Source organism: Cetorhinus maximus, chromosome 1, assembly GCF_964194155.1.
Source record: "Cetorhinus maximus chromosome 1, sCetMax3.hap1.1, whole genome shotgun sequence".
In the NCBI taxonomy this organism is placed as follows: domain Eukaryota; kingdom Metazoa; phylum Chordata; class Chondrichthyes; order Lamniformes; family Cetorhinidae; genus Cetorhinus; species Cetorhinus maximus.
Genome location: NC_135879.1, coordinates 154495885 through 154567973, shown reverse-complemented (window position 1 = coordinate 154567973; position 72089 = coordinate 154495885). Strand labels below are relative to the sequence as shown.

Here is a 72089-nt window from a genome sequence, read left to right as displayed (position 1 = left end):
AAGGGTGCAAAGACTAGTTCAACTGAGGTTGACATCACAGGAATGTGAATCTCACAGTGGGAGGAAGGCTGAACCTCAAAATAAGAGGATTCCAATGTACAAAATCACAACGCCTTCAGTTGACAGGAACATAATGTATTAACAAAAGTGCAATTTCTTTCCATGTGGAGCACACCCATTACCCAAAAGTGACATCAATTTTTCTTAGCTTTCCTATCTCTACCACTACACCTGGGTGCAACCCCGACGTCCACAGCAGAGGTGTTGGCAGCCTGCTGACTGCTATGTTCTGATGTCTGCGGTGACCTTGGCAGACATCCTCTGGTGCCTGAGGCCTGAAGGGCCCTGGCCTGATAAGGGTCACCTGTTCAGGGGCAGAAGCGCCTTTGGCGGCCTGAGAAGCAGGAGTGGATGGCGTCACAGGCAGAGGGAGCTGTGAGCGGCTGCACATGCTTGGAGTATCCTGAGAGGGGGCCCCAAGGTGTCCAGCTGACATTCATTCTACCTGTGGGTGCCCAAGGGACCCGCCCTGAATCCTGCAGGAGATGGTGCACCTGGAGGGAGGTCAAGGCGCCTCAATGCCATGTCACCTGCATCCTGATGGTGCCCACCAGGGTGTGTGGCCATGAAGTGCAGGGCTGAGCACAAATCCGGCAAGACCTGCTGGATTAAGGTCGCCATGGTGGTTGCCAGCCTTCCCATGGTGACCTTGGGGCACTCACATGTCAAAGCTATGACATCAGACAAAACGTGAATGGACTCCTCCATCGTTCACTCTAGTCTGCTGAGTGACTGTTGAATCTTTGCCTGATGTTCTGCCGCCTGTCGTTACATCTCCAGCATTGAGTTGGCGGCCACTTCCAGAGGCTCATCATCTGACTCAGACTGAGTAGGTGGCTGGTCTTCAGCAGCCCTCCAAGTGCCGGAGACCTGGGCTATCCCTGCCTCCTACAGGGACATGTCAGTGAGGTGTTCCCCAGAAAGTGAGCCTGAGCCTAATCTACATCTTTGCCATCGACTAGTATGTCTCTGAGCTGGTGGAGGGTGTGTGTTAGCGTCGTGATGGTTCTTCCAGAGCTTCCTCTTTGGAGGTTGTCTTGGGGCTCACACTAGTGCTGGACTGACTTGGGGGCCCTCAATCTGCTGGTGCCTAGAAAGTAGAAAATAGAGTTTAAGTTAATAAGCATGAACTAGGTAAGACTGCATGTGATTCACTCTGATTGTCAGGATTTGATGAAGTGATGGAGCTGTGAAGTGTACTCGGTTGCTGGGAGAGGCTGATCTCCCCTTCCCCACTGGAGCGATCCCTGTCCTCCCAGCCAGCTTGGTTGCAGCCTCCTCAAACTCAGTGAGGTCAATGATTTTGGCCGTCCCTCCCCTGGTCTGCGCTCTCTCGTGCCTGTTATGCACCAGCTTGGCCTGTATGAAGAAGAAAGAAAGGCATGTGATGAGAAGAGATGGAGCAGAGGTTGGGTGAGATGCATGTTCCCTGTCTGTGGTGAGCCCTCCCCAGAGGAATGTGAGCAACATGATAGATGATGGTGATGTGAAGGTCTCTATGAGAGAACAAGTGTGGATATGTGTCCCCTGCTAATGGTTATGTGAGATCCCTGAAGAGATTAGCTGTTTGAATGCATAATGCCATGATGAGAGTTTGATATTGGAGGGAGTTGAAGGATGACTTACCTTGGTGGAGCAGCTGAGATTGTTCATCCTCTTCCTGCACTGGATGGCGTTTCAGACGTGGTTGTCAGCCGCGCTGACCTGCTCTGTGACAGTCTCCCAGGCCCCAGAGGTGAGGCTGCTGCAAACCCTGCAGCCATCCCTGGGATAGAGCACTTGTCTGTGCGCCTGCACCCCTCTCATCAAGGTCTGGAGGGCCTGGTGTGTGAAGCGGGGTACCGCCTTCTTCTTCAGGCTCTTGGCCTTCCTCTTCTGACTGCCAGACATCTCTGGTGGGCTGGAGAGAGTGAGAGTATGTGTTGGACTGGCCTTTAAATATGACATCCAGATCTTCGAACCTACCCGCAGCTCTCGACCTGCCAGGTGATTCTGATCGATACGCGCCTTTGCATAATTAATGGCCCTTCAAGGGCGGAATCGGACGTGAGTTCCCATCATTCCAGCCAGCAGGGTGGGCCCTGCCAAAACCGCCTGCCACTGTACTTAGTCTCATTAATGGAAAACTCTGCCCTCTGTTCCTCTGCCTGTGGCTTTTGTGCACTCACCTCCCTTCACACACCAATGGTGGCTATGTCTTCAGCTGCCTCATCGTGCTCTAAAATTCCCTTCCTAAACCCGTTTCTCTCCACTTGCCTTACTTTCTCTAAGACCCCCTTTAGTTTTAGATTGTCAACAGAGTCACTGCATGGTGTATCTTTAAATAAAATAATCAGGGCAGAATGGCCAAGAAGAACAGCTTGACTTTTTCACAGTAACTGATATTGTGCTCTGTTGTATAATTTGTGTCTGAGTCATTCTTATAAATCATTGTCAGATCATCACTGAGGGACTTTTGTTGCTGTTAATGCAGAAAAACATATTTTCATCTGGATTCCAGATTTGTAGTTTGGCATGCTAGTTTTATTTACTACGCATGTTTTTGGAAGAGGTAATATTACAACTGTAAATTGAGATGATAACGAGAAAGAACCATTCCTTCGGAAAATAAGTAGGAAAACAGCATTTCTGCCTAACTTTAGTTGCAAAGTAATGGTTGTATCACAAAAAGATCAAAATCGGATCCAGACTTCTATTATGCGATCAGCAATTAATCTACAGTGCATGAAGTAACTTGCTGAATCAGATCAAATTTCCAACTGAATAAATAGGAGACCAAATTCTGCAGCCCTTGGGCTGCTAAAAAGGTGATGTGGTCAGGCAGTGGTGGAATTTCGAGCAGCACCAAGTCATCGCCACCTTTTCTGCTCATCATTAATTTTGGTGATAGAAGATGAGCACATAGTACCTGTACATCCATGGGTCCAGGGCTACTAAGTATATCAGGAGCAAATATTTTATAAAGTTAAATTTAAAAGGTTGATTTCCTTTAGTGCCCTCTTGCCCCTGGGCCTGCATTTGTTGTGGCAAGGCACCACAGTGAATTTGAACCCTACGCCACCACCCACATAAATGGTCACTTTCAGCCTTTTCTATATTTCCTCCCAGTGGAACTCCTCTTTAACTAAGGAAAATTAATTTTGAAATTGTATGGTATTTCTGATGTCTGTGCAATACTCTGTTCTGCTATGTCTTTCTCATTCCATTCGCATCATTGCATTCATAGCACAATTACTTTACACATTTCCACTGGCCTAAAGGGATTGCAGCATAGGGTTGTCAGAGTGATATCTGGACTCAAAGGGTTCAGTTCTGAGGAGAGATTACACAAACTAAGGTTGTATTCCTTGGAATTCAGATGGTTAAGGGGTGATTTGATCAAACTTTTCAAGATATTAAAAGGAATAGATTTGGTAAATAGAAACTATTCTGCTGGTTAGGGAGTCTACAACTCAGGGGCATAGTCTGAAAATTAGAGACAGACCTTTCAACCTCGTACAAAATGCATGGCAGGAGTTTGCAGCTCCTTTCCGCAAATGGCAACTGATGCTCAGTTACTAATAAATTTTAAATCTGAGATTGATAGATTTTAGTTACTCATAGGTATTCAAGAATATGGGATAAATGCCACCATATGGAGTCAGGTCACAAATCAGCCAGGATCTCATTGACTGTCAGAACAGGTTCGAGGGGCTGAATGTTCTACTCCTGTTCCTATTCTACAGAGGAGATAAAAATCACACATTGTGCTTGTTTTGTTCTCATAAGTGACAACATTTCTTATTTCAAGACTGATAAATAAAAGGTAATGGTGAGCATACTGTTTCCAGTTTTAAAAATAATAAATGTTCTTCACTAATGGCTCAATCAGTTTATCCAATTTATCCAAACTGAGCCACACACAACCAAGAAGATTTCGGATTTAGTTTTTGGTTAATGTTGCATTAGCTAATCTTACCTGAGGCAATGGTCATGATGCTACAATCGACCTCAGCAACCTAAAGATAAAGGAAAAATTGTCAAGGGTGTCTGCTTGTTGCTCGTTCTGATGCACAGATGTCATGTCCGTATAGGATTTGGCTCAGCCATAATGGTCTCTGCTTACAGAATCACAGAATTGTTAAGGTGTAGAAGGTGGCTATTCGGCCCATCGTGTCTGCACCGGCTCCCTGAGCATTTTAACTTAGTGCCAATCTCCTGCCTTTTCCCCTTGATCCTACACATTGTTTCTATTTAAATAATCATTCAATGCCCTTTTGAATGCCTCAATTGAACCTGCCTCCACCACACTTCCAGGCAGTGCCTTCCAAACCCTAACTACTCGCTGAGTGAACACAATCCAGGAACGCTTGTCCCTCGCTGCCCCTTACACTACTACTATCCCAGTCTATATATGGGTAATTAAAGTCCTCCATTATAATTACTTGGTGGTCTATATATTACACCAAGCAATGTAATTGCACCCTTCTTATTCCTTAGCTCCAGCCAAAGCGATTCTGTCCTTGAATCCTCTGACATATCCTCTTTCTCCAATACTGCAATACTCTCCTTATCCAAAACGCCACCCCTCCTCCTTTTTTCCCCTTTCCTATCTTTTCTGAACACCTTCTAACCAAAAATATTTAACATCCAGATCTGCCCGTCCTTAAGCCAGGTCTCCGTTATCGCCATAACATCATAATCCCACAAGGCAATCTGTGCCTGAAACTCCCCAGTTTTATTAACAATACTCCGTGCATTCACATACATGCAGTGTAACCCTGATTTAGACTTCATTACTTACTCCCTTACTCCGACTCCATCTATTAACTTAATATTCTCTATTTTAGTGCTATCTGCCTCTCCCAACATTCTGTGCACCCTGGTATTACTTTCTAATGATCCCTCCTGGTTCCCACACCCCTGCTGAGTTAATTTAGACCCTCCCCAGCAGCACTAGCAAAACGCCCCGCAAGGAACTCAGGCCCAGCTCTGTTCAGATGCAACGCGTCTGGCTTGTATGGGTGCTATCTCCCACAGAGCCAGTCCCAGTATCCCAGGAATCTAAAGCCCTCCCTCCTGCACCATCTTTCCAGCCACACATTCATCTGTCTTATCTTCCTATTTCTGTACTCACTTGCACATGGCACTGGGAGTAATCCGGAGATTACTACTTTAGAGGTCCTGCTTGCTAATTTTCTATCTAGCTCCCTAAATTCCGATTGCAGGACCACATCTCCCTTCTTACATATGTTGTTAGTACCAATGTGGACCGGGACCTCTGGCTGTTCGCCCTCCCCCCCAAGAATGTCCTGCAGCCGTTCTGTGACATCCTTGACCCTAGCACCAGGGAGGCAACAAACTGTCCTGGAGTCACGTTAACAGCCACAGAAACGCCTGTCTGCCCCCTAACTAAAAAATGCCCTATCAGTACTGCCCTTCCGCTTTTCTTCCTCCCCTCCTGGACAGCTGGCCCACCCGTGGTGCCACAGGCTTGGCTCTTGTGCACCCCTCCATGTACCCATCGCCCTCACCGATATCCAGGGTGGAAAACCGGTTAGTGAGCAGGACCTCTGGGGACCCCTGCACTACCTGCCTGATTCTCTCAGACTGCCTGGTGGTCACTCATTCCCTATCTGCCTGCTTGCCCCTAACATGCGATATGACCACCTCTCTGAACATGCTATCCACATAGTTCTCTGCCTCACGATGCACCTCAGTGACTCCCGCCGCTGCTCAAGCTCTGAAACACGAAGCTCAAACTTACGCAGCTGGTAACACTTCCTGCACACGGGCTCGTCTGGGTCACGGGAAGTGTCCATGACTCCCCACATGCCACTTGGTTGAGCTGTCCTGCTATGCCTCAGCCTTAAACTTTTAAAATACTTTATTTACTTTAACTTCAGTTACTTTTACTTACTTTAACCTCACTCTTGTGCTATTAACTATAAACTTGAGGTTAGTAGAAATTCTTTGCCCTTACTCACAAATCAGCTCCCTCTCCTGTGCCTGTAAATTCTTACTTTCCCATGGGGATATTCACTGCTTGAGTGAGCTACTTGTGGAACTCAGCCCCATTAAGGAGTTACTGCCTTCTGGAGCAGGGAGAGGAGAGAAACTTGGCAAGGAAAATAAAATAAAACCTATATTTTTTAATAAAAAAGTATTTCTGGCAGAGTAGAATGTCTATTTATGCAATTTGAAGTTTTTTGGTGAAGTTCCACAATTGTTAGTAATTTAAGCAAATGATGAATCTTCATTCAGTACATCCACTGCTTTTGAAATTGTACATTTTGGTGTTTTCTTTACATAGAATTAACATCAAAGGATTAATGGGTAAAGAGCAAACACATTGACCTCGTCTGGAATTACATAAACATAGATGAAAATACTAACAAGTAAATTCAAAACAGCTGGTCTGGCTTCCAGCTTTAACTGTGGTCAATTATAAAATGTTCTTTTTTTCTAGCTGGAGAGTAGTGTGAATACAGGGTCGTGTTTTCCAGACTTCACTCCACTGTTGAGGAAAGTGTACTACAATAACTTCTGGTAGAGCAATATCTTGGGTCTGTGTAAGTAAAAATGAACATTTTTGGAAAGACTAGAGAAAGAAATTTCAAAAAACATCTCTCAGAGGAGATTTTCATATTTTCCATTTATGAACCAAAATGCAAACTCAAGGAGACCCACCTTGTGGGTTGAACAGTCAAAGGCAAATACTTGATTGATAAATCTGACAGAGATGTCGGCAGCTAGCTGCCCTTGAGCTGAAGGTGGATTGGCAATCTTTATAGTTCTGAATGCCAATTCTGCTTTTTGAACATGATTCAAAAGCTCAATTAGCCAGGGCTCAAGTTGCAGCCCATACTGTGGTTTAGTGGTGTCTTGAAGAATAGTGATTGAAACTCAATGCAAAAAAGGATGCCCAGCCAAGTGCAGCTCATTGCAGCCACTGGAATTGAAGTCGTCGGGTCTTAATTTGGAGCTTTCCATCGAGGAAAGCTGAGAAACTAGGTCTTTATGAGGTAGAATACTTATAAACAGCGAATATTTTCTTTTATTGAGAAAAAAATTCCTAGTATTTTCTTGGGTCACTCTGGGTCAATATTTTAGACTCAAAACCAATTCCCAAGTTATGGAAATACCCCTTATATCCTCATTCAGGGTTAATTCTCATCATGCATTTTCAGTTACTGCTTCTCTTTTATTTCCTGTGTTATGCATTTGAACTTGTTGGAGAACACTGTGTGCTCCCTGTGCGGGCAGGGGTAGGGGTGGGGTTCCCTGAGTCGGGAGTGCGCTCTGTTGCGTGTGCGCATGAAAGAGCGCAGAAAACTCCCTGAGGCACAGAGGTGCTTCAGGGAGATAAGTTTTAAGGTTCAAAAATTTCAATGCAAAAAAAAATTAAGACATGTCCCCTCATGTGACATTGTCACATGAGCTGGGACATGTCAATGAACTTAAATGAAAACATTTACTTAATTTACAATCCCTTCATGAAACCTCATCCTGCCTGTGGATGAGGTTCCATGAAAATGCGAACGCTGCCTGGGCTCTTCACCTGCCTGCCAACCTAAAGGTTGGATGGGCAGCTTTCTCAATAGCCTTAATTAGTTAATTAATGGCCTTAACAGGCCTTTGACAGTTCTGCGGGTGTGCACCCACCGAACTGAAAATCTAAATGATGTGCAGTGACGTCGGGACGCATGCCCGACATCACCCCACGTCATTTTACGCCTTGGTGAGTAGGCCCCGTTCCCGCTCGCCGAGCCAAAAATTCTCCTCCCTGTGCCATGATTTCAGCCACATCTTGGCCTTATTCATGCTTGCTTACATGAATTTAATAGCTCACATAGTCATGCCTATTAAAATGGCACGCCTTTTCAGTTCTCCCACCACTAGCAGTGACATTCTTGCTGCAAAAGATGTTAAGGTCAGAAACATGCACAGGTATTATGCACAATTCACTTGTGCCTGTTGCTTCCACTGAAGGCAGTATGCAAACTTGGTGCTGCCTCTTCATTTAAATGATTGATTGTACCATGCAACCAGCCCTAATGCACTGTTGAGTAGTGTGGGTTTTATTCGCACCATACAGGTGCCAGGCAATGACCATCTCCAACAAGAGACAATCTAACCATCACCCCTTGACATTCAATGACATTACCATCACTGAATACCCCATGATTGATTGTACCCATGCAGCCAACCCTAAATGCACTGTTGAGTAGTGTGAGTTATATTCGCACCATATAGGTGCCAGGTAATGGCCATCTCCAACAAGAGAGAATCTAACCATCGCCCCTTGACATTCAATGACTTTACCATCACTGAATCCCCCACTATCAACATCCTGGGGGTTACCATTGACCAGAAACTTAACTGGACTAGCCATATAAATACTGTGGCTACAACAGTAGGTCAGAGGTTAGGGATCCTGTGGCAAGTAACTCACCTCCTGACTCCCCAAAGCCTGTCTAACACCTACAGGGCACAAATCAGGAGTGTGATGGAATACTCTCCACTTGCCTGGATGAGTGCAGCTCCCACAAAACTCACCCAGCACAAAGCAGCCCACTAGACTGGCACCACATCCACAAACATTCACTCCCTCCACCACCGATGCACAGTGGCAGCAGTGTGTACCATCTACAAGATGCATTGCAGGAACTTTCCAAGCCTCCTCCTACAGCACCTTCCAAATGCATGAGCACTACCATCTAGGGTAGCAGACACCTGGGATCACCACCACCTGGAAGTTCCCCTCCAAGCCACACACCATCCTGACTTGGAAATATATCACCGCTCCTTCACTGTCTCTGGGTCAAAATTCTGGAACTCCCTCCCTGACAGCACTGTGGGTGTACCTAAACAATATGGACTGCAATGGTTCAAGAAAGCAGCTCCTCACCACCTTCTCAAGGACAATTAGGGGTGGGCAATAAATGCTGGCTTAGCCAGCGACACCCATATCCCATAAATGAATAATAAAAAAGAACCCTTGAGCAGGGAGCATAAAATTATGAGAGACTAGCACAAGTTAAAGCTAGCACTGTGGCTTGAACAGATGCTGGAAGTTGATGTGAAACTGAGTTTGATTTGCAGCATTTTACGTGCCCGTTGGCGTCAGGGATCATGGTGGGCATGAGAAGTCAATATGGCAGGAAGGCCAAATATCAAATTCACAACATCATGAAACCAGTTTGCAATCGTCTTCTCCACCCGTCAATGGCAGGCCACGTTTCCTGCCGCCACATGTCAGGAACTTCACTGTAATACATCTGCACAACATCATAAGCCCAGCTCGCCGGAATCATCCCCCCCACGCTGGATCATCCGAGTACATCGGCGTGGTGTTTCACAACTAAACATAAGTGACAAGCACTTGGTGAGCTACATTTCACTCGGGCCTTTGAGGCTTGTTTGCCTACCTTGCTTCGTCAGCCCTCGCGGTCATCAGTGCCAGGCTTTGCAGGCAGCACAACATCATCTTTAGGGGGGCTCACGGGCAGGTCTTTACCTACCAGACCAGCCGTAAAGCAGGGGTGGCATTTCAATGGCTGCAGAGCTAGGGTTTGCCTGGGGAAGAGGGACAAGTAGCCTCAGGCAAGGGAATAGGCTGTAGGGCTAAGGCAGTATTGGGGAAGGAGGGTATTCCAGGGGGTGTGTGGGCACACATGTTGATCTGTGAAAGTGGCCTCAAGAGGTTGAGGGCTGAGGAGGCAGCCTCCAGAGGAGATGAGGCCAGTTGGAGATGTGAGGCTGCATGTGAGAGAGTGAGTGATGATGTCCCTTGAGCTGGCAGTAAGTGAGATGCCAGTAAATGGGTGATGGCTTGTGAGTGTGTGAGTTTAGAATAATAAGATGATTGCCTTACACTGGCGGCACGGACGAGATCGTTCATCCGTTTTCTGCACTGGATGGCCGACCTCTTCTGTGCAACGTTGCCACTGACCACCACTGCCACCGCCTCCCAAGCCAGAGTGGTGACACTGATGGGCCTCCCGCAGCCAGAGCGGGAGCAGAGGACAACACGGCAGGCTCCAACATGTCCAGCAGTCATCCCAGGGATGCGTCACTGATTCAGGGGGCTGCAGTCTTCTAGCCTTTCAGGGCCATATCTTCTGTGCAGCTGTCCTGGGTTGAAAGCACTGAGAGGTGTGTGCACGGCTGCAGTTTACATATGGTGTCTGGTATGATGAAGCGGCAAGGTGATAGCATGGCAGATGAATCGGAGGCCACCCACCAGCGAAATGGCGTCTTTCCCAGGAATGCATCGTCAATGAGGTGGGATTGGGATGATACGATGTGAAAAACCACCATTGCGGTCGGCAGGTGAAACGTTCTTTTTCCCACCCACTACCGCAGTTAGTGCAAATCTGGGATGATTCCACCTTAGAGTCTGGTCTCTGCATATGCTGAGTACCAAATGCCTGGGGTTAGGAGGTGCAAAGAAGGCAAGATGTCATTTGTCCACAGGGGCGAGGAGGCCCTCCAAGTAAACTATGAGAAGACAACAAGGCCAGTTAACTGTGGCAGCCAATGCCGTGAATCTAGCCCCAAGGACCTGGGAGCAGTGCCACAAAAAGTTCAGTGCCTTCACATGAATGGCCAAGGTCAGTGAATGCACCTTCAGTTGACATATCCCACCAACTGCATCATAAGTCTCATACTCTGTTCAGTTCACCACACTCCAACACTCACCTACCAACATATTTCTATCAACCATGACACATACCTAACATTCATTGCTTCACCTCCATCCTAATGCTGCAAGCCTCACACCCAAATCTTATAGCTTGCACATACCGTCAGCTATTCAACTATGACAGGCACACCCAAACACATTTCTGCACACTCACTGACACACTTCCCTCTTGTACAACAAGGTGACACATAACCAGAGGCACCTAACTGGTGTGGAACAGGTGTGATTGCCTTTCTTTAACCTCATGGAGGAGACGGTGCTCACCATCTTGGAGTGGACATGACTGAGGTCATGGCTAGCAGCAGGGTTGAAACTATCAAAGATGATGGCATGCCCATACCTCATCCTCCATCTCACATCCCACTTAATTCCATGTCATTTCCAAATCTCTTCTCAATTACAAGTTGCAGATGGTGTACTACTTGCTAATTGTTTCCTAGCCACATTCCAATAATAGCTGTAAATCAGGAGGTGGAGGGGAGAGAGGAACTTGGTGAAATTACAATCATTAGGGAAGCGGTTCTGAGCAAATTGATGGAGCTGCAGGCTGACAAGTCTCCACATCCAGATGGACTTCATCCTAGGGTCTTAAAAGAAGTGGCTAATGAGGTAATAGATGCGTTGGTGTTAATTTTCCAAAATTCCCCAGATTCTGGAAAGATTGCATCCGACTGGAAAGTAGCAAATATAACCCCTCTATTCAAGAAGGAAGGGAGGCATGTTAGGAAATAAAGATAGTTTAAGTAAGTTATCTTTGTATTTTTTGAGTGTTAGGAATGAGTTTTAGCTTTAATGTTTAAGTTTGATTTGTATTTCTATATCTGTGTGTTAAAGGTCAAATTGAGTTTTAGTTTCACTTTAAAAGGGTGCTTGCATTTCTAATGAGAGTTTTACAGCAAAGCTAAGTTAAGCAAACAAGAGTAGAAAAAAAGTGCTGTTACCCAGCAACAGGGGTCCAGAGAGGCATGTCTCTCCCACAGACACACACACAAAAACTAAAAAAACAGCAGGACTCCAGAGAGACTGGACACTGGGAGAGGGAGCTGCAGATTTCCCAAAAGAACTAAAAGGTCCCAAAGCCAAAGGAGTGAGACAGAAACAGGGTATAGTCCCAAGCAGACCTTCAAGTCAAAGGAAGGAGAGGAACCTGGAAAAGGTCCTGTTAATGAAGTTAAGAGTGAGCGGCAGAGAGAAAGGCTGCAAGCTTCAGATTTAAAGAGACAAAAGCCGCAGAAATCTTATTTAAAGCATGAACAGCCTGCAAGAGGCAAGAAGGTCCAAAGGGATAACTGAAAGTCTGTAACTCTTTGCTATGTGCATGTGAAACAATGGTACTGTTGACGGCTGAGTCGATGAGAGACAGTGTGTGGAAGATAGCTTGAATGCATATGGTGACCCAGGGAAGAGTAACATCAGAAGGAGAGTTTGAAACTCTGAAGGTGAACCCTTGCGGAATGTGGCTTAGAGAAAGCATTGGTTTTGGAGAAGATTCCAAAACGAGGTCTTGGAGAGTGGAGATTGGAAACCCTCGTGTGAAAGATGGAGTTCAGTGAGACTGTTTGGCCCATGGTGTGACAAACATCTGGGGACAGTTGAGGAGAGATCCATAGCATCTAGTTGAGGTGACATCTGTCACTTGGTTTCAGAGTGTGGTGTGTCTGACCACAAGGTGCCCATTGGTTTACACGGACTGTGTACTTGCTGTGAACATTAAAGTATAAGATAGTTTTGTAACTTGTGTTATCCTTGCAAATCTGTATATATCTGTAAAAGATATATTTGTGGTTGAAGGAGTATTGTAATACAGTTAGCTTTTCTTGTTGAATAAATGTTTTATTCTTTTGTTGAAAGTTCATCAGCTGACTCCTGTGAATCTGTTCAGTAGCAACTGTCCACGTATCTAAACAAACGAATAAAAGTTAGGATCTATACAGCTGGGTTCCACCCTGGAATCAGACTTGTCCAGGGGTAATCTCAGCTGGGATCATTATAGGTGGAAAACAGGAAACTATAGGCCAGTTAGCTTGACGTCTGTCATGAGGAAGGTGTTAGAGTTGATCGTTAAAGAGGTTATAGCTGGGCACTTAGAAAAGCTCAAGGTAATCGGGAAGAGTCAGCATGGTTTGGTAAAAGGGAAATCATAGATAAAAACAAAAAACTACTGCGGATGCTGGAAATCCAAAACAAAAACAGAATTAGCTGGAAAAACTCAGCAGGTCTGGCAGCATCGGTGGAGAAGAAAAGAATCGACGTTTCGAGTCCTCACGACCCTTCAACAGAACTGTTGAAGGGTCAGTTCTGTTGAAGGGTCGTGAGGACTCGAAACGTCGACTCTTTTCTTCTCCACCGATGCTGCCAGACCTGCTGAGTTTTTCCAGGTAATTCTGTTTTTGAAAAGGGAAATCATGTTTAACCAATTTAATAGAGTTCTTTGAAGGAGTAACATGTGTGGTGGATAAAGGGGAGCCTGTAAACTTACTGTACTTGGATTTCCAGAAAGATTTGATAAGGTGCCACATCAAAGGTTATTGCGGAAAATAAAAGCTCATGGTATAGGTGGTAACATATTGGCAGAGTGTGCATAACTGGGTCATTGACTGATTGGCAGGATGTGATGAGTGGAGTCACACTGGGGCCTCAACTTTTTACAATTTACAACAATGACTTAGATGAGGAGAGCGAAGGCAGTGTAGCTAAATGTGCAGACGACGCAAAGATAGGTAGGAAAGTCTGTTATGACGAAGATATGAGGAGGTGGCAGACGGATATAGATAAGTTGAGTGAGTTGGCAAAAATCTGGCAGATGGAGTATAATGTGGGAAATTGTGAAATTTTTCACTTTGGTAGGAAGAACAAAAAAGCAGAATATTACTTAAATGGTGTATGGCTGCATAATTTCGAGGTGCAGAGTGATCTAGGTATTCTCGTCCATTAGTCACAAAAAGTTAGTATGCAGGTACAGCATATAATCAAAAAGGCTAATGGAATGCTATCCTTTATTATGAGAGTAATTGAACATAAAAGTAAGGATGTTATGCTTCAGTTATACAGGGCATTGGTGAGACTGCACCCCGAATACTGTGTGCAACTCTGGTTTCCTTATTTAAGGAAGGATGTAAATGCATTAGAGGCGGTTCAGAGGAGGTTTACTAGTTTGATATCTGGAATGAATGGGTTGTCTTTTGAGAAAAGGTTAGATAGAACGGGTTTGTTTCCACTGGAGTTTAGAAGAGTGAGGGGTGACTTGATTGAAGTATATAAGATCCTGAATGGTATTGAGAGAGTGGACGTGGAAAGGATGTTTCCTCTTGTGGGTGAGTCCAGAACTAGGGGGCACTGTTTTAAAATTGGGGGTCGCCTTTATAGGACAGAGATGAGGAGAATTTTTTTTTCTCTCAGAGGGTTGCATGACTTTGGAACTCTCTGCCTCAGAAGGCGGTGGAGGCAGGGTCATTGAATATTTTTGAGGCGAAGGTAGATAGATTCTTGTTAGGCAGGGGACTCAAAGGTCATCAGGGGTAAATGGGAATGTGGAACTTGAAACACAAACAGATCAACCGTGATCTTATTGAATGGTGGAGCAGGCTCGAGGGGCCGAAAGGCCTACTTCTGCTCCTATTTCATATGTAAGTACACATGTTCATATGATGCTGTCGGTCAAAGGGGATGTAAACTGCTGCACCTATGTCTGGAAGCAAGTGTGCAGAATCCTTGAAGTCAGAACAAAAGTTTTCAGTTAAGTGTCACACCATGCCCTGTAGACTTCAGCAATATTAAACAACTTGGAAACTACCAAACATTTCCACAATTGCAGCAACAGCCAGCAGAAATCAATCAACAACTCATCTGAAATTAGTTGATGATTCCTTTAGATAGTATTGTTCTAAGGTTCTTGTGCTGCTGAATATATATGCAGCTGTGCACATTAAAGACAGGGCGCTAGCTGGTTGACAGGGCCCTCAACCGTGTCCGGCCCATCTCCCGCGCATCCACCCTCACACCTTCCTCTCCCTCCCAGAACCATGATAGGGTCCCCCTTGTCCTCACTTATCACCCCACTAGCCTCCGCATTCAAAGGATCATCCTCCGCCATTTCTGCCAACTCCAGCATGATGCCACCTCCAAACACATCTTCCCTTCACCCCCACTGGCAGCATTTCGCAGGGATCGTTCCCTCCAGGACACCCTGGTCCACTCCTCCATCACCCCCTACACCTCAACCCCCTCCCACGGCACCTTCCCAGGCAATCGCAGAAGGTGCAACACCTGCCCCATTTACTTTCCCCCTTCTTACCGTCCAGGGGCCCAAACACTCCTTCCAAGTGAAGCAGCATTTCACTTGCACTTCCCTCAATTTAGTCTACTGCATTCGCTGCTCCCAATGCGGTTTCCTCTACATTGGAGAGACCAAACGCAGACTGGGTGACCGCTTTGGGGAACACCTTCGGTCTGTCCGCAAGCATGACCCAGACCTCCCTGTCGCTTGCCATTTCAACACTCCACCCTGCTCTCATGCCCACATGTCCGTCCTTGGCCTGCTGCAATATTCCGGTGAAGCTCAACACAAACTGGAGGAACAGCACCTCATCTTCCGACTAGGTACTTTACAGCCTTCTGGACTGAATATTGAGTTCAACAACTTTAGATCATGAACTCTCTCCTCCATCCACACCCCCTTTCCGATCCCCCTTTTTCCAATAATTTATATATATTTTTCTTTTCCCACCTATTTCTATTATTTTTAAATGTATTTCCATCCATTGTTTTATCTCTACCTTTTAGCCTATTTCAATCCCCCCCACCGCACCCTCACTAGGGCTATCTGTCCCTTGCTCATCCTGCTTTCTACCCTTAATGTCCCCATTAGCACATTTCTTAGCTAATATCACCACCGTCAACACCTCCTTGTCCTTTTGTCTATGACATCTTTTGACAATCTCCACCTTACACTGGCCCTCTATCCAGCTCTACATGTCCCACTCCCCCTTAAACCAGCTTATATTTCACCTCTTTTCTATTTTTCCTTAGTTCTGATGAAGAGTCATTCGGACTCGAAACGTTAACTGCATCCCTCTCCGCAGATGCTGTCAGACCTGCTGAGTTTTTCCAGGTATTTTTGTTTTTGTTCTAGATTTCCAGCATCTGCAGTATTTTGCTTTTGTATTTGTGCTAGCTGGAATGTTGTTCTCCAAAATGGCAGTGCTATTGCCAAAGCATCATTACACACCAATCAATGTCACAATCTACTACACTGCATACTTCCAATTGACACTTCTTGTCCACACGCTAATGCTCTGGCACAACAGAAATGTATGCGCGAGCTACATGCACCATTTTGGAAGCAAAACAGCATCCATGCCAGAAAAACAAGTGAAACACATCTAAATTTTGCAACCTAAGTCTCCTAGCTATATTATGGAATTTGACTTGCTACCACTGTCATATTTATGTATTTAATGTATTTGCTACTTATATTTCATTAAGTCTTTTTTAATTTTGCTATGTTATCTTTTTGATTCAGCTTCAAAATGGGCTTGAGTCATCAAGTCAGCCTTCAGGATAACAGGACAGCATTGATGTGGCCTGAAGTACTGAAATTCAGCTTCTGGGGGACCTGGCCAGTGGCTTTTATTTAATTATTTTGTTTTCTGTCAGTACATGTAATTAACTCAACTTTGTCTCAATCATCTAACTATGCAATATAATTTGGCTTCTTTGCTCTTTCTGGGCTTTTGTCTTTACCAGGCCCCCCTTCTATTTATGCAGGCTCTTCAGTCTGCTTGGGGCTTTTTTTCCTTTCCATCCTCCTTTTCAGCCAACCTTCTTTGGGCCTTAATCTCTCCCAATTTCCCACCCAACCATGCTGGGATTTCAATTGATTTCTAAACCTGGTTCTGTGCATTAGCTGAACTCTTTACAATTCAGTGGGCATTTCTACACTACTGTAAAAATCACTCCTTCTGTCAAACAGTCTTTAGCAGCTATCCTGTAATTCGGATCTTAAAACGTCTGACATCTTCTACGCTAACATTTCCATTTCCTGTGTGTGAGTGCCAAGGACAATTTGTGGGCCACCATGCAATGGTCACCCAGCTCCCCACTTGTAGTCACAGCTGTTCCTGTGCCTGCTGAGAACACTTGTGCACCTTATGAAAGCCCAAAGATGTTAAGGCTAAAAGTAATCCCAGCGGGGAGATTGAACCTTAAACCCATCTTTGTTCATGTCAATGAAAAGTCATTCATTTTAAAAAAGAGATGATTTGCTGTTGCTTATCTCTGAGCATAGCAAAAGCTCAGCCTGGTGGCTGTTTACAGTTTGAATCTCTCCACAACTCTATTGGCATCTACAATCTGAAAAAATAGTTTTCTGACTAGACCCAACATTAACATCGACCAAGCATGGTCATCTTGCAAAATGCTCATCTGCAGAGTTTTCAGTTAGGAAGTGTTATGGTTTGGGCTCTGTGAACACCATTTTCCTTCTAACAGTTACACCAAGTTACTGAGGAATTGACTATGCCCCTCTTAATCAGGTATCATATGTAATGTATTTTATGCCTAAAGCAGGAAATTACCCAATTTAGCAGTAACATTGCTCACTAAAATTTGCATAACATTCCCATTACATCTCCTATCAAACTGGAATCAAACATGATACACACCTCATGCAGAGTTGAACTAATAATTAGATTTAAAATACTGACAGATGTAAACATATTGGGAAAATACCTTACAGTCAAATAATTGTATAAGAAAGATCAGAAACAGACCACAGATGAAGAATTTATTTTTTTCAAGCTTTGGACTTTCTCAAAATTAAAAAGTAAAGAATTGAACAAATGTCTTGCAGCTTTTCTTATTGTTTTTTGAGAATGGAACTATTTAATTAGTTGAAATATATGACCCCATTCCTCTCCCTTTCTGAACAACAACAGGAATATCTATGTAAAGCTTTTATTGTAGCAAACATCACAAAGATGCTTTACAGATGGGTAATCAGACAAAATGAACGCTGAGCCAAAGAAGAAAACATTAGTAAGGGAGACCAAAAACGTAGGTTGAAATTAAAACAAAAAAAGAAAATACTGGAGATGCTTAGCAGGTCAGGTAGCATCTGCGGAGAGAGAAACAGAGCTAACCTTGCAGGTTAATAACTTGTTATATGTTTTAAGGTTGATAATAAAGTAAGAAGGTGAAGTGGAGAAGTGAGCAGGTTTGAAGAGGGCAATACAGCATGGAGTGTAGATGGCTAATGCAAGGCCTCCAAAGGTGGCAAAGTGATGGGGAGAGGATGTTCACAAGATGACAGAGTTGGAAGAATGCTGAGTTCTGGAAACCTAGGTGCAACATTTGTAGGACTGGAGAGGTTACAAAGATGAGGGGTGAGGGAAGGCCATGAATAAATTTGAACATAAAGATAGGAATTTTAAATTGGAAGGCATTGGGGGACCTTGTGCCAATTTACATAGAATCAAATGGGATTTTAAAGCATAGAAATAGACTATGCAGTTCAACATGTCTATGCAACAGTTTCTGTTCCAAAAAAGCCTCCTCTCACCTTACTTCATCTTGTCCTACTAACATAGTCCTCTGTAGCTTTCCCCCTCATAAACTTACCCAGCTCCCCTAAAATGTGTGTAACCTATTTGCCTCAACTACTATGTGTGGTAGTGAATTTCACATTCTCACCACTCCCTGAGTAGAGAATCTGTTTCGCCAAGAACAGAGATGATGGTGAATTAGATTTGGAAGGGATATGGATAACAGAATTTGGAATGCAGTCAAATTACATTCTGTGTGTTGACAACAAGAAGTTGTAAGTATGGCTGGTTAGAATTTCAGCCTGTCATTTTGCAAACCAACTGATCTCATCCTAAATTTTGGGACAGGATCATTATAATATTCAGGGCAAGTTGTCCGTGCCAGATGAGACAGAACAGAGGTGCCTGACCTGACAAGCCAGCAGAAAATAGGATTATGCCTCTTATTGAGTCAAACATTTAAGTTCTTAAGAATCTTCACTATTTTGGTGCAAAATCCTCATAAAATTAGTTAATTCCATTCTCTCACACTGTACCTTTTCTTAATTTGTCTTTGATTTAATGACCAGAGACAGCTGTTATGGCCACAGCTGGTGTTAATTGCTGCACAAACCAAATCCTGGAGGGAAACTTGGCTTATGGACCATACCCTTTTTTTTGTATTCTGAAAATGAGAAGAAGATGTATCAATCTCAGCAGTAAGAGGTCCAGTAACACTTCTGGGATTTTAAAAATTAAAAGTAAAAGCTTTATAAACAAGAATAAAAGAAAACTTAAGCACACAAGTTTACAGTTACACAATTAGGGTTAGTCTTACAAAGCATACCCAAAAAAAACCTCTCTACTTGGTCGAACCCACAAGTAAACATCTCCAGGCAACGCTCCCTTATAGATGTTAAGTATAAAAGAAATCCAGTAATATTACACAAGGCAAACTACTGTAATTTCAATAAAGGCCCATCACATGACTTCTACCCTCTTCCACTCTGTAGTGGATTCCACTTCAAAATAAAACTGCATTTCTGGCTTGACTGGATGGTTAATTCAAACTGCACCTCCTCCCAACCCAAATCTAATAGCTCCCTGCTCAGCTCCAGCTATCTCCCTATCTTACCTCTCCTCAGTAATTCTAAAATACCTTTTTTTCCCTTTTTATCTCTGGTTCCATTGTTCTCACGCCTCTTTGAAACTCAAATCCTTCCAAATATAAAATCTTCTATGGCTCTATCTTGTCTTTGCTTTTGGGTCAATAAAATATAATACTACTACTTACGTATGGAACTCATGCAAAATGCAAACATTTTTCTTGTCGCCTCTGACTCCCCTTTGATATTCAAATTCTCAACGTATTTTAAAATGCAAATGTTAAACCTAACCCATTTATCTGTGCCACAAACTTAACACCTCTATCCTTTTCATGTTTCAAACCCCCCAGACAACCTGACTCCTATCAATCTCTTGCACAGCTTAATTAAACTACACACACACACATACACATGCACACAAACACCCTTCTTTACAGAATAACACAATATTCCCCAAAAGTATTTTTAAAAATAACATCCGTTCTCACATCTCCCTCCTTAGCAAAAAATGAACCATTATAATTTCAAAAAGATGGTTTCATTTTTCAACTCATTTCTTATTCCTTACTACATTTAACCATACAAACAAATCTATTGACCTATGGTGTACATGTATTAACCATGAAAATATATACACAAGTCTTTTGTAAAAATAGAGTTCATTCCAGTCCATTCTCCATTCGGCAATATCCAAGTTCTTTTGAATTTTAAACTCTTGACAACGCATCTTCCATCAAATTTTCTCACCCAGCCATATGTATAACTTGTAAATTGAATGGTTGCAATAATAAAATCCACCAAAGCAGTCTTGCATTTCTGTTCTGAAACTTATCCAGAAACTTCAGAGGATTGTGGGCAGTATACGTAACTGTCTCAGAAGAATTGTTTGCAACATATACTCCAAAATGTTGCAAAGCTAACAGCAAACTTAAAGTGTCTTTCTCTATAGTTGAATATTTATTCTGATATACATTCAGCTTCCATGAGAAATATCCTACTGGCTTCTCAATTCCTAGTTTATCTTCTTGTAGCAACACAGCACCAACACTGACTTCACTAGCATCAATAGCCAATTTAAACTGCTTTGTACAATCAGGTGCTAATAGAACAGGTATAGTTGTTAGTGTAGCTTTCAAGTTATCAAATGCATTCTGACACTCCTGTGTCCATTGAAATTTTCTGTTCTTCTTTAATAATCCAGTCAGTGGAGCAACTATACGGCTGAAGTTTGGCATGAATTTCTGATAAAATCCACTCATGCCTAGAAATCTCAAAATTTCCTGTTTTTTTGTAGGCGCTGGGAATTCCACAATAGCTTTTACTTTTGCATCTCATGGGGCCACTTGACCATCTCCAACAGTGTGGCCTAAATATGTAACTTGCACTTTCACAAATTCACTTTTAGCCAAATTTCCAACAAAATTGGCTTCCTGCAGTCGATCAAGCAGTTCCTTTAAATGTTGTAAATGCTCCTCCCACATTTGACTGCAAACTATCAAGTCATTGATACAAACAGCACAATTGCTCAGTCCCTCAATCACTTTGTTGGTAAGTCTCTGAAATGTTGCTGGTACATTTTTCATACGAAAGGACATTATTTTGTATTGATATAAACCATCCAGTGCCACAAAAGCTGATATCTGTTTTGCACTTTCTGATAAGGGTACTTGGAAATATCCTCACAGCAAGTCAATCTTTGTGATAAACATTGACTGTCTCACTTTCTTGATACAATCCTCCTACTGTGGTATAAGATATGAATCTGCTATTATTACTGCATTCACTTTTTGGCAATCAATCCATAGTCTTTGTGATCCATCTGGTTTCGGCACCACTATAATGGGTGAACTCCAATTACTGTAACTGGCCTCTATGATGTTATTTTGAAGTATAATTTCAATTTATTTCTGCACTTGAGCTAATTTTAGTGGATTTAATCAATATGTGCATTGTCTTATTGACTTTGAATTCCCCACATCAACATAATATACAGCTAAAACCATTTTCCCCAGTTTATTTCCACAAATTGCTTTGTGTGAGTGCAATATCTCTTTTAAATCACTCTGACACTTTTCTGGAAGGTAATCCAATATTACATCTGGATTCTTAAGCACTTCCTCACTGTCCAATTTAATCAGAGGAAGATCTATTTCAGAATCCTTAATTACCACCCTTATTTCCTCACTTACAATTACCAGTACCTCCTCCTGTTTATTCTCCCTGTAAAAGTATTTTTTGAACATAGTTACATGGCACACTTACTGACTCATCCTTTTGTCTGGGGTATTTACTACGTAGTTTGCCTCACTCAGTCTCTTTTCAATATGCTCTGGTCCACTAAACATTGCCTTCAATGGTTTGCCTGACACTGGCAACAATACTAACACTTATCCCCCAGCCACAAAACTATGAGCTTTTGCCCTCTTATCTGTGTTTGTCTTCATCACTTGTTGATATATCTTTACATGTTTCCTAGCTAGCTCCCATGCCTTATTTAATCTCTATCTGAATTTCATCACATAACCCAGGAAAGTAGTTTCAGAACTTTGACTCATTAATTTCTCCTGAATCAATTTGAGTGGTCCCCTTACTTCATGACCATAAATTAACTCAAAAGGACTGAACCCTGTTGACTCATTAGAGGTGTCCCTAATGGCAAACATCAAGAATGGAATCCCTCGATCCCAACTATGTGGATAGCTTTGACTATATGCTCTAGTCATGGTCCTTAAAGTCTGATGCCACCTTTCTAAGGCACCTTGTGATTCAGGGTGAAAGGGTGACGACCTAAATTGCTTTATTCCTGGGCTGTTCATTACATTTTTAGACAGCTGTGACATGAAATTTGATCCCTGATCCAACTGTATTTCTTTTGGTAATCCATACCTTGTAAAGAATTTGGTTAATTCCTCTACAATCACCTTTGCTGTAATTTTCCTTAAAGGTATTGCTTCTGGAAACTTGGTAGACACATCCATGATTGTCAGTGAGTACCGATTTCCACTTTTATTCTTAGGGAGGGGTCCTACACATTCAATTAGGACCCTGTTAAAATGTTTCTCAAACACTGGAATTGATATTAAAGGTGCAGGCTTAATCACTGCCTGAGGTTTTCCTATCACCTGACATGCGTGACATATTTGACAGAACTTGGCTACATCTTTATGCAGTCCCAGCCAATAGAAATGTTTTTGTATCTTAGCTTAGGTTTTCCTAATTCCCAAATGTTCAGCCATTCGAATTTCTTGAGCCACTTTCAAAATTTCAATCCGGTTCCCAGATGGTATCACTACTGGTGCACTATCACCCACTTTTCATCTGTCAGAACATGAGGCGGTCCCCATTTCCTCATTAACACATTGTTCTTAATATAATAACATTCTAGAATGTATTCTGCTTCTGTTTCAAAATAAGCTGTCTGATATAAATGCTTCATACCTGAATCCTTCTGCTGCAATTCCGCCAACTTCAATGAACTAAACACCTTAACCTCATTCTCTTTCATCTTCTCCTCCTGAGTAATCTTTTCCAAAAATTGATCCAGCCAACTGAACTTCAATATCCTCCCCCTGTCCTTTAGATTCCTCCTCTTCCTGTTTAAACTTGTGTGTTTACAATCTTGTCACCACACAATCTGGAAACAATCCAGGATGCTCTTTCTGTAACAAGTCTGTTGATTGTGTCTGAACAGGCTAATCTACTACAGTAGACATAGTCAATATCTGTTATCCAGCTATATCATCCCCTAGAATAAACTGAACCCCTGCATGGCAATTTCTCGACCACACCATCAATCACCTCTCCTGTTTTCAAATCACTTTTTAAATTTATCTTACAAAATGAAACAGGTTTAACTTTGCTATGGGTTCCCTTAATTAATATTTTGTCATGCAACAACCCTTCTGGGCAACAGATAACACTCTTCCATAACACTAAGGACTGGCTAGCCCCAGGATCCCTTAAAATTTTAACATCCTTTTCTGCTCTTCCCTGTAAACATGGATATATTCTCCCTTCGCACATAAAATCTTTAAACACCTTTGCAACCTGCCCTTCAGAATTCCCTTGGATAAGCTGTGAATACATTCCCACTTCTCTAGCTATCACTGATTCTTCCTGTTCCACCTTTACAAAACCCACTGGTTTTTCTTGCCTCTGGATCTCAGAGCCCACAGTACTCTTACTTACGAACTTTTCTGAGTGCCAAACGGTTCCAGTTTAACCTCCAACAACTTGATCTTGTGTGTCCAGCCTTATTATATCAGGTAATATATCAGTTTCCTACATTCAACTCTACTTTCCACCTTTCCATCTTTAATAGACTGGCGTCCTTCGGTTTGATCTTTATTACTAACATTTTTTACAATAACTAGGTTTTCTAGATTTTCAACTTCCCTGCTGATTTCCATATGACCCTTTTCCTCCACTAAACTGTCTGTGTGAAATATTATACGTATCAGCTAAAACAGCAGCTTCCCTGATCTTTTTGTTTTGTCTTTCATCTAAATATGTCTTAATGATTACTGGATTGCTATATTTAAATTCTTTCATAATCATAACCTCTCTTACATTTTCAAAAGTCCTATCTAGTTTTAATGCACTGAACCATTGGTCTCAGATCGTTTCTTTTTCTCTTGCAAACTGTACAAAAGTCTGATTAAGTCTTTTTCTTAAAGTTCTAAACTTCAACTGATAAGCTTCAGGGACAAGTTCAAGAGCTCTTCTTTACTAGCTCGTAATCTGCAGACTGCTCCTTTGATGAGCTAGCATACACATTCATTGCTGTACCTGAAGAAACACTCTGTAACATGATAGTTCAAGCATCTTTTGGCCAATTCAATTTCATAGCTAGCTTTTCAAGTTAGGTAAAATATCTTTCAACTCCATCCTCTGTAAATTAAGGCACCAACTGAAGATTTTTAGTTAAATCAAATTCCTCAAAGGAATCAAAATCACCATCTGAACCACTCTTTTTTCCTTCATTCAAAGTTCACTTTAGACAATTCATATTGTCTGACTTTGTTCTCTCTCTGAAGCTCTCTATCTCTTTTCCTCTCTCTTTCCTCAATTGATAACTTCTCTCTCTGAAGTTCAGGTTCAAGCTTTCGCATTTATATCTCTTGTAGCCTTTTTTTCCTTTTCCTGCTCCTCCTTTTCCCATTGAAGCTTTGTTTCTATTTCTTTTAATCTGTCTTACTCTTTTCCAGTTTTGTATTTTCTCTTTCTTTCTCCTTTCTTTTTAACTCGAGTTTTTTTTTATTACACTTTCTTGTTCTCTTTCTTCCAATTCAAGCTTTTGCCTTTCTCTATCTCTTTCTATATCAAGCTGCTTCATTTGCAACTGAAGTCTTACTACCTCCAGCTATGACACAATGGTTTCAGGTGTCCCTTCCTCCAACTTTAAATGCTGGGTTAGTACTTTAACCATATTAGCCTTACAAAATTCCACTTTTATTTCTACTTGCACTTTATCTTCTAATTCTTTCAACTGAGTTTTAGTCAAAGATTTCAGATACTCCACAGTTACATTTTCCATTTCCAGAAAAGTCATAGCAATTGCCAAACTTATTCTGCAGTCCAACCACTTTAAACCCCTCAACACAAAACTCCTGAGTTCAGTGTTCTTCTCGTACTCGTATTCCTTGGATTCACAAACTCCAACCCAATCAGGGAATTTTACTAATCCCGCAAACAGCCCCCAAATTTGTTATGACCACAGCCAGTGTTAATTGCTGCACAAACCATATCCCAGAGGGAAACTTGGCTTATGGGCCATACCCTTTTTTTTGGATTCTAAAAATGAGAAGACAATGTACTGATCTCAGCAGTAAGAGGTCCAGTAACACTTTTGGGATTTCAAAAATTAAAAGTAAAAGTTTTATAAACAAGAATAAAAGAAAACTTATGCACACAAAATTACAGTTACACAATTAAGGCTAATCTTACAAAACGTAGCGAAAAAAACCTCTCTACTTGGTTGGATCCACGTGTAAACACCTCCAGGCAACACTCCCTTATAGATGTTAACTATAAAAGAAATCCAGTAATATTACACAAGGCAAACTGCTGTAGCTTCAATAAAGGCATACCACATGACATCTACCCTCTTCCACCCTGCAGTGGAATCTGCTTCAGAATAAAACTGCTTGTTACAGCCCAAGACTTTTCTGGTTTGACAGGATGATTGGTTCAAAATGCACCTCCTCCCAGCCCAAAGCTAACAGCTCCCAGCTCAGCTCCAGTTATCTCCTCAATAACTCTAAAATACATTTTTCCCCATTTCATCTCTGGTTCTAGTATTCTCACACCTCTTTGAAACTCAAATCCTTCCAAATATAAAATCTTTTGTGTCACTATCATGTCTTTGTTTTTGGGTAAATAAAATATATCCCCACTACTATTTACCTATGGAACTCCTGCGAAATGCAAACCTGTTTCCTGTCACCTCAGGCTCCCCTTTGATATTCAAGCAAACTCTCAACTTATCTAAAAATGCACATGTTAGATCTAACCTATTTACTTGTACCTCAAATTTAGCACCTCTATTATTTTCTTATTTCAAACCCCCCAGACAGCCTGACTGCTATCAATTTCGTTTCCAACTTAATTAAATCGTACACACACACATTCCCCCCCAGCCTTCTTACCTAATTTTATTTCTGTGTAAAAACTTAATCAGCTCCAGCTATCTGTGCACTGGGGTATGTTCCATCTTTTGTCTTCCTCTGTTGCGGTCACCCTCGCGTCTCCTTGGCTCTGCTGACCAGTGCTGATATTTTGACAAAGGCCTTGGAAAAGATTCCTGCCCACTGACTCACCAGAGAAAAAAAACCACGGACCCTGAAAGCAGCTGAAGCTAAAACTCTTCTGGTCCGCCACAAGACTCGTAGCCACTTGGAGTTTACAGGAGTTCTGTTACATCCATTCTCAGGACGCTGTAAGTGTTTTGTCTTTGCCTTTTGAACAGTTAGTCGAAGTATAATTTGGTTGTTTCCCTGTTATAAATCTAAAATCTAAGTCTCGTAATAATGGCCTTCTGTGGTTCATTTATTTTTCTTTTAATTTTATGTTTACAAACAGAAATTCCGAAATGCAGCGTGTCTTGGTTTGTGTGTATTCCCTGTTGGTGTGCAGCTTGTTGTTGGATTGTTGTCGCTCGGTAAGTGAGTACAATGTGATGGAAAGCGGCTACGTGCTTTTGCTATTTACTTCGTTCATCTTCTAAGAAACCTCAAACTCAAGCGTTGCAGTCTTAAAGCAAAATACGCCGCTAAGTTATATGTTGATTCATAACATCTACAATACTAAGATAGGGTGGCAATGCGTTTTGCTGAAACAGAAAAGAGTGGACGTGGATGGAAAGCTGTGCCAGATGTTTTCTATTGTAGAATGGGGATCTAGCACCGACATTCCAGTCACAAACCGCGCTGACCTCGGCCTTATCTCCCCCCACCCCCTACCCCGATCCTTCTCCCCTCGCAACTTGGGAACGTTGCATTTGTAAAGAGTGAAGGAGCTGCAGGGAATGAATCACGCCGTCTGGTCACTGCCCGGAGAAATTGCACAGGCAAGAGAGCAACATTCCTATCAAGGAATTATCAGTACTTTGGGGAGATGTAACTGTCCAGTGTCCATTTTTGTTTTCATAACGAGCAAGTGACGGAAGGTAGCTAATTTGCTTTAGCTCATGTCGCAGCATGCTGTGGCTTTGTTGTTTACCCCTGGCTGCTACAATGACAAACAAATGCCCCATTATGTATTCAGAGATATCTTGAACATCAGTTAGTGGGATTTTCAGCTTGGTGCAATGTTTCTGGCCATATCTTCTTCTGAGTTTTAAACTTTTAGTTTTCTCCATCACACCAGGAAAGGAATGGTCAGTGGAGATTGGAGTGACTCCCCAATGACCAGAACCTCAATTCCTCTTTTCCTGTTCCAGCGGGAGCCCATGTTATTACAGAGCTAAAGATTTGTAAAGTTGACATTAGTTTTACAGCTGTTTAACATTAACTTTAAAAATATGATTCAAAACAATTTAAAGAAATATCAAATGCAACAAGAGAGAACCTGTTGTTCATTTTGGATTTTTACATTAATTTTCCATGAACTAATATTTTAATCAGTTCAAGATTCAGAACTTTGATGATCACAGTTATACAAAATAATTTGCTTATATCTGCCTTAAATTCAATCGGAAGAGAAATGCAATGGCAAAAGACTTTGTTGCCCTTTATGGCACTGCAAAGTTCCCGTTTTGGCATGATAAACAAATACATTTTGCAGGACACATCAACACAGACAAGATAAAAGCAAAATACTGCGGATGCTGGAAATCTAGAATAAAAACAAAAACACCTGGAAAAACTCAGCAGGTCTGACAGCATCTGCAGAGAGGGATACAGTTGACATTTCGAGTCCGCATGACCCCTCATCAGAACTAAGACGTATAGAAATGAGATGAAGTATAAGCTGGCAGGGGGTGGGGGGGTGGGGGGGGACAGGTAGAGCTCGATAGGGAGCCCGTGATAGGTGGAGGCCAAGAAGAGACGGCCAAAGATGTCGTAGACAAAAGGCCAAAGGATGTTGATGGTGGTGATATTATCTAAAGGACGTGCTAATGGGGGAATTAAGGGTAGAAAGCAGGACAAGCTAGTGGCAGATGGCCCTAGTGGGGGTGGAGTGGGGGGAAGGGATCGAAATGGGCTAAAAGGTGGAGATGAAACAATAGATCGAAATAAATTTAAAAATAAAAGGGAAAAGAAAAATATATTTGCAAAAAATTATAAATTATTGGTAAAAGGGGGATCAGAAAGGGGGTGGGGGTGGAGGAGAGAGTTCATGATCTGAAATTTTGAACTCAATATTAAGTCTGGAAGACTGTAAAGTGCCTAGTCGGAAGATGAGGTGCTGTTCCTCCAGTTTGCGTTGAGCCTCACTGGAACATTGCAGCAGGCCAAGGACAGACATGTGGGCATGAGAGCAGGGTGGTGTGTTGAAATGGCAAGCAACAGGGAGGTCTGGGTCATGCTTGCGGACAGACCGAAGGTGTTCCGCAAAGCGGTCACCCAGTCTGCGTTTCTCCAATGTAGAGGAAACCGCATTGGGAGCAGCGAATGCAGTAGACTAAATTGAGGGAAGTGCAAGTGAAGCGCTGCTTCACTTGAAAGGAATGTTTGGGCCCTTGGATGATGAGGAGGGGGAAGTAAAGGGGCAGGTGTTGCACCTTCTGTGGTTGCATGGGATGGTGCCGTGGGTGGGGGTTGAGGTGTAGGGGGTGATGGAGGAGTGGACCAGGGTGTCCCGGAGGGAACGATCCCTGCGGAAATCTGCCAAGGGGGGTGAATGGAAGATGTGTTTGGTGATGGCATCATGCTGGAGTTGGCAGAAATGGCGGAGGATGATCCTTTAAATGCGGAGGCTGGTGGGGTGATAAGTGAGGACAAGGGGAACCCTATCATGGTTCTGGGAGGGAGAGGAAGGTGTGAGGGTGGATGCGCGGGAGATGGACCGGACACGGTTGAGGGCCCTGTCAACCACCGTAGGTGGAAAACCTCGGTTAAGAAGGAAGACGTGTCAGAGGAACTGTTTTGGAAAGTGGCATCATCAGAACAGATGCAACGGAGGAGAAGGAACTGAGAGAATGGGATGGAGTCCTTACAGGAAGCGGGGTGTGAGGAGCTGTAGTCGAGGTAGCTGTGGGAGTCGGTAGGCTTGTAATGAATATTGGTAAACAGTCTATCACCAGAAATTGAGACTGATAAGTCAAGGAAGGGAAGGGAAGTGTCAGTGATGGACCACGTGAAAATGATGGAGGGGTGGAAATTGGAAGCAAAATTAATAAATTTTTCCAGATCCAGACAAGAGCATGAAGCGGCACCGAAGCAGTCATCGATGTACCGGAGAAAGAGTTGTGGGAGGGGCCTGAGTAGGATTGGAACAAGGAATGTTCCACATACCCCATAAAGAGACAGGCATAACTGGGGCCCATGTGGGTACCCATAGCCACACCTTTTATTTGGAGGAAGTGAGGCAAGTTTAAGGAGAAATTGTTCAGTGAAAGAACAAGTTCAGCCAGACGGAGGAGAGTAGTGGTGGATGGGGATTGTTCGGGCCTCTGTTCGAGGAAGAAACGGAGAGCCCTCAGACCATCCCGGTGGGGGATGGAGGTGTAGAGGGATTGGACGTCCATGGTGAAGAGGAGGCGGTTGGGGCCAGGGAATTGGAAATTGTTGATATGATCTAGGGCATGAGAGGAATCGTGGATGTAGGTGGGAAGAGACTGGACAAGGGGAGAGAGAATAGAGTCAAGATAGCAAGAAATGAGTTCCATGGGGCAGGAACAGGCTGTCACGATCGGTCTGCCGGGACAGGTCTGTTTGTGGATTTTGGGTAGGAGGTAGAAGCGGGCCGTCCGAGGTTGAGAGACTATGAGGTTGGAAGCTGTGGAGGGAAGATCTCCAGAGGAGATGAGATCAGTGACAGTCCTGGAAACAATGGCTTGATGTTCAGTGGTGGGGTCATGGTCCAGGGGGAGGTAGGAGGAAGTGTCTGCGAGTTGACGTTCAGCCTCTGTGAGGTAGAGGTTAGTGCGCCAGACAACAACAGCACCACCCTTGTCAATGGCAAGCATGACCCAGACCTCCCTGTCGCTTGTCATTTCAGCACATCACCCTGCTCTCATGCCCACATGTCCGTCCTTGGCCTGCTGCAATGTTCCAGTGAAGCTCAATGCAAACTGGAGGAACAGCACCTCATCTTCTGACTAGGCACTTTACAGTATTCTGGACTTAATATTGAGTTCAACAATTTCAGATCATAAACTCTCTCCTCCATCCCCACCCTCTTTCCGATCCCCCTTTTTCCAATAATTTATAATTTTGTTTTATAAATATATTTTTCTTTTCCCTCATATTTTTAAATTTATTTCAATCTATTGTTTCGTCTCCAACTTTTAGCCCATTTCAATCCCTTCCCCCCACCCCACCCCAACTAGGGCCATCTGCCACTAGCTTGTCCTGCTTGCTACCCTTAATGTCCCCATTAGCACATCCTTTAGATAATATCACCACCGTCAACACCCCTTTGTCCTTTTGTCTATGACATCTTTGGCAGTCTCTTCTTGGCCTTGTTGTGGTCACTTTGACAAATGGACCACAGGAGTCTCAGGTACAGGTCACGATCGTTTATTCGAGCAATTGCAAGGGGAGGACCATCTCAATGCAGCTTGAGATAGTACTCTGCTAAATTACAAATGTTCAACATATTTATACATTATTGGTCACGTGCAAGAAAAGTTTCCAGATTCCGATCTCATCAACATATAGATTCACATTAAACAGACATCTCGTAACAGGTACATGCTTCATATATCCCTATTTTTCACCCAGGCAGAGACCTTCCCTCCTATCTAAACTGGGACCATCTGTTCTTCCCCTATCTGTTGAAGAGCACACTTAATCTTAGTTGTTATTGCCAATGCTCTGACTGCAGTCCGGCTCCCAAGGCCTTTCTGTTGTTTGCAGGCCCTAAGGCTGCGCAAAGTTCATCTGGTAACCTTTAACTGCCAATGTGCTTGGCAGCCCTGGTCACCTGGAGATTTTAAGTAATTCATTCCTTTTCAATAAATTCTCCCTTACCATAAATTCTTACTTACTTTCTTCCCCCTAACAGTCTCCACCTATCACTGGCCCCCTATCGAGCTCTACCTGTCCCACCCCCCTCTACCAGCTTATATTTCATCTCATTTCTATGTCTTAGTTCTGATGAGGGGTCCTGCAGACTCGAAACGTCAACTGTATCCCTCTCTGCGGATGCTGTCAGACCTGCTGAGTTTTTCCAGGTATTTTTGTTTTTGTTCAACACAGACAAATTGTGCTTCATTAGTTGTTTTTACCTGTGATGTAAAATGGCACCACTTCCTTTGCTAAATGTTAATACACACTGATCTTGATATGACAAAGCTATTATTTCTATTTAAAAGTTGACAGTTCAGTACTTTGAATTAATGCAAATTACAGATGGAAATAGGAAATTAGTGCAAAAAAAGTGGCCTTGCTGTGGGGCAATTGGCTGCTACATTTCCCTGCATTGCAACATTGACAACACTTTAAAAATATTCAGTTGTATGTAACGCACTTGGAATGTTGAGTGCATGAAAGAAAGATGCTATATTAATGCATGCTATTTCTTATTTTTTCTTGAATTTGAATTAAACAACTTTGATTTAAAAGGGGTAGTCTGCATTTCAGATTTACCACTCAGAACAGGTTTCTTTTCATCTACTTGGTAATTTCTTACGGCTATTTGAACACAGAAATACTTTCCAATTTTCTCATGGCAGATTCTCACGAAGGTATATCACAGAATTGTTACAGTGTAGAAGGAGGCCATTTGGTCCATTGTGTCTGAGCATTTTAACTTAGTGCCAGTCTCCTGTCTTTTCCCCGTAACCCTGCACACTGTTTCTATTTAAATAATCATCCAATGCCCTCTTGAATGCCTCAATTGAACCTGCCTCCACCACACATCCAGGCAGTGCCTTCCAAACCCTAACAACTCACTGTATGAAAAGGTTTTTCTCACCTCACATTTGCTTCTTTTGTAAAACACTTTAAAACTATGCCCTCTGGTTCTCGATCCGTTTACAAGCGGGAACAGTTTCTCCCAATCTACTCTGTCCAGACCCCTCATGACTTTGAAAACTTCCTTCAAATCTCCTCTTAGCCTTCCCCTCTCCAAGGGTAACTCAAGTGTCTCATTCCTGGAACCATTCTCGTAAACCTCTTCTGCACTATCTCCAATGCATCCACATCCTTCTTATGGTGTGGTGCCCAGAACTGCAGCTGAGGTCTAACCAGTATATATTCTGAATGATGGCCTTGTTTCATTTTGTAGGCACCAGTTGACTGTCAACAGGAACAAGAACGACTAAGGGCTCAGGTGAAAGCTCTGGAGCTTCGGATCAAACAGCAGCAACTGCAGATTGAACGCATCTTAAAAGAAAGGGAAAATGTGCATGACGCTGGTGCTTCTGAAGTTGATGAAACTGTTAATGAACTGGGAGGAAGAAAACTCTTTGCAGGTCACACATAATTTAGATTTAACCGGAAAACTTATACAGGCATGAAACCATGTTCTTGGTACCCAAGATTAAAAAACACAAATGCTGAAAGACACTGCAATTTAAACAAACAGAAAAACACTAGAAATGCATAAAGCAGTCAGCATATCAAAGAACAGAATGTTTCAGGTCAAACACTTTATCAGTTCATTAACATCCAGGCACAGAACTGTTTAAAATCTGGATGGAGAAAGTTCCATGTAATAATTATATATTAAATTCGAAGGGTGGATCATGACATTACCTTTCAAAATATACTGAAACTCTTAGGTAAAATCCATTTTATGAGTCAGCATTTGCTTGTGGTACCTGTTATACATAGTAGCAGAACAGGTGGATAAGCTTGGTTAAAAAGGCGTATGGGATATTTTAAATCACTAGCCGAGGCATATAAGAGCAGGGAGGCTATGTCAGAACTGTATAAAACACTAGTTAGATCACAGCTAGAGGACTGTGTACAGTTCTGGTCACCGCATGGCAGGAAGGATGTGATCACACACGAGAGTACAGAGGAGGTTTACAAGGATGTTGCTCAGACTAAAGAATGTTAGTTATGAGGAAAATTTGGATAGTCGGGGGTTGTTTTCTTTAGATTAGAGGAGGCTAAGAGGAGATTTAAATGAGGCGTACACTAAGTTTTCACTTTAAGTCACCCCGCTTAATGACGTTTTGTTTTAAAGTTGTTTATTATTTAGGGCCTGTTTCTCTAATTTATGTCACGATTTCCATTTTTATGTCACCATTGCTTGTGTTGCGTGTCGTCATCACTGTCAGCAGAGCAATGGAACAGTACCGTCAGCAGATTTTGTCTGGAATCTCAGGAGTTGGCTTAGTAGATTCCCAGCTCAGCCCTGCTTCTGCCCTGCTTGCTACCCGGCTTCGGCCCCGCTCACTACCTCACCCCAGCTGTGCTTTCACCCGCTTGCTGCCCTGCTCATTGCACTGCTCACTGGCTTGCTCCAAATGGCCAAAAGTGCTATAATTTTGCTATTTCCGCATTGAGGTTCTCAGTTACAATGGAAATTCATCTTCTGCAAGCCTTTGTGTGGCCGATGACAATGTATGGCTGTGAAAGCTGGACCATCAAGAAGAGTGACGAGGCTGAGTAAGAGCATTTGAAATGAAAGGACATGGACAGATATTACTTGTGTCATGGACAGCCAAGTGGAAAATTGAATCGGTACTTGAGAATGCTGGTGTTAAGAGGAACTTGTTTGAGGCAGTGAAATCAAGGAACCTTGCATAATTTGGACATGTGATGCAAACAGGAGGGAAGTGCTTGAATAAAGAAGTAATGCAAGGCAAAAGACCTGGAAGACGTGCACAAGGAAGACCCAGTTTGGCATGGATGGATAATATCAGAATGTGGACTGGCCTCTCTATGGGACAAGCAGTTAGGGCAGCTTAGGATAAAAATCAGTGGATAAAGATTGTTCATTGTATGGCCAACCTCGGAACGAGGACCGATGAAAGCAAAAACAAGACAAGACATCGGGGTTACAGAAACTGGGGAGAATCACTGAGGATTAGGGAGAGACTTGTTGGAGATGGTGGGGTGGGAGAGAGAATCGCTGAGAATCGGGGAGAGACTTGCTGGGGATTGTGGGGAGACTCACTGAGGATTGGTGTAAGGCTTGCTGGGGAGCAGGGGAGGAGCTTGCTGTGGACCCTAACTCCAGTTTATACATAAATTCTTATGAGAAAATCTGATTCGCTTAACATTGTTTCACTTAAAATCACACATTTAAGGAACGTAACTAGGGGTAGAATCTTTCCTATGGTGGGCAGGCTGTTCGGGAGCAGGAGTGGGCGGGCATGAAGCCAACAGCCACCTGCAATTGGCTCCGCGCCGCCATTTTACGTGGGCGGGCCAATTAAGGCTCACGCGGCGTTAGTTGTGGCTCCCGAGAACAGCAGGAAGGAGCGGGTGGCAATGGGAGTCCAATGACCGTCGGGTCCCATAGTGACCCGGCGGCCTGTCTAAAAATGGCACAGGCAGCCTTCCAAAGGCTGCCAATGGTGGCACAAAGAAGGATGTCCAAGAGTGCTCTCGGAGAGCAGGCCAGGCAGGAGAGCAGGTCGGCGGGGCATTGTGCCCTGAGATTCTCAGATGAGTGCCTCAGTGCCCTCCTCGAGGAGGTGGCAGCACGGCGTGACATCGTGGTGCCAAGGGACAGGAGGAGGAGGAGGCCCCCCCACATGACAAAACGTGCCTGGGAGGAGGTGGCAGAAGGGGTTAGCTCCCACAATGTGATGAGATGCACCTGGGTGCAGTGCCACATGCGGTTCAACAACCTCTTGCAATCGGGAAGGGTGAGTACTGTGTTGGCATGGGTCACTTAGCACAGCAGTTAGGTTGCACACACACACACCACCCCCCCCTCCCCCCACCTCCCCTCAGAATTTTGTTATTGTACTCATTCATTCACGGCATGTGGCCTTCGCTGGGTGGGCCAGCATTTATTGCCTATGCCTAGTTGCCCCTGAGAGGGTGGTGGTGAGCTGCCTTCTGTATCCGCTGCACGTGCTGCACGTACATCCACAGTACTGTTTTGGGGTCGAGCTCCAGAACCTGGACCTAGGCGCAGTGGTGGAATGCCAAAACATTTCAAAGTCAGGATGCTGACTGACTTGTAGGAGGACTTCTAGGTGGCGGGGCAGCCATCCATCTGCTGCCCTTGTCCTTCTAGGTGGTAGTGCTCCTTGGTTTGGAAGGTCTTACAGTGTGAGTGGCAAATGTGATGGAGACAGCATCTGGGCAAGGGGGTCAGCCCTGGCTGTTTGCAGTGAGTGTATGGCGGCTCCAGAGTTACGAATCGGATGAGCCCTGCAATGTTTCACTCAGGTGGGGGTGGCAGGGCTGCAATGGCAATGCAGGTACAGGGTAGACTAATCAATGCTCCTCTCTCCTTTCAGGAGAAGACCGCACACAATAACGCTGAACGGATGAGGACTGGCGGAGGCCCAGCTACTCATACTGACCAGATATGAGCAGGAGGCACTCGAACTGGAGAGGTCTACCGGCAGCGGTGAGGTTGGGGTGCCACTGGGAGGTAAGAGTGCCGTGCACTGAGGTCACAATGTCTGTCAGAGCAAACATTCCACTGTTGACTGTATATTGATTTCAGCATCCAACATGGATTTCCCATTGATAACGGAAGGAGGAGCACATCCTGCTCTGGGTGCCAGGCATGCACATTAACAGTGTGATGACTTCAACTAATCTTCCTTTCAGCCTCACTGGAGCACGCCTGGACTCAGGAGGCAGAGGGACTGCCACTGACCCCTAAGGGCCCTGAAAATATACACGCACCAGTGTCACACCATCTCAGCCAGGCAGGCACCAGCGCAGATACCAGCACCTCAGTGGGGATAAGATCATCGGCTAGTGTCCCGGGGTACAGTGGTGAGGGCACTTCACACTCGCTTGAGGTGCAGGCGGAGACAGAGAGTGCCCATGGTGACAGCGGTCAGAGGACTATTGGGAACCAGGAAAATGCTCAGTCGGCGGCTGATGATGTGCCTCTGGAGTCGTCCCTGAGGCAGCAGATGCTGGAAGTCCAGCAGGATGTGCAGGAGGATCTGGCGGAGATACATGAGGCATTGCGTGCCATGGTCTCCGTGATGGAGGAGTCCATGAGAAGCATGAGCAATGCAATGACCCTCATGGCCGAGCACAATGCCTCCTCCATGGAGAGAGAGTGGCAACTCTCATGGAGAGGCTCCTCCAGGAGAACAATCAGGGCTTCCGGGGGATGTGCTCGGACCTGCATTCAGGTGGTCACTGTCAATGTGGGAGTATCCCAGTACCCCAGCTCAGTACCCATCCACCAATGGTGAGCAGGGAGGTCCTGAAGCGACCTCACAATGGCGCACGAGCTGCTTCTTGTCTCTATGGGCTCCTCTCAGGGCACTGGGACGAGGGCAGCAGCACCTCCACCCCTCTGCCAGTGACCATGGCATCCGATGAGACTGCGGCGACTGGGGAGATGCCAGCCATGCCACTGGCCGTTCCCTCCCAGTCGGGGCCAGCACAGGCTCCACGGGCCAGAGGACGCCTGCCAAGGTCATCAAGGCCAACAGGACAGCAGAGTGCGCAGGCTGTCTCCAATACCAGTGCCAGCAAGGGGGGAGCACCTAGATGTAGCACCCACAAACGTAAGCATAAATCACCTTAGGCACAACACGGGCTTCTCACTGGTGGTTTTCTGTTGCCCCCATATTAGTTGCTTTTCATTTGGTGTGCAGCTCAATACCTCTTAATGCACTTTCATTACTGTTTTGTTGCATGAAATCATTAAATGTTTTAGTTCTCAACAAGCCTCTGGGTGCTTCATTACTTCTGCAGGTGAAGGGGAACTCATGATATTATGAGTGACTTGTTTGTCATTGAGCTTTATTGACAAGTTACATAGTTAATGTTCCTAACCAGGCAGATGTTGCTCTCAGGTATCGAGTATAGAGCCTGCAGCTGTGGCGTGTGTTGGAGGTCCATCTGTTGGGGCTAGCTGAAGGATCGTTGGATCAAAGCCTCCTGGGTGTCCCTGCCTACTTGGAGGTTGCCCGGGTCAGTGTCTATCCCCTCAGTGTTCTCCTGAGCGCGCTCATCCTCGGACTCACTGCTGGACTCATCGTCTGTAGCCAGAGCATCTGTGTCTACATCTTCTTCCTCCACTGCATTCCCCCCTTTCCAGCACCAGATTGTGGAGAGCACAGCATGCAACCGCTACCACTGACACACAATCTGGGGATTGCAGTGCATCCCCTGAACAGTCCAGGCAACAGAAACGCATCTTGAGAAGACCAATAGTTCTCTCGACCACCGCCCTTGTGGAGGCCTGGCTCCTATCGTACCGCTGTTCTTAGATGATGGAGAGGCATCCTGAGCTACCTTTTGAGGCGATAGCCCTTGTCACGCAGCAGCCATCCATCCAGCCGGGCTGGAGCACTGAAGATCCTCAGCACCTGGGAGTGTCTGAGTATGTAGGTGTCATGGGAGCTGCCTGTGTACCTGGCACAGATTTGCAGAATCTGCATCCTGTGATCAGACACTATCTGCATGTTCATGGAGTGGAAGCCCTTCCTGTTGACGAAGGCACCGGGCTCACCCGCTGGCGCCTTGATGGCCACATGTGTGCAGTCTATTGCACCCTGAAGACGGGGGGGGGACCCAGAAATCGCTGCAAAGCCTCTGGCTCGCTCCGCCTGGCTGGTCTCATCCGAGCAGTAGTGAATGAAAGTCAATGCACGCCTGAACAGAGTGTCTGTCATCAGCTTGACACAACTGTGGACAGCGATTGGGAGACTCCGCAAAGATCACCCACCGTCCCCTGGAAAGAGCCGGAGGCATAGAAGTTGAGAGCAACTGTGACCTTCAACACCACTGGCATGGGGTGTCCACCCACACAGTTGGAACTGATCTCAGGGCTTATCATCTGACAGATGGAGGTCACTGTCTCCCTTGAGAGATGGAGACTCCTTCGGCACCACACCTCAAACATATTGATCTAGCTGCATCACCGCCTGTGAACCCTGACAGCAGGATAGTGGTGTCTTCTGCGGCCCCTTCCGCCTTTCACTTCCTGTTGGCCCTGCACCCCTTGTGCCTGCGACTGTCCTCCCAAAGGTGGTTCCCCTGGAGGCTGAATATGGACTCCTGCTCTCCTCCCCTTTCTGGCCCTCTCTTCCTCAGAGGAGGTGCCTCCAGTGGAGAGCACAATCCCCATTCCCAGTGTAAGGGAAGGCTGCCTGAAACCTGCAAGGCCCCAAGAATTATGTTTCCTCCAGAGTTCTGACCTGAAGCCTGTTATTCCTGTCAAAGCAACTCTAAAGAGATTTGAAGTTGTCCTGTTCACACAAGCAAGTAGCAGTAAGTTTCTAAAGTAAATGATTAACAACACGCATTCACGAGCCCACTCACCCCTCTTATCCTGGCCATGGATGAGGTTTTCAAAATGTGGCCTACCCACATGCCCATTGTGCCCGTGCGACGCTCTGAAAATCACACAGGCTGAGAAAAATCGCTGTGTAGTACCACCTCAAGGGCCTTAAGTGGCCCGTTAAATAATGACTGGTGCGCCTTGGAACTCATAGCGCCCGCCCTCCAAAATATCGCGATGGCGCACGGTGACGTCAGGACGCACGCCAAACATCATCACGCGTCATTTTACACATCAACGTGTCGGGCCCGCCCCCGCACACCGACATCAAAATTCTGCCCTAGGTTAAATGAGGAATTACTGTATGAAATTATGAGGAGCCCAGGTAGACTGGATAAGAAGAGCCTATTCCTCTTAGCAAAGAGGTCAATATCCAGAAGGTATAGATTTAAAATAATTGGTGGAAGGCTTATAGGGGAGTTGAGGATAATTTTTTTTCACCTGGACCATGTTGAGGGTCTGGAACTTACTGCCTGAGAGGGTAGAGGCAGAAACACGCATTGCATTTTAAAAACACTTGGATAAGACGTAAACTACAAAGGCACAGACCAAGAGCTGAAAAGGGATTAGGCTGGATAGCTCTTTCTCAACTGGCACAGTCACGATCAGCCTATCTTGCTACAAGTTAGCCTGGCACCTAGTGTTAGCTGAAAGAATTAACAAGTTCCCATTGGACAGCCTGAATGCGAAGCAGCTTGCAATTTCTCATCATGCTAACCAATGTCTTCCCAGCAACACATTCTTCTTTAAGACACATTGAGGCCAGGTTTAAAGTTCTTGTCATAGTAATATCAATACAACAGATGTGCAAGATTAAATGCCAATTGTTGAGAAAGATAATATCAAACCATATAAGGTGCTAGATATCTGATACTATTTAGGAACGGTAATGTAATGGGAGAGTTACTAATTATCCAGAGGCCCAGACTGATGCTTCAAAGATACGAGTTCAAATCTCACCATAACAGCTGGTGGAATTCAAATTCAACTAATTAATAAATCTGGAATAAAAAGCTAGTCTTTGTAATGACCATGAAACTACCAGGTTGTTAAGGAAGGAAATCTGTCCTTCCTGATCTGGCCTACATGTGACTCCAGACTCACAACAATGTGGTGGATTCTCAATTGCTTATTGAAATGGGATGCAAAGTCCTCCTCTGCAAAAGGTGGGAGAGCTGGCCCACAGACTACTTCAGCAACAGCTTGTCATAGTCAGACTCACTGAATCACACCAAACAACCAATGTCTAAGACTACTCCATTATGATCCCTGGGTATGTCATGTCATATCAGTAGGCCAGACCCACCAAAGGTGACTGCACAGTGGAATATAGTTAGAGGGAGTAACCTGAGTCTTCAACATTGACTTTGATGGCATCAGGTCAAGGACACCTCCTGCTGATTACCACAATGTTGAACACCATTTGAAAGAAGAACTGAGGGTAGCATCACTACTGACTGAACTGGCCAAGTCCTGAAGGACATATCTGCCAGAATCCAGAGGCCTGCAGCAGGTGTTGAGGGAAAAACTTACTTGACCTGCCCCTCACCAATCTACCTGTCCATGACAGTATTGCAGGAGTGACCACTGCACAGTCCTTGTGTGGTCGAAGTCCCATTTTCACACTGAAGATACCATCTATCGTGTTATGTGGCACTGCATAAATGATTCAGAACTGATCTAGCAGCCAAAAATTGTACATCCATGAGGTACTGTGGGACATCAGCAGTAGCAGAAATGTACTCAACCACAATCTGTAACCTCACGGCTCAGTATGTCTCTCAATGTAGCATTACCATCAAACCAGGGGATCAATCCTGCTTTCAATGAGGAGTGCAGGAGAGCATGCCAGGTGTAGCCCCAGGAAAACCTGGTGAAGCTACAACACAGAACTACATACATGCTAGACAGCAAAAGCAGCACATAAAAGACAGAGCAAAGCAATTCCATAACCAACGGGTCAGATCTACACTATGCAGTTCAGCCACATCCAGTTACGAAGAGTGGTGGACAATTAAATAAGTAACCAGAGGAGGCGGCTCCAAAACATCCCCATCCTCAATGAGGAGGGAGTCCAGCATGTTAATACAAAAGATAGGTCTGAAGCATTTGCAACCATCTTCATCCAGAAGTGCCAAGTAGATGATCCATCTTGGCTTTCTCCTGATCCTCAACATTACAGATACCAACCTTCAAGCAACATGATTCATTCCACGTAATATCAAGAAACATCAGAGGTCATTGGATATAGTCAAGGCTCTGGGCCCTGACAACATCCCAGCTGTGGTACTGAAAACTCTATAACTCCAGAATTAGCCATGCTCCTAGCCAAGCTGTTCCAGTACAGCCACAACACAGGAATCTACCCGACAATGTGGAAAATTTCCCAGGTACACCCTGTCCACAAAGAGCAGGACAAATCCAATCCGGCAAATTACTGCCCCATCAGTTTATTCTCGATCATCAGCAAAGTGATGGAAGCTGTCATTGACAGTGCTATCAACTGGTACTTACTCAGCAATAACCTGCTCACTGACGCTCAGTTTGGGTTTCGTCAGAGCCACTCAGCTCCTTACCTCATTACAGCCTTGGTCCAAACGTGGACAAAAGAGCTGAATTCAAGCGGTGAGGTGAAAGTGACTGTCCTTGACATCAAGGCAGCATTTGACCGAGTCTGGCATCAAGGAGCCCAAGCAAAAGTGGAGTCAATGGGCATCAGGGAGAAAACTCTCTAATGGTTGGAATCATAACTAGCACAAAGGGAGGTGGTTGTGGTAGTTGGAGGTCAATGATCTCACCCCCAGGACATTGCTGCAGAAGTTCCTCAGGGTAGTGTCCTAAGCCCAGCCATCAATGACCTTCCCTCCAACATAAGATCAGAAGTAGGAATTTTAGCTGATTATTGCACAGTGTTCATTACTATTCAGAACTCCTCAGACCTGAAACAGTCCATGCCCACATGCAGCAAGACCTGGACAATATTCAGGCCTGGGCTGATAAAGTGGCAAGAAACATTCATGTTACACAAGAGCCAGGCAATGATCATCTCCAACAAGAAACAATCGAACCATCTCCCCTTGACATTCAATGACATTACCATTGCTGAATCCTCCACCATCAACATCCTGGGGATTACCATTGACAAGAAACTGAACTGCACCTGCCATGTAAATACTTTGGCTACAACAGCAGGTCAGAGGGTGGAAATTCCGGGCAGGTAACTCACCTCCTGACTTCCCAAAGCCTGTACACCATCTAAAAGGCACAAGTAAGGAGTGTGATAGTCTGTAAATGCCTGGATGGGTGCAGCTCTAAAAGCTCAACACCATCCAGGAGAAATCAGTCCGCTTGATCGCACCCCATCCACTACCTTAAACATTCATTCCCTCTACCACGGAGGACAGTGGATGCAGTGTGTACCATCTAAAAGATGTACTGCAACAACTTCCAAGGTTCCTTCAGTAGTACCTTCCAACAAACAACCTCCACCACCTAGAAGGACAAGGGCAGTGGATGCATGGGAACACCCACCAGCTGAAAGTTCCTCTTCAAGCCACACATCAACCTGACTCGGGGCCATATCGCTGTTCCTTCACTAGGTAAAAATTCTGGAACTCTCTCCCTAACAGAACTGTGGCTGTACCTACACCAGATGGACTGCAAAGGTTCAAGAAGGTGGCTCACCACCACTTTCTCAAGGGCAATGAAGATGGGCAATAAATGCTGGCTTTGTCAGTGACGCTCATATCCCATGAATGAATAAAGAAAAAATAAGATGCTTTGGATTTCTACCATGTAGCATCCCCTACCATTGTTGTCTGGTTCATGACCCCAGGAATCTGAGCCCTCTGCAGGCAGGTATGCTAAATGACGTTATGAGATTCAAGCCTCAGGACTCTCTGCTGTGCTGGAAGTCTAAAGTCATAGTGACAACAGTGGCATCCCACAATTCCTTGCTGTGTACCCCACTTCAGTGACACACCTGCTTTCCTATCCCCCAGCTCAATTTCACTTTTAGCCACCACCGCCATCCCCACCAGTGATTGAATTGTCACCCCCATCTCAAGAACGAATCCCCTCCCTTTCCCCCCCACTGAGAGAATTTCCGTTGTCCTTGCATTCCTTCACTATTTCTCCCACCCAACCCCTCATCTTCCCACCCTCTTCCCCTGTCGCCTTTCTTCCTTGCCCTTCCCTATCACTCTATTTTCTGTCCTTCTCCCTATTCCCCTATACTTATCCCCCCCATCCTTTAACCTCCTCCTCAGGAATAATGCTAACTGAGCAAATTCTGAAATTTTATTTTTGGTAAAGATTGTGCAGAGATCTACAACAGTGGAAATAGGAGGAGTAGATTTTACAGAATTCAGCCATTGGCATCTCCCACAAGCTTCATCGTATACTGTGACATGACAGATGGTGGTGGCTGGACTGTCATCCAGAGACGGACTGATGGCACTGAAAACTTTGACAGGTTTTGTATTAGTTTTAAACAAATTACATTAGATAACACATCTTGAGTGTGTTTGAACAAATTAATCTGAGAAAAAATTATTTTAAAAATGAGAAGGAATAATAAACAAAATAAATGTCTATTTGAACAATGTATCTGATGGAGAGGGGTTGGTGTTTATTATACTGCTGAGATTATCCTTTATAAAACATTCCAATATCATTGATCCTTCCCTCTTTTGGTAAAAATTTTCAACGTTCCTCCCCAAATCGTGACAATCCAATTTTCCATTGAAATTTGTTTCATCCTGAAGTTGCTGTTATCGGAAACTAACACTTGTAACCATTACTAATTGAGCTGGATCCTTCCTAGTTTATGGGTTTAAAAATGTTTCTTAAAGATGTGTTGCTTTGATAGACTAACTTCTTAAATGAGTTATAATTGTCTTTACGAAAACAATGCTAGCATCTGAAATTTATTGTAAAATGTAATGGGTGTTAAAATAAGGTACTCAGAACCTAGGACTGGATTTTACAAGGCGCTGTTTTCCCCATACCCCCCAGCTGAAAAGTTGGTTGGAAGCCTGCCAATGGAAGGCTAGCTACCCTGCACCCGCTTAACACTTGGCTAAGGGCAAGAATTCTGCCATCCAGGGAGGATGTCTCACCTCAGAGAGCTGCCGGCCGAGCCAATTGGCCAGCCGCTCTGTAGTCCCGGCAGCAGCAGGTACAAGCGGTGGCCACTGCTGGGACTACAGGCAGTCCCTGAAGAAGAGGAGCTCACGGAGGACAGACTTCAGGTAAGTCTGTGGTATCGCCAGGCTGGCAGGCCCCAGCGAGAGGTGGGGAATATGGGGGGCTGATTTTAGCTATTTATTTGAATTGAGTTTGCTCACTCTAGTTGCTCCATCAAATATTTCTAGATAGTTCCTCCAATTAAGCCTTCAATCGCTGTTTGCAAAAATTGAAGAAATCAACAAAAATAGATCAATAACTTTTTAAATACTTTTAATTATTAATTTTTACTGAAGTCCCTTTTTATGCCAAATAGGCAGTGTTGACACATGAAATGAAAATGTTTTATGTTTGGCTCCTTAATTTTCTCGTGATATAGTTAATCATTGCCATCAGCTGATGCTAATTTCAACACTTCATTGCAAACTTGTAAATAACTATCTGCCTATGCACACCACACATGCCACACCACCCCATCTACCCATCCACCCTTCCCCAACTCCCCCAATCAGTAAACGGCTCAGAATCCCAGCAGAAGTGTATTCTTCACCAAATTTCTATCTCCCTGACATAAATCTTATTTATCTTCCCAAGCCCAGGAATTTTGGGCAAATGTCTATATTTTACAGGGGGTTACTGTTTAAATGCAATTAATGCATTGATGTGTTTCCATGTCTAATGCATTATGGATGTTGGTGTATAATCAATAATGGATGTTAGCATGTAATTAATAATGGATATGCATTTATAAAATTAATAATGCATGCGCATTCTTGTCAAGCTTGAAGACATACAAGATTATCACTGGAAGTTAATTTGATATCATCCCATTATAACATCTTGAGTTTATCAGCAGTTGAATACTCAATTGTGCTAGGTCCTAAATCATTTTCAACAATTAAAGTGAGGTTTGGTTCACGGTCCACAGCATGCAGGTTTTCAGTAAGGCACTAAATCCTGTTTTTGAAATAACCCCAGATGAGGACTTTATCTAAGGTGTCCATTAAAGGTTAGCCCTTTCCAATACATACTGTTATGTATTTACTTCTGAACAACAATGAAATGTAATACATTGCTCATTTTTTTCTAGAGTCTGGTCTGATTACAAGCAAGGTTTTGGAAACTTCCAAAATCTCAATGGAGAATATTGGATTGGAAATGATAACTTGAATTATCTTACGTCACAGGGTAAGTATGTCAATATCTTTTTAAATAGTTCTAACTGAAATAGGAATTGATATTTCAGGTTATAATAACTGCCCTGATTTCCTAGCAGCACTCTCATTACAATAGAAATCAATTCTAATGCCTTCAGAGTTTAAAACAAAATGAACACTGCACACAAAGGATGCCTCTTTGACTCTGGGACTCAGCATTGCCAAGGGCTTCAGTGGAGTTTAAGAGTTAAATGACTAGTTTCCCTACTGCAGACCATCTAGCACATTTTTATTTTTAAAATTGATTGTGCAGCAAAACTAAAACCATTTATGCTGCAGTATGCACTTATGCACAGCGATTTTCCATTCCTACTCTTGAGGCTGGCACCCCAGTCATGCCATGAATGTCATAAGCACCTGCTCAAAATATTTAAATATCCCATCCCTGGAAAGTAGGCTGGGGTCAGAGTTGTTTCCATGGGATGGGCAGAAGTTATGTCCTGCCCAGATCATCTCCAAAAGCCCTGCAGTGAAATTTCAAGCCCCTCATGCTATAAAAATGTCATCAAGGATTGAGTGTTCTGGCTTTTTTTCTCACAATGGCAGAAAGGAGTCTCCTACTCTAATTAATACTTTTTCAGCATTCCAATATGATAGGATTCTTACCAACCTCAGCCTATCCTTCTTTTGAACAGATAAAGGATATTAATGCCCAAGCTTGGCATCACAATATCAGAACTTTTTAATATCTCTTGTATTTTCCATTACTCTTTTCAAACATGATCATTGTGCCAAAATAATTAAATTTTGTCCATTTTTGAGAAGTTATATTTTGTCCACTTTTTAAAATTGATTTTTGGGATGTTAGATTCAATGGCCAAGCTGACAATTTTTGCCCATCTCCAGTTGCCTGAAGGAATTGATGGTTGATCTTCTTTCTGAATCGATGTAGTCCAGCAGTCTGATACAACTGCGTGGCTTAGTTGATTACTTCAGAGGGCATAAAAAATAGGAACAGGAGTCAACCATTCTGCCCCTTGAGCCTGCTCTGCCATTCAGTAAGATCACGGCTGATCTTGTGTTTCGATTTCCACATTCACATCTAACCCTGATAACCGTTGATTCCCTTGCCTAACAAGAATCTATCTACCTCTGCTTTAAAAATATTCAATGACCCCCACCTCCACCACCTTCTGAGGCAGAGAATTCCAAAGATGCACAACCCTCTGAGAGAAAAAATGTCACCTCATCTCTGTCCTAAAAGGGCGACCCCTAATTTTAAAACAGTGTCCCCTAGTTCTGGACTCACCCACAAGAGGTAACATTCTTTCGATGTCCACCTTTGTCAAGGACATTCAGGATTTTGTATACTTCAATCAAATTACCCCTCAGTCTTCTAAACTTCAGTGGAAACAAGCCTAGTCTATCCAACCTTTCCTCATAAGACATTCCAGGTATCAATCTAGTAAACCTCCTTTGAACCACCTCCAATGCATTTACATCCTTCCTTAAATAAGGAGGCAAAACTGCACACAGTATTCAAGGTGCGGTCTCACTAATGCCCTGTATAACTGAAGCATAACATCCTTACTTTTATGTTCAATTCCTCTCGTAATAAAAGATAGCATTCCATTAGTCTTCTTAATTACTTGCTGTACCTGCATGCTAACTTTTTGTGACTCGTGTACTAGAACACCTAGATCCCGCTGCACCTCAGAATTATGCAGCCGTTCTCCATTTAAGTAGTACTCTGCTTTTTTGTTTTTCTTGCCAAAGTGAACAACTTCACATTTTCCCACATTAAACTCCGTTTGCCAGATCTTTGCCCAATCACTCAACCTATCTATATCCATCTGCAACCTCATGTCTTCTTCACAACATACTTTCCTACCTATCTTTGTGTCAACTGCAGATTAAGCTACCATGTCTTCACTCGCCTCGTCTAAGTCATTGATGTAAATCATGAAATTTGAGGCCCCAGAACAGACCCTTGTGGGACGCCACATATCACATCCTGCCAATCAGAAAAAGACCCATTTATGCATACTCTCTGCTTTCTGCCAGCCAGCCACTTGAACGGCTTCCTGTACCATAATGCCATGGCCAGCTAGCTCACCCACCTTGCAGATTTCGCTTTCATCCACGTGAGAACCTCAAACCTGTTTGACAATTCCAAAGCCTGAGGCTCCTCCCCTACTATCTGCTCAGTCCCATTACCTGCCTCACTGACAGTCACATCCTCATGTCCCTCAGTGCTGACCAAAACAGATGACCCTCTTCTAATAAATGTGATTGTCATCTGGAACAAAGTATCCAGGTTTTTCTCCCCCCCATTTATGTTGCGCAGTGTCTGCATTTCAACTTCCAGATCAATAATCCTGATCTGGAATTCCTCAAGCTGCTTACACTTCCTGCAGACACATTTGTCATGGATTGCCTTGATGTCTAAAAGCTCCCTTATCTCACAGCTGCAACATAAAGCCTGTCCCACCATTCTAACTTATGTTATTCAGTTAATTTACTTCAGTTACTTTCTTCCTATCTATGCTACAGTTTAAGAGTTAAGAGTCGAACCTGTTAGTGTGAGGCTGGAGTCACAAACAGGATAAGGAAGGCAGATTTCCCTCCATGAAGAACATTGGTAAACCAGTTGGGTTTGTATGTCAAACTGACAACTCTTGATCATTTTTGCTGAGACCATCTTTGATTGCCGTTGCTGTCCAATATACATCACAGGAATCTGATTTGAATGCATTCATGGTGCTTTCACTTGAACCAAATGGACACCTCAGTCACCAACAAAAACAGAAGTGTTAAATTCTGCTGCAGGGCAGGAATAGTGTGGCAAAAACAGGTGCCTGATTTTAACCCCCAACACCCGACTCACCCCAGACCCGCTGGCCCGACCTGACTAGCCCCTTCACCCAACTGTCCCCGACTCTCCCCCCACAACCCCTATTCTGCATATTTTCTGTCAGATGAAGGGAGACAAATTCCCCCCTATTTTATATTCATTGTCACTTTAGGTGGAAGTGACATGGGGTGCCAGGGACTGGTAGAACTGCTTCCAGCCCAATTTTGCTCCACATCCTGCTCACATTACACTCTTAACTAAACAGGAAAATTGGTTTTGTGCAGCCATCTATATGCCATAGGTCTATAGGTGTATATAGGCAGGAGGTCTTGCTCAGTCAGTCATCTTTATATGCCAACTGGTTTGTTTGATGGTTACCTGTTTGGCAAAAGAATGATGGATAGATCTTAACTTTGTACAATAATGTAAAACGGGTGATTGCGAATAGACATCTAGTTTTACATCTCTCCGAATTGTCAATTTTTTGAAGCCTTTTAGTATTTTCCATATGGGTGCTTCAACATAAAATTGAAAATGGGAACATGTGGAGAAATATGATGAAAAGATCATTTGAATGCATCTAAAGTAAAGCTTACAGGATTGATTCAGAGTCACCAGAATTACTCAAAATGTTTTTTAAAAATTATTTTGTTGAATGCATTTGTTACCGTGGGTTGGATTTTCCTCTGGGAACCCACTCATTTCTACCACCAAATCACTACCCCGAAAACTGCTTTGGAGATTTTCCTTTGCCTCCACTGAACATGGACTTTTTAAGCCACCACATCCTCACCCCATGCAATGCAAATAATAGTAGGGGTGGAGGAAGAGGCGGGGGAGGTTGTCAATGACCTCATACAGTGCCCCATTTTGTGATAGAGGCAGTGGGGCAATTTGCTGCATGGCCCCATTGACCTCCCTATCCCCTTTTGGCTTACCTAGTGAAAAAAAATCCTTACTGGAATAGACATTGAGGCCTGGACTGGCCTGACCAGACTTGCAGAACACAATGAACCTGAAGCAAACTGTAAGCAATATAATATAATGTGTAATTTAAGTGTATATGTTAGATTTTTAGAAGTATGTTAAGGTTTTTCTTTGAGTTTTTCCTTCAGTTTTTATTTAAAGCTTTTAAAGTATTTTTAATTAAAGGAATGTAGGAACAGGAGTCAGTCATTCAGCCCTCCCCAAGCCTGTTCTGCCATTCAGTGAGATCATGGTTGATCGTTAATCCTGACTCCATCAATTCAACTTGATTCTATATCTCTTAATATCCTTAGCTATCAAAAATATATTGATCTCAGACTTAAACTTATATATAATCCATTGTGAGAGTACAGTGTAGAAATGCCACAAAGGGGCCAGGGATGGGAAACTATAATTATAGGAAATTGAAGAAACTTGGGGGTTGGGGGTGAGGCAAAATTTGACAGCAGCTGAAAATGGGCACAGGGATCATGATGTATACTTAATTTGCGCCCATTGCCTCTGATTCCGCCATAAGGACATAAGAAATAGGAGAAGGAGCAGGCCATTCGGTCCCTTGAGTCTGCTCCATGAACTTCGTGCTGCCTGCTAATTTGTATAATTGCTGCGTGCCAAATGCGCTGTTGCATGGACGTAAGCCTCAGCAGGAACTCAGTAAGTTTGTGCCAAGCTGCATCGCTTCAAGCTAGCTTGCACTACTTAAAGGGAAAGTGCATCCTGGCTGGAGCAGATGTTTATGGAAGAGACTGAATAGTAAGAAAAGTGAATTGTGGCACAACAGGGAAAAGAGCATGTTCCATGATTCTCAAAGCACACTGGGGACCTTAATGGAGGAGGGTGAGAGGAAGAGGGGGGTCTACATTCCTCAGGGGGCCAGAAAGCCATCCGGACATACTATCAGAAAGCAGTGGGAATGCATAGCTGTGGCAGCCACTGTCATGAGTCAAGCCCTAAGGACCTGGATGAGGTGCTGGCCCAGATCTTCCAATCACAGAATCAGAGTGCAGAAGAGGCCCTACAGCCCATCGAGTCTACACCGACACGTGAGAAACACCTGACCTACCTACCTAATCCCATTTACCAGCACTTAGCCCATAGCCTTGAATGTTATGACGTGCCAAGTGCTCATCCAGGTACTTTTTAAAGGGTGTGAGGCAACCTGCCTCCACCACTCTCCCAGGCAGTGCATTCCAGACAGTCACTGCCCTCTGGGTTAAAAAGTTTTTCCTCACATCCCCCCTAAACCTCCTGCCCCTCACCTTGAACTTATGCCCCCTTCTGACTGACCCTTCAACTAAGGGGAACAGCTGCTCCCTATTCACCTTACTAAGTCACCGGATAATTAGAGACCGGACATACCCTGGAAGATCTGCTGTGGGACCCCTCGGAAGTTCCAATGCAAAGACTCCATAGGAATTGCCCGGGAAGTCTTAACTTCTAATGGGCAGTTCCCCTGCTCCTGGGATTCTCCGAAAAAATCTCCAACTCTGAATTAAAGTCAGAGACTTCAGACAGTTCCAACTTACTTATCCGAATAGTTACTCAGGAAATGTTAAATAGGAAAAAACCTAGTCTAAAACCTGGGTAACTACACAACTGAACCCAAATCACTCACACTAACCCCCTCCCGCTCCCCACCCCCCCTCCCCCGCAGCAGACTACAACCCCCTCAAACCCCTGACCAGCCCCCATCACCCAACTCCCCCCCCCCCTCCCCACCCCTGATTAGTCGCACCACTTGACTTCCCACTGACCTGACTAGACCTAACACCATCCCCCCCACCCAGGACCACCTGCCACCCTACCTTCTATTACGCATTTACTTTACCCACGCGACCCCCTTACTCACTTAGCTTACACACTTACTTTCTCTCCATTGCTGCCTTCAAAGCAGCTTTGGGACATTTAAACTCCTCACTTACCAGAATATGGCAGTTGGTGCCATAAAAAGGGGCTGTAGTTTCTGTATGGATTCTCTGCGCTGCTCCCTACGAGATTTGCTGCACTGGATCAGATGAGAAGGATCCTCCATCAGAAAATTACCCTGAAATATCGGTGGAAGATAAGTGTGCATTTTTATTTTGTCTGATCAGGATCAGAACTAGGATTTCTGATCCTGATCGGAAGATCTGGGCCAATAACTTCATATGAGTGACCAAGGCTGTGGATGTATCTTCAAATGCCATTTCCTACCAACTGCACCTCTAGCCTCACATACTGCTCAACTCATCACTTTCTCACCTACCAACAATCTCTATCAATCACAACTCACCTACATTCAGAGTTTTACCTCACCCTCACATACTTAACACTGCTCCAGGCCTCATGTCCACATCTCCCAGCTCACACACACTGCCAGCCGCATTATCCAAACACATTGCACCACACTCACTGACAAGACATCTCTTGCAGACCAGAAGGAACAAATTCAAGGCAGCAGAACATAACCAGATGCAGCTACATGTTTTTATCCTCATGGAGGAGATAGTGCTCGACACACTGGAGTGTCCATTGCTGAGAACAAGGTCAACGGTGGGACTGAAACGATCGAAGATAACTGTATTCTCACCCACTTCCCCTCATCCTGCACTCTCTTCTGATTTACAAACCACACGATGTAAGCATGCACCTCTTGCTTTCCCTGGCCTCACCTCATCACAACCCTACTCACATGCCTTTCTCCCTTCAGATAGCCAAGAATTGGCACCTGGCTGGACAGTAGAGGAATAGCAACAGGTGGAAGCGCAACAAGGCACTGTTGTTGAACAAACACCATCACTCAATTTCATACTCGCAGTCACCAGCTAAGATACTGACACTGTATATAATTTAGAGGATAGCATAGAGGTGGAATCTGTATGTGGTAAGATACCTGGCACAAGTAACCTCCAGCAGGGATGGGGGAAAGGGTGCCAGTTCACCAGAGGGAAAGGTCACCCATCAGTTCTGTGCAGAGGAATTTGATGAGGACTTCAATGGTGTGAGTTATAAAAGGAAGGCTGATGCGCGTGCCCATTGCAGTATTTAGTGCATTGGCAGGCCTTTCAGAAAACCAGTGTGTAATTCCAAAGAACATAGAGAAATCCAGCACCAGTTTGTTTCAGGGTTTTGCAGAGAGCTTGGAACCCATTCTCTCCAGCATGGAAATGGCGACCAATTCCATAAAAACACATGGGCCCATCCATTATGTGCAACTGCTGGTCAATGTTTTAGCTTTCAATGCAGCACAAACAAGAAACCAACCAATGTCTTGTGGGGGGGATATTTAAATTTGTGTAAGCTCAAACTGCTGCCATCATGGCTACAAATACCAGTGTTCAAAGGGGCTTTCAGGGTTTCACAGCAGTCCAACAATCAGCCCAGCAACAGATTACTGGGATGCTGCCCCAGGGGCAGTAGTAACTCCATGGTGCACAAACCTGTTGTCCTCTTGCAGAATGACAGCATTCATCTTCCCTCCAGTAGTGCCCTTGCTGTTGTCTATTAGCCAGCCAGCCCAGACGGCTGCCAACTATGCCAAGATGTTGCGGTCCAAAACTGGGCGTACTGTGGCCAGAACTACTTGAGGTAGTCCGACTATGCTGTAGTGTCTAGGGTAGTACTGCCTAGAAACAATAGGATAGGCAATGACACATGGAAATGCACATGGGTGATTAGTTGATGTTTGTATGCAATATGGCATGCTTTAATTCCTACATTTGGTTTGGAGTTTTTATTTTGTGTTGGCCTTTATCTTTGCATTGTGGCCAAATGGACGCTTTACCTTCCCTCTGTTGCAGACCATTAAATTGTCAGATTGTTGGCGAATGGGGAATTGGGGTGGGTTTACTGGTATTGCAGTTGAATGAGTTGTTCACGGGAGCCTGGCCAGAAATGGGCTGGTTGCCTCCTTCCTTCCTCTTCCATCTGTTCGTCCTCTTGCTCCTCAGCTGCTCACTGTATAGCTGGTGGCAAAGGCTGTGCTCTCATGATGGTGAGACTGTGCTGCATGCAATAGATTACTATGAGTCTTCACACTTACTCTGCCAATTGCAGGGTTAATCCAGAATGGTCCAGGCAGTTTCAGCACATCAATAATTTGCTTTATCACATTTCGTGTATTAGCATGGCTTTCATTATATGCGTGCTGTCTGTATACATGAGTTGAACACCAGGTCTTGTTGCCCAGTAACCACCCTCTGCTTTGTCGTATTGGCACAAATGCAGATGGCACAGTGGACTGCTGCCGAATGAAGGCATTATGACTGCTGTTAGAAATCCAGGCATCTCACTTCCTCCAAATAAAAGGTGTGGCTATGGGTACCCGCATGGGCCCCAGCTATGCCTGTCTCTTTATGGGGTATGTGGAACATTCCTTGTTCCAGTCGTACTCCGGCCCCCTCCCACAACTCTTTCTCCGGTACATCGATGATTACTTCGGTGCTGCTTCATGCTCTCGTCTGGACCTGGAAAAATTTATTAATTTTGCTTCCAATTTCCACCCCTCCATCATTTTCACATGGTCCATCTCTGACACTTCCCTTCCCTTCCTTGACCTCTCAGTCTCAATTTCTGGTGATAGACTGTCCACCAATATCCATTACAAGCCTACCGACTCCCACAGCTACCTCGACTACAGCTCCTCACACCCTGCTTCCTGTAAGGACTCCATCCCATTCTCTCAGTTCCTTGGCCTCCGTCGCATCTGTTCTGATGATGCCACTTTCAAAAACAGTTCCTCTGACATGTCTTCCTTCTTCCTTAACCGAGGTTTTCCACCCATGGTGGTTGACAGGGCCCTCAACCGTGTCCGGCCCATCTCCCGCGCATCCGCCCTCACACCTTCCTCTCCCTCCCAGAAACATGATAGGGTCCCCCTTGTCCTCACTTATCACCCCACCAGCCTCCGCATTCAAAGTATCATCCTCCACCATTTCCACCAACTCCAGCATGATGCCACCACCAAACACATCTTCCCTTCACCCCCCTTGGCGGCATTCCGCAGGAATCGTTCCCTCCGGGACACCCTGGTCCACTCCTCCATCACCCCCTACACCTCAACCCCCTCCCACGGCACCTTCCCATGCAACCACAGAAGGTGCAACACCTGCCCCTTCACTTCCCCTCTCCTCACCATCCAACAGCCCAAACACTCCGTTCACGTGAAGCAGCATTTCACTTGCACTTACCTCAATTTAGTCTACTGCATTCGTTGCTCCCAATGCGGTTTCCTCTACATTGGAGAGACCAAACGCAGACTGGGTGACCACTTTGCAGAACACCTTTGGTCTGTCCGCAAGCATTACCCAGACCTCCCTGTCGCCTGCCATTTCAACACTCCATCCTGCTCTCATGCCCACATGTCCGTCCTTGGCCTGCTGCATTGTTCCAGTGAAGCTCAACGCAAACTGGAGGAACAGCACCTCATCTTCCGACTAGGCATTTTACAGGCTTCCGGACTGAATATTGAGTTCAACAATTTTAGATCATGAACTCTCTCCTCCATCCCCACCCCCTTTCCGATCCCCCCCTTTTTTTTTCCCCAACAATTTATATGGATTTTTCTTTTCCCAGCTATTTCCATTATTTTTAAATGTATTTCCATCCATTGTTTTATCTCTACGTTTTGGCCTTTTTCGATTCCTTCACCCCACCCCACCCCACCCCCACTAGGGCTATCTGTACCTTGCTTGTCCTGCTTTCTACCCTTAATTAGCACATTCCTTAGATAATATCACCACCTTCAACACCTCTTTGTCCTTTTGTCTGTGACATCTTTTGGTTATCTCCACCTATCACTGGCTCTACTTGTCCCACCCCCCCTTAAACCAGTTTATATTTCACCTCTCTTCTATTTTTACTTAGTTCTGTTGAAGGGTCATTCGGACTCGAAACATTAACTATGTTCCTCTCCGCAGATGCTGCCAGACTTGCTGAGTTTTTCCAGGTATTTTTGTTTTTGTTTTGGATTTCCAGCATCCACAGTTTTTTGCTTTTATATTAACCTGGGTGGCTCTGTTTTTTAGCCTCAAACTATTTTGACTGAAGCAAAGAAGAGAATTAATAGAGATTTAAAAAAGATTAAGGATTTTCCTGAAGTAAATCGAGGAAAACTACTCCTTCTGGCTGGAAAAAAATGAGTGATGATAAATTAATTTATAGTTATCACTGAAAAAAAAGTTAGGAAACATTTTTTGTATTGGTGCTTGGAATGGTTGAAACAGATACACAAGAATAGACAGAAAATTAAACTTTTCATTTTTTTTCTATCAGGAGACTATACTGTGAAATTTGATCTCTCTGACTGGGATGGTGGAAAACAATACGCCCAGTATAGAAGTTTCAGAGTTCAAAATGAGCAGGTGAGGATGAAGAAATGACTGGGATGAGCAAATTTATGGTGTGTTCTTTGCTTTGTTATAATCTGTAATGTTAGACCAGTTTATATGCTTTTAAATTGCAACTTGTTTCCCTGACAATCTTCTTACTGGAATAAAAACAGAAAATATTGGAAAAACTCAGCAGGTGTGACAGCATCTGTGGAGAGAGAAACAGAGTTAACGGACCCTTCTTCAAAGATTTTTTTCAGATTTCCAGCATCTGCAGTATTTTGCTTTAGTCTTTTTACAGGCTTTGAAAAAGAGCAAGTGCTGTTAAGTGATCTAAATACCAACCTTGTCAAAAATGTATCAAGTTTATCCATGGATTAGATGATTTTTAAAATTCTCTCTCAGAACATGGGCATTGCTGTCTCGGCCAGCATTTATTCCCCATCCTTAATTAACTTGAGAAAGTGGTGGTGAGCCATCTTCTTGAGCCACTGCAATCCATGTAGTGTAGATACATCCACAGTGCTGTTAGGGAGGGAGTTCCAGGACTCTGACCCAGCGACAGTGGAGGAACAGCAACATATTTCAAAGTCAGGATGGTATGTGACTTGAAGGGCAACTTGCAAGTGGTAGTGTTTCCATGCATCTGCTGCCCTTGCCCTAAGTGTTAGAGGTCATGGCCTTGGAAGATGCTGTCGAAGGAGCACTGGTGAGTTGCTGCAGTGCATCTTGTACATACTGTTGCCACTGTGTGTCAGTGGTGGAGGGAGCGGATGTTGAATGTGGTGGATGGGGTGTCAATCAAACAGGCTGCTTTGTCCTCAATGGTGTCTAGTTTCTTGAATGTTGTTGGAACTGCACTCATCCAGGCAAGTGAAGAATATTCCATCACACTCCTGCCTTGTAGCTGGTGGACAGGCTTTAGGGAATCATGAAGTGCGTTGCTGTCCACAGAATTCCCAGCCCCTGACCTGCTCTTGTATAGCCACAATATTTATATGGCTGGTCTAGTTCAGTTTCTGCTCAATGGTAAACCCCAGAAAGTGGAGGATTCAGCAACAGTAATGCCATTGAAAGTCATGGGGAGATGGTTGGATTCTCTCTTGAAGGAGATGATCATTGCCGAAATTAGAATCATATATCTCAAAACTGAAGAAGTTTTCTTTTACAGAATGGAAGGACATGGCATGATCTGGACATGTGGTTGCTAACCTGGGATTTTTAAAAACTGGTTGTAACATAAATTGGAGGCTCTTGCAGGATTTGAAACACAGACATTGGGTGATTGGACACGGAATAATAAGTGATAAGGGATAAAAGGACGAAGACCCGGTTTCTTACACATAATGGTGTGGGAAGTTGCTAAGACTTTTCTACAAATGGAAAGTGTAAACCTAACTGGTTTACAAAAAGTAACCAAGACTCAGCTAATGAAATTGGCAGATAAATTGGAATTAGGATTACCTGTAGGGGTGAGGAAAGCAAACATGTTTGAGATAATAGCGCAGCATTTGAAATTGGAAGGGATACCAAAGAGACCATGTTCCCCAGGGGGTGAGTCAATTGAATTGACTAAGGCTCAGTTGCAAATGAAAAAACTTGGAGGCAAAAGAAAAGGAAAGAGAGAGAGCATTTCGAAGGGAGCAAGCAGAAAGGCAGGATTGAGAAAGGGAGCGAGATAAGATAAGAGAACCTGACCTCCAGAGAGAGAGAAGTTAGCAAAGGAGGAAAGAGAAGGAATGAGAAAGGAAATACCAGCTTAAAAGGCTGGGCTTTAAAAAAAGAGGCCTCTGATGCTGAGGAAGGTTCTGATGATGGAAAAAAACCTCCAACCCAAAGCCTGGTGGGGAGGTTTAAATTTGTGCAAGCCCTTCCAAAGTTTGAGGAAAGGGATATACAGGCATTCTTTCCTTCATTTGAAAAGGTAGCTTAGCAAATGAAGTGGCCAAAGGAAATCTGGATATTGCACTTACAAAGCAGGTTGGTGGGCATGAAGTTTATGCTTCCCTTTACAAGAAGAGGTTTCTGTGGACTATGATGCAGTAAAAAGGCTATTCTTAGTGCGTATGAGTTGGCCCCTTAGGCATACAGGCAGAAATTTCGGAACATAAGGAAACAGCCTGGACAGACCTATATTGAATTTGAGAGAGTAAAGCAGAATAATTTTGACCATTGGATACGGGCATTAAAGATAGAGACAACATATGAAGATTTTAGGAAATAATTCTCCTGGAAGAATTTAAAAATTCACTTCCTCCAGAAGTTAGAACCCATGTTGTAGACCAGAGAATCACAACAGCAAGACAGGCTGCAGAGAAAAACAAGTAGCCAGAGAAGAGAAAGGACAGCTGGGAATTCCCCAGAAACTCCTCCTCGGGCCAGAAAGGAAGATGCTGAGGGTGGAAGTGATATTCGAAGGCCTAAGTATTACCATTGTAACAAAGTGGGACATGTTCGTGCCGAGTGCTGGAATTTCGTGGGAAATATGTGGGACTTTTTAGGGTACGTAAGGGTGATTCAGGAAAAGGGTAACTGACTGAAAGTACAACATCAAGTTGTAGCGTTAACTCCACCTGTGAACTGCGGCTGTGAAACAGAGTGTGAACACTGCTGAGAGTTCAGGTGAGATGAATGAGATACATGAGAGTTGTAAAGAATTTTTTGAGAGGAAAAGTAACTCCTTATGCCTCAGATGAGACATCTAAACCTATAATCATATTGAGATATGGGAGCCACCCAAACACATTTGCTGGGGAAAGGCATAACTTTTCCATCAGACAGCACATTAAAAGCCAAAGTTTTAGTCAATGGTATTAGTCACAGTCATAGAGTTATACAGCACAGAAACAGGCCCTTTGGCCCATCATGTCTATGCCGGCCATCAAGCGCTTATCTATTCTAATTCCATTTTCCAGCACTTGGCCCGTAGCCCTATATGCTATGGTGTTTCAAGTGCTCATCTAAATACTTCTTAAATGTTGAGGGTTCCTGCCTCTACTACTCCCTCAGGCAGCATGTTCCAGATTCCAACCACCCTCTGGGCTAAAAAAAATTTCCTCAAATCCCCTCTAAACCTCCTTCCCCTTACCTTAAATCTATGCCCCCTGGTTATTAACACCTCCACTAAGGAGTATATACGCATACCTTTGTACTGGGTGCACTTGGAGTGTGACCTATTGTCTGGGATAGTGACAATGGGGGTTGTTCAGAAGTCATCCGTAAATGGAATTGATTTACTCCTGGGAAATGATTTAGCTGGAGCAAAGGTGGTTGCTTCTCCTATAAATACAGAAAGCCCAAATGCGGTTAAAGAGATGGAGCAGTTACAAGAAAAGGTTCCAGCAATTTTTCCTTTGTGTGTGATGACCCAAGCAATGGTTAAGCAAAGTTTATAATCAAAGGTCAAAGTGATACCACAGGCAGATACTTGGCTGGCTGAAACTTTCTTTAAAGACTTAGATACTCTGAAAGAGATGTTTAACAAATCTTCTCTAGTTGAGGCTCAACAAGAGTTAAGTAAGATAGAACAATCAGCCCAAACTGAAGTTGAAGCTAAGGCAGTTCCAAGATGCTATTATATTAAAAGTGAAATTCTAATGAGTAAGTGGAGACCTCCTCACAGACCTGCAGATGAGTGGATACTTGTTCATCAGGTAGTGGTGCTGCCCAAATATCGTAAAGAGATACAGACAGCACATGAAATTCCTATGGCAGGACATGCAGGGATACAGAAAACTCAAGCATGGATAAACCAGCAGTTTTACTGGCCAGGTCTTCATAAGGACATGGTGTGGTTTTAGAAAAGGTGCCATAGGTGCCAGGTGGTAGGAAAACTACAACCTACAATCAAACCGGCACTCTTAATTCCCATGCCAGTTTTTGAGGAACCATTCAGCAGGGTGTTAGTGGACTGTGTGTGACCGTTACCAAAAATGAAAGCAGGACACCAGTATATTCTTACTACTATGGATATGGTAACTTGATTTCCAGAGGCCATCCCTTTAAGGAAAATTACAGCTAAAGTAATGGTAGAGAAATTAAACCCAATTTTGTACTCGATATACATTACCAGTAGAGATCCAGTTGGATCAAGGTTCCAATTTTATGTCTAAAATTTTTCAGAACAGAATGAATAGTTTGGGTATAAAACAGTTAAAGTCCACAGCATATCATGCACAGACATAGGGACCTCTAGGGAGGTACCATCAAACCCTCAAAACAATGATTAAAGTGTATTGTCATGAATATATCCATAATTGGGACAAAGGACTGGATTGTCTTTTATTTGCTACCCGAAATTCACCAAATGAATCTACTGGTTTTAGCCCTTTTGAATTAATTTACAGTCCTCTGAAGTTAATCAAAGAACAGTTTTTAGGAGAGAAGGACAAATCCTCAATGTTAGATTATGTGTCCGTGTTCCAGGAACAGCTCACGGGAGCCTGCAAAGTGGCTCAAGAGCATCTCAAAATTTCTCAAACAAAGATGAAAGAATGGGCAATTAAGCAAGCTGTAACCTGAACATTACAACCAGGGGATGAAGTGTTAGTGTTATTGCTATTGCAGGGGGAACCTCTGAAAGCATGGTTCAGTGGTCCATACAAGGTAATTAAGAGCATTAGTAAATTATTTGATAAATACCCCAGACCGTAGGAAAAAGAATTGGCTGTGTCATATCAATATATTAAAACGGTACCATCATAGGGAGGAAGATAGGAAAGAGTAAAGCCGAGACCAATGGTGAGAACTTCCAGACATCCAATGGACCAGCGGCCAGTCTTCACACGACGGAACTCCAGGTTGACAGCGTAGAGACCCTCCGGACTTTATCCTTTATTTTATAATGCCCGTCCTCCAAAGCCCATCTCTGCAGGCAGACGCTATGTGTTTGTCCGTGTGTATGCTGTGGGAATCCTTTAGGAAGAGATAGATAGTTATACTTCCTGATTACAATTGTATGTTAACCAGTACTTGCAACTTGTTAAAAGAAGTTTTGTTTTATAATAAATTGATCATTGAGTTTTTTGAAAGAAGCTTGGTCAGTGTCTCTTTTCTTCAGGGTACAAGAGGTAAAGGTATACAATTGGCCATTTCGGTGAGAAAATTAAACATTTAAATTAATGGTACGATGTGCGGAGTAGTGAGGCTTGATAATTCGTGCATTCCTCCCATCCCAGTCGTAACAACTGGCACTTGTGTGGTGCGAATTCAAGTGTATTACCCAAGCTAATGGACCACTTAATATAATGGTTAAAGACAATGGGACAACAACAACTTGCATTCATATAATGCCATCAAAATTGAAGAACGCTCTTCTCATCTAATTGCCCTCCCTCCAGACCATTAGGCACCCTCCCAGCTTGATCGCAGCCCTTCTCAATCATCTTTATTACTTACCTGAGGGACACAGTGATTGGATCTTTAATTCCTCTTCATCAGTAAGCTGCCGGGGGTCACCTCGGTATCTGCAATTCACAAATGTAGTTTAAAAGAGGCCCCAGATTGGTGAGCCTTGGGCCTACTCTTTCAGGTGCAGAGAGCAATCTATGCATCCCATTCTTGATGGCCTGTGAACCCCATTATTTCTTGGTCAGGAGATCAGGTTGAGAACCTGCAGTTACATCTGTCACGACAGAAGCCTGCAGCCACTGTGTACCAAAGGTGCCCTTGTTGAATTGCCTACCTTGTTTTTAATCCTTGTTCTGAGAAGCAGCATATCTGACAATCTAGGTCACACCAAGAAGTTAGCATGCTGGATCTGTTACATGGGTCAACAGTGACACAGCACAATGCAGTGGTTTCATCTGGCAGTGGGTTGAGCTGAGGTTCAACCAGCTTTGGTAGCATTCTTGTTGATGAACATTGCTTTGGAGGAGCACATTGATGAAAACAAACCAATCTGAGCTTTGTTTATTTTTATTCCACAGAATTTATACCAGTTAAGCTTTGGTGAGTATTCAGGAACTGCAGGAGACTCACTGAGTGGTACTTATCATCCAGAGGTTGCATGGTGGGCCAATCACAATGGTATGAGGTTCAGCACAAAGGACAGGGACAATGACCGTTATGAGGGCAACTGCGCAAAAGAAGATAATGGTGGATGGTGGTTTAACAGGTTTGTTAAAGATTAATTAATTATTTTTCTTGCTGAAGTATATAGTTCATATGTTACTGGCATTAATGCCAGTCCAGAATTCTCTAGGTTTTATAGTTGCTACTTTTTAAAAACGGGATGATTTCCATCCATTACACAACAAGTTCCAATGTCCATGCCATGTTAAAAACTAATTTTGCAAGAGAGAAATACTGGAGCAACTTTAACCCAGACTTTCATTTGAAACTGGGGAGTTGAATATCTGCATGTAAGCTGAAGATTCATTGCTCCAGTTTGCTCTCTTACAACTAAACTGCGTGAAAATAAATGTAATTTTTCCCAGGAAATGTTGCCTGAGATATTCCATCAGGTGAAGGTGTCTAAAGAATTAAATGCACTGACATGATTTAAGCTGCTGTACATTTTCCAAATTGTCATTCAGCAACCACTAAAATATTACCCATGAATGTTATTTCTCATCTTGAAGGGGGGGAAAGTTAACAAGGGTCATAGAAGCAGTTAAAAAGGGCAAATTATCTGTTCCATAATATTTATTGCTGATTGAAATATGGCCAAAACTCAAATTGACTCTGTTGCAATTGCAAATTTAATTATTTTTCAATGATAAAACCATCATAATATTAATCCTCCTTTTAATTGTACAGGGCTGTGTACTGTATCTACCTTTAAAGCAAAAGAAATATTTAAAATTTTAAAAATTTCCAATGCTCATTAGCAAAAATTTTGCCTTCTAAATGTTCATTTCAGTTGCAATCTATGAAAATATCACTGGTAGGGCAGAAATAATGTTCAGTGAGTATTTGGCAGATATGGTAACATAGTGGTTAAGGTACCGAACTAGCAACCCAGAGGTAGTGGGGTAAAAATTAGACTGGGACCAATTTCTGGTCCAGAATTAGCATTGCACAGGCAGCGAGGTCCCCAACCAGAAGGCTTGAGGCTGGCTCCAAAATGGATCTTGGACCCCATTTCAATAACTTGAATGAGCTACCGGCATTTGTTGTGCCTCCAGAAGTAGCTCATCTATTTCCAAAAACAAATTCAGGCCTTTTGCTTTGTTGACAGTGATTCTCAGGTAAGTGTCAGAAGATTGGGGTGAGATGGGTTTGGAGGAGTGGAAAACTGGAGGAGGTCTAATCACAACTGGCCACAGCTATCAGAAATGCTTAGGAGCCAGTGTTTGCCACATCTGAAGAATAAATATTTACATTTTTTTTAAGCAGTTCTTTATCAACAGGATAATGACATTGAATTTTTTTAAGACCCAGAGGTAAGTTGATCGCGAGTGCAGGGAAGAGGGCTGGAAATTAACTGGGCTCAGATACATCAGGTCTTTGCTAAGGCCACAATTTTCCCTTTGTTTGCTTCAAACGTGGCTAAGGTATGGGGAATTTCCTAAGCCCTGGGTTCCATATCACCGAGAGCACCCCCATATGCTGGGATGAACTTATTTACAGTTGTTCTCAATGGTGAATGTGGAGCCCAGCTCCTAAAACTTCTGTTTTGGTAACCCAGTGGCCATGTAATATCACTGCTCATCACCAAAAATTATCTTGTGCCCTCACGTCAAAGCCTTTCTTCCATCTGCTTAACCACTACCCCATACTGCAACCAACCAGTATTCATAAATTCAACTGCCACAAGAATGAAAGATTTAAAGAGACAAAAGAATAAGGCAAAGAATAACAACATGGATCTACAAAAGATCACAAGGAGAGAAACGGGTGACATCACAGAAGCAGGAAACAAAGGAAGACATAATGGAAACTAGTGTTAATTCTTATGCTATTATTGCATACAGTAATTTCTGTGCTATTAGTTTTTAAGGCTACATAGATAGACTACTCTTATGTTATTTTGAAATACAAAAACTGAACTAGCTTTAAGCCAGCAAAATAAAATGTTTGATTTGCAATCTTGTATTGTATTTACAGATTAATAAGTTAACTGCATGAAAGTCATTTTTAAAAATATACCTGTTTGTTAAACGATTTTTGTAGATGTCACTCTGTCAACCTGAATGGGCGTTATTACAACAGAGGACCTTTTACTTCAAAGACAGATGATGGAATTGTTTGGTATACCTGGCATGGATGGTGGTATTCCCTAAAATCCACAGTCATGAAGATTAGACCTTCTGAATTTGTACCAAGCACAGAATGAGTGTTCCAATCCTTCATAAAATTAGCTTAAATGTGTATTATTGTACTACAATAAGCAGCAGTATCCCATTGTACAGAATTGTAATCCCTCACTGTACTGCACAATTGTTCCTCTGCCAAGTTTCTGGAATGAATAATGATAATAAATAATGCATTCTTTTGCTCTTTTCCATTAGGAACTCGATACAATGTTTGGATTATATTACAAAGTGCAAATGGCTCACTACTCAATAATATGATTGATTTTGGGGGCTTCAATACATGTTAAATGAAATGCAAATTCTATATTATCACAATTTATCTGAAATTCGTTTTCTTAAATATATTTGAAGACAAAACAAACGGTGCCATTTCGTTATTTCAACTGGGCATGAATTTTGTCCTCAGCATTTAGGTTCAACAATTGTTATTATGGCATGAAGTTTGAGGAAACATTAGCACATTATGCTCCTATGCACTGTTATGTTAAATGCAAATTTCTTCAATCTTTTTAAGAGTGTGAATCTTATATCCATCAAAGCCACTCAAGGCTCATTTGTGTAGTTGGACTGATCAAACACATGAAAGTTTTCTGCCTCTAACCACATCTCAAAAAACAAGTGAGGTACTGGTGAGCTGAAGAGAGCATCATCAGCAGAATTTTACATGCCCCGGCTGACAGGTTTGTAGGCGAGGGGGCTCATAAAATTCCCAGGTGGCCTTCCCACTGCCTACCTGCATGCTCCAACCTGTCTGCAATTTTACCTGGAGGGGGGTGGGGGGGGAGGGGGGGTGACACCTAGGGCAGCCCACCCACTCTTTCCCCAATTGAGGTCTTTAAGTGGCTAATTAATAGCCATTTAAGGGCCACTTTCAGTCCAGCCGCAATTATGAGGGGGAGGTACCTCCCTCATAGGCCCCCATTCCCAATTGTGGGCCCTTCCACCCCCTACCCCCCCCCCCCCCCCACCCACAAGCTCTGGCCTTTCCAAACCAACACCCCCTCCCACACGTGCACCTCAGGATCCATCCCTCCAGTCCCCAACGCTAGATGCCCACCACACTTTGTCCTGTGGGACTCTGTGTGGTCCCAGCCATGGCCACCATTTCAGTGAGGGACAACGGTCCCACTTCCAGCCCATGGAGTATTAAATGGCTGCGGGGCTGCTGACATCAGCAGGGTTGCATTCTGCCCACCTCACCATTTTACTGCAGTGCTTTCCTCACCTCCGAGGAAAACGTTTTGTGATCCTTGACTTCCCCGACTCCCAGGTCCACTCAGAACAACTTTGGACAAGATTTCCTCACGAGTATACATGGCATCTATAACATAGAAACCAGCCATTTGGCCTAACTGTCCAATGGAGGGTTATACCCCAGACATGCCTTCTCCCACTCTAATTATCCCTTTGCACCCTCTGCCATTATAATGGGAGAGAAGTTGCCGTAGCAGCAGGTGGAGGCCAGGACAATGAGGCAGCATGACTGAAGGCAGGATCTCATTGGATATGACTCTCCACAATGCATGCAAGGCACACAGGTCCTCCAAGAATTTCTGCCAATGCCCTGTATAACTGAAGCATAACATCCTTGTTTTTATGTTCATAACGGATATCATTCCATTAGCCTTCTTAATTACTTGCTGTATCTACATACTAACTTTTTATGCCTTGGAAATCTGCAGCAGGTTTCCGTTTAATACACGGCTTTTTTTTTTCTTCCTGCCAAAGTGAACAACTTCAGTTACAATCAGCAATCAGGAAAGTAAATAGCATGTTGGCCTTTATTGCAAGGGGATTGAGTACAAGAATAAATAAGTCTTGCTAGAATTGTATGGGGCTTTGGTGAGACCAGGTGTCGCAGTCCAGGACCTCTTCCCTGTGCTTTGTGCAACCTTCCCAGCATATTGATGGTGCGCCTTCACAGTCACTGGACACATCAGTCATACCTGCACCTTGATGGAGCTTATCATTGCTGCCAGAATGTCCTGGGCCAGTAGCACAGAGTTCCATCATTCTATGTGCTCTCAGCACCTTTGAGGTGCGGCTGGCCCCCATCTCATCAGCATCTGTGTCCAGTGACAATGTGGTCCTGAAGGGTTCAGCTCATGAAGGATGCCATAGGATCAGAAGAAGTTAAAGTTTCCCTGCTGCATCTCCATAATATGACCCTGTTCACAGAGCGCAAGTGAGGAACCATCAGCCAGACAGGAGTCAGACATACACATAAGCTATGTGAGGATCTATGGAGTGTCCCCACTGCATGTCATCATCATCCTCCTGGAATGTAGGAACTATGGGCATCCGCTGTGTCTCCATGACTGGAGCCTTATCACAGAGGGTATGTGCCTGCCATCAGCCGACAGAAGTCAAGCGATCACAGATACAATGTGAGGATCTATGGTGTCTCCTCGCTGCTTGTCATCATCATCCTCCAAGAACCTAGAAGCTATGAGGGCCTCCCACGTGCACCTGCCTTGTCTGGCCAGTGCAAATGGCCTCATCACCATCATCCTCGCTTTCGAGAACCTCCCTACCCTCATCAGAGGAGATGAGCAGCTCCTCCATCATCTCCTCAGCCAGACCTGTTGCAGCACCAGGTTGTGAAGGGTGTAGCAGGCGACAATGATGCATGACACCCTCTGAACTGTATTACAGGGCTCCACCAGATTGGTACAGGCACCGGAATCTCATTTTCAGCATTTTGATGATTTACTCCACCAAAGTGCAAGTTACAGCATAAGCCTCATTGTACCGTCCCTCTGCTGCAGTCTGAGGCTGCTGCACGGGTGTCATCAGCCACATCCTCTGTGGGTAGCCTTTGTCCCTGAGGAGCCAACCCTGCAGTCTCTGTGGACCCTGGAAGACATCAGGTATTTGAGATCTACTGAGAATGTAGGAGTCGTGGACAATGCCTGGAAACTGTGCACAGACCTGTAGGATAAAATTTTGGTGGCACACCAGCTGAGTATTTGGCGAGAAGCTCTTGCTGGTTGATGTAGTTGACTGCTTGTTGTCACAGAGATCTGAACGCCACATGAGTGCAGTTGACGACACTCTGCACCTGTGGAAAATCTGAGATCTGGGAAAATCCAGGCTTTCTCAATCCCAAGCGAAATGCACAAAGTTGTGAGCCTTCGCGAAGATGGAGTCCTTGACCTCATGAATGTATTTGTGGGTGGAGGCTTGCGATATCCCACAGAGGTCAACTGTGGAGCCCTGAAAGGAATCACTGGCATAAAAATTAAACGCCATGGTCACTTTCACAGTCACTGGCCTCCATGTCCCCATGACACCAAATCCTGCAGCAGGTGGCAGATGTGACCAACCAGTTCCCTGGACATGTGCAGTCTTCGGTGTTGCTAGTTTTCAGTCATCTACAGGAATCACAATCACTGTCTGTAAACCCTGGGTCTAGCTAGGTGCTGACCAGCGATGGCTCGCTGTGGTTCTTCGACGTGCACGGGAGCTCCAGCTGCCCCTTCTTCCTGAGGGTGCTGCTCCTCCCTCTGCCCAGCCAAGCACCTCCGTCGCTCTCTTCATCTTTGTCTCCACTTCCTGTAAACCATAAGGCATACAACTAGGTCACCACGCTCCATGCTCCTGATGTACTCCTGCAGGATGAAAGAGAGAGACATGTGGGTTAGCTTGGGTGTACTAAGAACCTGTCCTGGTTAAGTCTGAAGGCCACTTAACACATGGAGAGTGCTGGCTACCGCTTGGATGGCCAGAGTTTAGTGCTCTGTATGACTGCCTGGAACCCCACCCACCTCCACCGCACTCCACCTGACCAATTTGCAGCAGCTTCGCCCACTGGACTGCATGCTGTGCTCTCAGCTCAGGCATTTTCCTAACCCGCATTACAAGACTGCACTGTTAGCTTGTACCATGGGCGAGATAGGTCCGAACCTGAATGATGACATTGTAAGGGGCTGTGAGCACCTCCACCAGTGACTGCTCCATGGGCAGCTTTTGCAATGAGATTGTATAACTTGCCCAGTCGCCCAATTGTTCTGCAATCCACTAAAATGCTCATTAGTTTATAGTCTGTGCCCAAGGGGTGAAAACCTCTGGAGCATTTGGTGGTACTTTCATGCCTCTGCGTTGCTTGAGTGGGCAGAAAAGCTAGAGACCCGACTCCAAGCATGTCAGTGCGGCTGCATCTGAACTGTCTCATCTACAGAAGAATGGTCACTTTATACAAGGTTTCCCTAATGTTTGGCCACTTCCCTCCCCCCTCTCCAACCTCATGTGCTTGTGCACCACCATCAGACCAGGCTGCCTCGACCCCCAAGACACAGACACAGGGCAGCCCTTGCCCCCCCCACCACTGCACCTCACAGTGTGATATTTTGCCCCCTTGCTAACTTGTACCAACCGCAGTTCAGCCCTTGTCCTGGCACTGTCAGCCAGCCAGGAAAAAGCAACTTGCCTGTGCCCTCGCCTGAATGCGCAGTGCCTCAACCTTGAAATCGAATGGGTGACCCTCCTGAGTGCTGTGCAACGTTATTGTGCACTCACCTCTGAGTTCCTCTCAAAGTGCAGCTCGCCAGGTGCACGCCTTATAAATGGTGTTGTGAAACATGTCGGCCCCATATGATCTAGCGTGGGGAGATGATTTCAGCAAGCAGGGCTTATAATAGTATGCAGACATGTTAAAATGACATTCCCGACATCCAGCAGCAAGAAATGTAGCCTACCATTGATGGCTGGAGCGGATGATCACAAATTAGTTTCATGGCATCATAAAACCAATTTTGGGCCTTCCAGCTCATGTCCACCAAGGTGCTTGACGCCAATGGGCACAGAAAATTCCGCCCAATGTCTCAATCTCTATCCTATAAAACCCCTTAAGAATCTTGTCGATTTCAATGAGATCACCTCTTATTCTTCTAAATTCCAGAGAATATCGGCCCATTTTACTCTGTCTCCATCATAGGACCACCCTCTTATCCCAGGGACCAATCTAGAATTTTTGTTGTACTGCCTTCAATGCAAATATATCCTTCCTTAAATATAGAGAGCAACATTACATATAGTATTCCAGGTGTGGTCTCACCAAAGCCCCATACAATTCTAGCAAGACTTATTTATTCTTGTACTCAATCCCCTTGCAATAAAGGCCAACATGCTATTTACTTTCCTAATTGCTGATTGTAACTGAAGTTGTTCACTTTGGCAGGAAGAATTAAAAAAAGCCGTGTATTACTTAAACGGAGAACTGCTGCAGATTTCCAAGGTGCAGAGAGATCTAGGTGTTCTAGTGCATGAGGCACAAAAAGTTAGTATGTAGATACAGCAAGTAATTAAGAAGGCTAATGGAATGATATCCGTTATGAACATAAAAACAAGGATGTTGTTTACACAGCGTATGCAGTTTTGGTCTCATTTCAGGAAGGATGTAAATGCATTGGAGCGATTTACTAGATTGATACCTGGAATAAGCAGCTTGTCTTATGAGGAAGTGTTTGACAGACTGGGCTGGAGTTTAGGAGAGTGAAGGGTGACTTGATTGAAGTATAAAAGAAACTGAACTGTATTGATAAGGTGGACATGGAAAGGATGTTTCCTCTTGTGGGTGAGTCCAGAACAAGGGGCCACTGTTTTAAAATTAAGGGTTACCCTTTTAGGACAGATGAGGAGAAATTTTCTCAGGATTGTGCCACTCCAGAACACTTTGCCTCAGAAGGCGGTGGAGGTAGGGTCATTTAATACCTTTAAGGCAGAGGTAGATAGATTCTTGTTAGGCAAGGGAATCAAAGGTTATTAGGGTAGATGGGAATGTGGAATTTGAAACTCTGGCTGCTTTTACTAGGTGCAATTAGGTAATTTTCTATCATATATTGAACTTCTGCCTTCATTTGAGTTCATTTCTCTAGACTTAAATGATAAGGATGTTGTTTTTCAGGGTAGATTCCCCTATATTCACGTCATGCATGACTAAAGTTGGACACCCTGGTTTGTCCCTACAGATCCCTTTAAATTCTGTAAGTAACCTTACTAGAGTCAGAACGAGAAGATCTAAGTATGAAAATATGGTAAATAATTGTCCTAATATTTCAGTGTTAGCCAACCGGATAAGGAGGTTCAATTTGTGAACCAAGTCTCCTTCCACCTCACTCACTATCTCTTTCGTCCTCAACTGTGCTTACAATCTGACATACCTGCTCCTTCTTAATCTCCTCCCTATGATGGTTCTAACGTAATGAAATGACACAGTGATTCTTTATCCTGCAATCTGGGGTATTTATCAAATAATTTTACTTTACCAAACCTCAATCAGCTGGTATGGGCCACTGAACCGTGCTTTCAGAAGTTTCTCCTGTAAAAGGCAGTAACACTAACACTTCATTCCTTGGTTGTAATGTTCAGGTTATAGTTTGCTTATCTGCCCATTCCTTCATCTTTGTTTGAGAAGCTTTGAGATGTTCTTGAGCCACTTTGCAGGCTCCCGTGAGCTGTTCCTGGAAGATGGACAGAATCCAACAGAGGACTCGTCCTTCTCTCCTAAAAACCGTTCTTTGATTAACCTCAGAGGACTTCTCGTGTTCATAAATTAATTCAAAAGTGATAAGACCAGTAAATTCATTTGATGAATTTTGAGTAGCAAATAAAAGCCAGTCCTTTGTCGTCATGGGGAATTTTCATGTCAATATGCTTTAATCATTGTTTTGAGAGTTGATGGTACCTCACTAGAGCTCCCTGTGTCTATGCATGATATGCAGTGGACTTCAACTGTTTTATACCCAAACTACTCATTCTGTTCAGAAAAATTTTAGACACAAAATTGGAACCTTGGTCCAACTCAATCTCCACCGGCAATCTATGTAGAGTAAAAAAATTGGGTAAACTTCTCTACCGCTATTTCAGCAGGGGATGGCAGCTGAAATAGAGTTGTCTTTTCCATGATGTAAGGATACACTGGTGTCTTGCTTTCACTTTTGGTAACAGTCCCACACAGTTTACTAACACCCAATTAAACGGTACCTCAAAGGCTTGTATGGGAATTAAGGGTGTAGGTTCTGGTTTTCCCACCACCTGGCACATTTTACAAAACTGCACCATGTCCTTGTGAAGACCTGGTCAGTAAACTGTTGGTTTATCTGCTTTTGAGTTTTCCATATCCCTACATGTCCCACCATTGGAATTCCATGTGCTATCCATAATATCTCTATGATATTTGGGCGGTAGCACTACCTGATGAACAAGCGTCCACTCCTCATCTGCAGGTCTATAAGGAGGTCTGCACTTCCTAATTAGTAACCCATTTTTAATATAATAAACATTCTGGAACTTATTCAGCTTCAGCTTGGGGTGATGGTGCTCTCTTAACCCTGAATCAACTTGTTGAGACTCAACTAAAGGAGATTTATGAAACATCTCTTCTGGATTATCTAAGTCTTCAAAGAAAGTAAGTATCAGCTAATCAAATATCTGTCTGTGGTATTATTTTGACCTCTGATGATGGACTTTGCTTAGCCATTGCATGGATCATCACACATGAAGGAAAAATTCCTGGTACCTTTTCTTGTAACTGCACTGCCTCTTCTTCCATTACCCCTGGCAAGGAGGGCTGTTGCATTTCTCTGCTTGGCAGTAGGTAGTTAATGAGTTGGCCTCAGAAGTCCCCATGCCGAAATGAAAAAAAAATCGATTTGTTGCAAGTTGGGACCTCGCCTTCGAAGAACGACCAATGAGGCCTCCTGCTGAAATGCACCTGCAATTGCAGTCCCTGGAGGTTGGTGAGGTACCTGGAGATTTTTGGGATCAAGATTTTCAAAACATTTCCTGACAGTGGTTGCACTTTGAAAACGCCCAGAAAAGTGCAACTTGAAAAAAGGCACTCGGTTTCAAATCGAAGACCTTCTAAAGAGCTCTAGGAAGTCCTACATGAGCATTTAATGCAAATTTTGGCAGGCTTTTTGAACTCTGTTGTCAGGCTGAAATATCAGTCCAGGGCAGTGGTAACCCTGATAATAAAAGAAACAAGAAACAGACAAAAATGCTTGGTGGTGCACTTTAAGATGAAAAACCTGTTCAGGCTTGAGGGGGGATGCCTGGTGCCCTTGGACTGCACAAACGTTTGACGCGAGAATATTCCCCTCTGAACAGTGCGTGCCCAAACCGAGTGCAGACAGGTGATGCATGCCGGCTTGGTGCAAGTTCCGTGCGAGTGCCGAAAGCCTTGCCCTTTGTGGGGCCACACTGTCAGCTCGTCAGTCCATCCATTCATAGCCGTGTGCCCGGAGTTATGATCGATTTAGCAGTTCGCATCCGATGCGGGGAGGTCCTCGCCTGCCCAGCATGGCATTCAGACCGACTGGTTGACCCTCCCCATTCTGTCCCCAGTGTCAGACGGATATCGACCAAGAGTTGGTGTGCCCTCTCCTACTCTGCGTACTCACCTCGTGAGGCTGAGGCGCCTGTGCTTTTTTTCCCCCCAATCAGTGGCCTTATTCAAGCCATGGAAGGGGCAGTCCACCATCTCACAAGTGTGGTTTTTCACAAGCAATCGTGTCCCATTCCTCTGGTTAAACATTCGATTCCCAAGAAAAGGGCACGCACTGTGTGTGTGTGTGTGTGTGTGTGGGCGCGCGCGCATGCGTGTCCTTCAATTGATGGTACCTGTTTGTTGCACCGAAAGAGTTGAACACAGCACTGACCTCCCTGTTGGCGAAGGGGGAGGAGGGGGTGGAAGGTCCGTGTGCCCATCAGACAGTCCCAGCCGGTATCACCCAGCCGGTCTGAGGGTCTCTGCAAGCTTTCAACTCCGAGCAGCTTCACGGCCTCACCCCTGCCTTCCATCCCATCGGATCCGTATGATGCAGCACTTCCAGTGTGCACCCGTGCTGGTGCCACAAATGGTGGGGAGGGTTCCACTGGTTATAAAATGGACAAACGAAGAACAC

General features: G+C 44.0%; 1 protein-coding gene across 1 annotated transcript; it reads left to right on the top strand.

Annotated features, from left to right (window-relative positions):
• The first annotated feature begins 26162 nt into the window (after window positions 1-26162).
• Window positions 26163-63377, top strand: fgl1 (fibrinogen-like 1). Its single transcript, XM_078548465.1, has 8 exons — window positions 26163-26310; window positions 26454-26532; window positions 32268-32454; window positions 42747-42906; window positions 44710-44807; window positions 54870-54958; window positions 60853-61040; window positions 63041-63377. The coding sequence occupies exons 2-8, from the start codon at window positions 26464-26466 to the stop codon at window positions 63201-63203; spliced, it is 954 nt and encodes a 317-aa protein (XP_078404591.1). The 5' UTR covers window positions 26163-26310; window positions 26454-26463; the 3' UTR covers window positions 63204-63377.
• Window positions 63378-72089: the final 8712 nt, after the last annotated feature.

What these genes read in the sequence shown, in the direction of transcription:
- fgl1 (XM_078548465.1), top strand. Translation starts at nt 26,464, where the DNA reads ATGCAGCGTGTCTTGGTTTGTGTGTATTCCCTGTTGGTGTGCAGCTTG. An exon ending in GAATTATCTTACGTCACAGG is followed by an intron (nt 44,808 to 54,869) that starts GTAAGTATGTCA and finishes TTTTTCTATCAG; the next exon opens with GAGACTATACTGTGAAATTT. An exon ending in GGTGGATGGTGGTTTAACAG is followed by an intron (nt 61,041 to 63,040) that starts GTTTGTTAAAGA and finishes CGATTTTTGTAG; the next exon opens with ATGTCACTCTGTCAACCTGA.